The sequence below is a fragment of the Peromyscus maniculatus genome, chromosome 6 (genome assembly GCF_049852395.1).
Source record: "Peromyscus maniculatus bairdii isolate BWxNUB_F1_BW_parent chromosome 6, HU_Pman_BW_mat_3.1, whole genome shotgun sequence".
NCBI lineage: Eukaryota > Metazoa > Chordata > Mammalia > Rodentia > Cricetidae > Peromyscus > Peromyscus maniculatus.
The window spans coordinates 131718126-131790214 of NC_134857.1; the positions used below are offsets into that span (position 1 = coordinate 131718126).

General features: G+C 40.6%; 1 protein-coding gene across 4 annotated transcripts; it reads right to left on the reverse strand.

Moving 5' to 3' along the window:
• Nucleotides 1-7149: 7149 nt before the first annotated feature.
• Ptgfr (prostaglandin F receptor) lies at nt 7150-48230 on the reverse strand. Of its 4 annotated transcripts, none has more exons than XM_016007882.3 (3): nt 47597-48230; nt 45361-46230; nt 7150-9513 (listed from the first exon to the last, which is right to left on the reverse strand). In XM_016007882.3, exons 2-3 carry the CDS (start codon nt 46156-46158, stop codon nt 9211-9213), a joined length of 1101 nt encoding a protein of 366 aa, XP_015863368.1. In that variant the 5' UTR covers nt 46159-46230; nt 47597-48230; the 3' UTR covers nt 7150-9210. The 4 variants fall into 4 exon arrangements, with proteins under 4 accessions (XP_015863368.1, XP_006989552.1, XP_076431335.1 ...); XM_006989490.4 differs by having other exon boundaries at nt 47773-48229; XM_076575220.1 differs by lacking the exon at nt 47597-48230 and adding an exon at nt 47253-47368.
• Nucleotides 48231-72089: the final 23859 nt, after the last annotated feature.

A 72089-nucleotide genomic window follows, 5' to 3' on the forward strand; every position in this document is an offset into this window, starting at 1 on the left:
TCTACACAGCAAGCAGAATAGAAATCTCAGAATAAACCCAAGCATCAGTGAGTTCAAGGATATCAGGAAACAAAGCAGGGAAAGGAAGGCTATATCAATAATGTTGAGAAACTGTATATACATATAACCAAACAATAACATTGCTTTCGGAACCAGTGACTTGGCAATTTTCAGGTTTTCCAGAGAGCATCTGCCTAACTCCAGACCAAAGGACATTCCCATCTGCTTCAGTACTTCTATGTCATCATGGATCTCAAAGGTGTTATCAAAATTAAAAAGGTATTCAACTTTGTCACTGGAGATGCTGCAATCTATGACTGTTTTCCTGCTTGTATTAATGATTATGAATGGCAGCTGAATGGTGGAGTTCAGAGCTGGAGGGCCCTGGTTTTGTGATGTTTAGAATAATTTACAGTAAACTGAAATGACCGTTTGTCAATGCATTGGTGCATAGGAGTTTCTAGGGCTCCTTCTGGAAGCCAAAATAGAATAGCATTTCCATGTGCATTACAAACCTCGCCAGCACTGCCTCTGCCAGCATTCTACATTGGGAGTTTTACTGAGAGGGAAACTGCATTTATAGTTTTAATCAAAGCTATGCATTTCATACAGCTTTTTAATTTACAATGAAACAAAGAAGCAAATTCTTTGACCAAATTGCTTGTCTGTAGCTGTCTGCAGTACTGTACGATTTTACCCATGTGCAATTTGTGAAAATGAACCAAATGTCATTACTTTTGTCTTTATTTCAAGAATATGAACATCATTGTTCTCTTATACATGTTATCTTTTTCATATTTTAATTATCAAAATGACCTTATCAGATTTATTCCTGGGTAAATTGCATTTCAAACTAAAAAAAAAAAATTGTACCCCTATGCAACATCATACACAAAAGTCAACCCAGACTATGTTAAAGACCGGAAGGTAAAAGCCAAAACTGTAAATCTTCTAAAAGGAAAGAGGGGAGAATGGGGCTCGTTGACACTGGCTTCGTCAGTGGTTTTGTTTGTTTGTTTGTTTGGTTGTTTGGTTGGTTGTTTGGTTGTTTGGTTGGTTGGTTGGTTGGTTAGTTGGTTGGTTAGGGGTTGGGGACATTGTTTTTGTTTTTGGCAAGGGGAACATACCAAAAGCTGGGCAAAAAAAAAAGCAAAAATAAATGAGTGAGGCCACCAAAATAAAAAGTTTCAGTACAGAAAAGGAAACCTTTAACAAAACGAAAAGGCAAAAAATACTGTGAAGCATTTCTCTGGAGGAGTTGGTATACACAAGATTCAACTGCAGAAAAGACAACAGAGCTTTTAAAAAAAGCAAAAGACCAACACAGAGATCCCCAATAGAGAGAGAGCCAAGAGGCACACAGGAAGCTTTCCACACCAGTAACCATCAGGAAAATGTAAATCAAAACACAAGGAGGTGCCACTGCAGACATGTGTGGGTGGCAGCTATCAAAACGACAACAAATGTGTGCTGACAGGGCTACAAGGAGAGTGAACCCTGGGACAAGTTGATGGGCCAGTATGGAACACAGTGAAGAAGCTTCTCAAATGACTAGAACCACCGTAAGGCTCCAGAAAGCCTCCTCAAGCTATGCACCTAAAGGGTCAGAACTTCAGAAAGAGACACACACCAGTGTGTCCACCACAGCACTCTTCACCGTAGTCAAGACATATCAATATCCTACCATCCACTCACAGAATGATGGGCAAGGAAGTTGTGCTCTGTGCATGAGCATTATAAACATAGCTGACATAATGCTGTTCAACACTTAAAATTACATAAATGGCTGCTTGCATTTATTAGCCAAAAAATACTTTGAACCAAATGAAATTTAGCATTGTTAAATTTGATATTAGCCATTTATGAAATGTTTAGCATTCACAAGATTAATTGAATCAAAAGTCCATTAACAGAGAATTAATAAGTTTTCTTGTCCTGGATATATTAACCTCTGAATTACATAACATGATAAGCATGTAAGTTATCCCTAAAATTACTATTGTATATCAACACTGTTCACAAAAGTTACTCTTGATTCTAATGGTATGAAATTATCTTAAAGTAAAAATGCTGTTGTTTTATATTTGCCTTTAAGATCTTAAGATTTTTAGGCTATTTTGTGACATGAAATAGCTTTTTAGATATTATTCAATGAAGAGCTCAACATACACAGGTTTGTACATGACCTTTCTAGTCACAAACCCTAAAAATATATGTTTTATATATTTTTTCATAATATTTTTCATTCTCAAGTGGCCAATAAAAAGAAAGTATGAATATCCTCTGAAGAATAAAGTTACTATAAAAAGGGGGTTTCTTTCTGTTTTTTGTGTATGCCTGGCATATGAAGTGTATGTAATATTCTTTGCACAATAACTTCTATGTCAGGACTTTGAACATAACAGATTTGTTTAATTCCAACATAGTCATTCCTTAGTGTTCACAAGGGTTACCAAAATCTTCAGGTGTTCAACAGTCATATATAAAATGAAATGATTTTCATACCAAGGCATAGATATACACATCTTTCTTTAAATCACTTCTGGATTATTTTATGTCCTTATAGAATTTTATTGCTTAAGAAATAGTATCAATAGAAAGATGCTTACACAATGATCAACATATAGGCAATGTTTTATAAGAATGTTTAAGATCCTTGGCTGGTCGAATACTCAGCTGTGATGTTTGTGGGGTAAGGAACCTACTTTTTTTGTAACACTAATTAACTGGAATTCTCATTAACGGTTCTAATATTGAGCCTTATAAGGTAGGCAGTTTTATGACACTTTAGTTAAACTGTGATATTTAAATTCCTGTTCACAGCTGTAGTGCAGCCTGGGTTCTAGGAAGCTGTGATTTTAGGTAAATAGTTTCTTTTTCCTTTTCTTTCTTTCTTTCTTTTCTTTTTCTTTCTTTCTTTTTTTTTTTTTTTTTTTTGGTAAGTGGTTTCTATTTCATCTTTGTTAAAGTGATATAATGTTACAATGGCAAAACTGTGTCATGATCAAGATAAAATTAGAAAATTGATAAGCACGTGAATCTAAAATTCCAGGCAGAAAAGTTTGATTTTTCACAACTTCATGAAGCCTGTGGGAAATGCACTTCATCTTAGCATAGAAGCAGAGAAGCGGTAAATACCCTTGACCATAATGACAGAAACTGGAATCCCATAGAAAAAGGAATGCTTTACACCACCATTGCAACATGGTATTGTCATCTGCAAAGTTCATGATCAAAACTTCCACAGTGGAGTTGTAAATTCCCCTCAGGAGGATGCGTTAAAACACTTCTAAAATACACAGTGACCAATGGGAAATCCCCTCAGGAGGATGAGGAGCATCCCTAGTGGAGTCTTGCAAAAGGGTAGTCTGGGTTTCTGAGTCTATAGATTGTGTGTGTGTGTGTGTGTGTGTGTGTGTGTGTGTGTGTGTGTGTGCGTGTGTGTGTGTGTGTGTTGGATTGGTTTTGTTATTGTTTATATTATTTTTGTTTATTAGTTGGGCTCTTTTTGTTTTTGTTCTTTCCTTAAGAATACCATTTAGATTTATATTAAAATTCTAATAAATATCCAAGTGGTGGTAGTGCACGCCTTTAATACCAGAACCCAAGAGGCAGAGGCAGGTGGATCTCTGAATTCAAGTCCAACATGGTCTACAGAGTGAGTTCCAGGACAGCCAGGGATACACAGAGAAACCTTGTTTCTAAAAAACAAACAAACAAACAAAATTTTAATAAATAAATGCCTTTAGGTTGAGACTTGATTGTCAATGTATTTTTATTTTGTTTTCATCCACTTTAGTCTCAATTTCCATCCTAATCCCATTGAATAGAATCCATTTTAATAATTTACTTGCTGTAGAATGAAAGTATAACCTCTCTCTCATCTTTTTTTTTTTTTTTTTTTTTTTTTTTTGGTTTTTTTCGAGACAGGGTTTCTCTGTGTAGCTTTGTGCCTTTCCTGGAGCTCACTTGGTAGCCCAGGCTGGCCTCGAACTCACAGAGATCCGCCTGGCTCTGCCTCCCGAGTGCTGGGATTAAAGGCGTGCGCCACCACGCCCGGCCCTCTCTCTCATCTTATTTGGAAATAAATACTCAGAACTCACGTAGAAAGCCAACAACCAACTAAAGTGTTTTTTTTTTTTTAACTACAGTGGGAAATGATTTTAAAACCAACTGGACTCAAACAAGAGTGGAAAATACCAAGATCAAAGAAGGATAGAAGTATTGTCAACATTGGAATTGTAGGGAGGAAAACATAAAACCAATCCAAATGGTCTCAAATTCTTTCAAGAAGAAAGGAGGGGAGAGAGACAAAAAAAAAAAGGAAAGAAAAGTTTAGCTGCAAATCAAACTCCAAGCAATATTCTAAGAGAGGAGTGTAGAAGTTTTGTCTGTTTAAGAACAATTCTTCTGAAACTAGTAGGAGACTAGAGACCAGTTCAACCTCACTTCTCTGTCTTCTTGGGTTTTTTTTATACAACTTCTTGTCTGTGTTTCTGCAGACATTTTTTCCTAATCAATTTGCTTAGGACTGGGGAGAAAACTCAGGCTAGGTATGAAATGGCTAGTATGAAAATAGTGACGAAATTTTGTATTTTTACAAAGCTTCTTTGTTCTTTGTGCATTTCATGCCGCAACGTGTGGCTGATTAGCCACATACTGTAGAAATGGGAGTTTCCCAAAGTGTGTTCTTCCAACTAACATTGTCTGATATCCTCATCCGAAATCCCATTACAAAATGCATTTCCCTCCTACAACCCCAGACTTACCAAATCAGTCAATGCAGCAGGTCACAGCAATTTGACTTCAGAAAGCACCTATCTCCAAGGGATGAACACCAGTATTAAGTCCCGGTCCCTGTGTGTCAGTCACTGTACTATATCTCAATGTCACTGTCTGTGCTGCTGCTACAAACTGAATTGTGACTTTCCAATTGTCCAATACTGTAATTATTTTGTTAGTAGGATCGTTCTGTGGTAACTAAAATAAAAAAGATAACTAGAATGAATCCTACTCAAGCTTGGCTGCTGCTGTCCTCCTAAGGAAAGACAGAAGCATAGAAACTCACAGACGGTTGATGACAAGAAAAGGCATATCTACAAGACAAGAAGACATACCGTAACCATACGCTGGTCCTTCCAGCTTCCACAAATGTCAGGAAAAGTCCAGCTAATGTCACTGGCTCAGTCTGTGGTGCTTTGCTACAATAGGTCCAGCAAGCTAATACCTTCCTGTCTCACCCTAAATCATGTGACATAATAACAACATATAATAGTAGCTAATTCATGTTTGAGTTCTCAGAAGTGAGTCCAATGACCAGACTGCTTAGTAGACAGGAGCCACAAGGCAAGGTACAAACCTTTGTGAGGATTATGTCACTGACATTTGGAACTGTTTGATATGATGGACATCTGTAGACTGACTGTATCTACCCCACCAGTTCAGAATCAATGAAATCTGAATTTTGATGTGGCTAGGGGAAGTGAGGCTCAGGAAAAGAACCACAAATGGCACAGAAGAATGGGCAGGAAAGGAGGAACCAAAGCATAAAAAACAAATTGAAATAGTTAGCCCTGCAACAAATATAAATAAAAATTCCCCTTCAGGAGTACCACATTTGACTTCCTAAAGCTAACCTCTTGTGATAAATATTAGTCCATGCTTGTCATAAAATCATTTGAAGTTTCAAGCTAGCCAAAGCTTTTAAACAGCATGCAGTGCAAGTGATAGTCAGTATTAATGCAAGTAAGAATATATTATTATATACACATATTATCCCTTACTCTTTTACTACAAGTATGAGGAGCACAAAATATATTTGTTCATATAACAAAAGGACCACTCTTTTTCTCTCCAATTGAAATGTGTCAGTAATGAGTTGAAGTCCAACATTATTTACCAAGTGGTAAATTCTTCTGATAACCAGGTGAAGAATTCAGAAAATGTATAATCCCAGTTTTTATATTCTGATCCTAGAAAGCAGTTCATTTGTAGTGAAGCAGGTAACATATCGTTTCCACAAAATCTTATGCTATATATTTAGTAAGTACTCTTATTTAGGCCCTAACCTCACATTAAGCACACAGCAGAATTGCCTTTTAAGACTGAAAGTGAGAAAATACAACTCTTTGTTACATAACAGATATCCACTTATGTGCAAGTTGGCATCTAGGAATTTTCTACTTCAGAGACAATTAAAAGCAATATCCTGTCTTTAGGGTATCTCTATCACTCCATTAAACCCACCAGCAAGTATCATGTTTTTAGTTGTACCCACAGCTAATTACAATTCAGTATGCTCTCTTGAAAAAGTGATATGTGTTTTATCTCATATTCATTAAACAATTACAAAGATTCCAAAAAGGTCAGAGATGTATAGTGTTTGTTTATCTATAAGAATGTAATTCTCCAGAAATCCAGTGTCTGGATAGTACGTGAAGTTGTGGGCAACAGCTGGCCTCATGAAACAGACTACAAAGGTCAAAACAGAGCTTAAACTCTCACATTGGTGAGCTTGTTGGAACTATTTCTACTATTTATTATAATGAATACGAACAAATACACTTTTACTCACACTGATAACTCAGGAAGTTATCAGTGAATGTTCCCCTCCATTGCTCATTACACAATAAAGTGTGCTATAACTAAGCTCCATAAAACAGCTACAATAATAAACAGAATTTTGGAGTCAGGTATATACATTAAACTTTTTTCAACTTTTTATGTTTACACTGTGGGTTTGACCTCATCTTAAGATCAGTTAAATTGTGTGTGTGCTCAGATAGTATGGATAAATCTTCCAGAATATGCACAGAATAAATCCTTTGTCACTTCCCAGAACCTCTTCTCCCCCACATGATGATGTCACAAGATGGTCTCATGGTAAACGCGCATGGCCAGAGTGACATCATAGCAATAGAGGAACAATTTTGTCTGTATTAGAGGCTCACAGAGAAGGGACCTGGGGCCTCAGAGCAGGTTCCTTCTCAGTGCCTTCCTCAGTTGAAATACAAATGTACATTGCAGAGTTTTAACAACTATAATGAAGAAAAATGGAGATTTGCTTCTTCATGCCTCAGTTTATAGGATCCCAACACCTTATCTCTGTAGAAAATAAATACCAACTCTCAAAATAAGTGAATCATCTACAAGTTTTTTCAAGCTTTAAGTGCTCTTGAAATTAAACATGATAACATTTATGTAATGTAACAGCAATCACAAATTGTAATGGCTTTATACAATCATATGCATTATACATACACATGTACTTACAATACATAGACACATAAATTCATATGCACATGCATGTACACATGAACGGACGAACAGACACACACACATATACATACATATACATGTAGTTGTCATCATAAATTTAATTTGGGCCCAACCTTTAAAACTCCATGCTCAGTTTATACCAGAATATTGCTGTCTATTATCTGACATAGTCTCTGCATAAGAATCAGTTGTGTAGTTGATCTCTTATTGGCTTTAAGTTGATATTGTCACATAATAGTATGTATTTCTTTTAAATTCACTACAAATAATTTCCTTTAAGTCTTCAACAAGGCTATTTGCTTAGTTTCTTTTAATTTACTCATGAGAATTTACCAAAATCAGTAATCACAACTAATGTAAACTCCCAACCAAAAGGAGAAGTTAATACAGGCACTAATTTAATTTGATTGAATTCTCAGGATTCCTAGAATCTGAAATCATTTTTACAGACAAAAACACTTTTTAGAGGCTGGAGGAAGAGCTCAGCATTTAAGAGTGCTGGCTGTTCATCCAGAAGACCTGGGTACAATTCTCAGCACCTGCATGGTAGTTTACAACCATCTGTCACTCCAGTCGCATGGGATCTGGTCTCAGTAGGTGCCAGAAAGATACATGATGCACAGAAATGCATTCAGGCAAAACACTCACACACATTGCAAAGGAAAAAAAAGTAATATTTTTTAAATACAGACAAACCTGATGAAAGCAAGGACTTTTTTAAATATAAAAATGAATTTCTTTATGAAACATAACCACTAACCCTAGTCACTGATGGACCTACAGTGCTTATAATGATTACTCAAATTGAAAATCTTTGTGTTAAATTATACAAACAAGCAAAGGAGAAGTGTGGATTATGATTGGGAAACTTGGAGACAGAGTCTTGTTCCTTGGTCTCTGATTAACCCTAAGTCCCCAGTTATGTCCCCAACTCCTGGCTAATTTTAGATCTTCCCCACACTGGTAACACGGGCTTTGAAAATGTGGTCCAACAGATTTAGTGAAGCTGCTGTCAACAAAACTCCCTTAGGCTATGTCTATAAAGCAGAAACACACTAGCTGCAGATAGGCTTTGAATATTTGATTGTTTTTCTTTTATTTCCTGACAGAAATGACAGCTTAGGTAAAGCAATATTTGCCATGTTCTTGTCATATATCCCTGGGATTTAGATGGTTTGCACAGTCCATGATAGGGTTTAGTGTATATGCTAACAGGAGCTGAATCTGTGCTAAGACAAAGCCTGTGTTGTGTTTCTCTACAATTTTCAGAGGAAAGGGAGATCACTTCAACACTGAAAATCTATTACTTTATAGAAAAAACTTCAAACAATAATTGACCTTCATAACAACAAATGCGAGCAAGTACATGTGTCAGTTGTGACAAGAATGGCCATGCTCATCAGCCTCACAAGGTCAGGCTGACCCAGCATATGCAGTGGTCATCACTAGCCACTGTGAATCCCCAATATCATGGTCATGTAGACATTGATTGAGGATATGTAGACTGGTAAACAGACAAGAACGCCACACACAAACTGGTTCAGAGTCTTGTGTTACTCTGAGTCTTGTCTATAAGTCAATGAAATGGCCATGTGCAGGTAGCATTAAGGTGTCTTGGAGAAACAGGTCAAGTATTCATTGGCATTGGGCCTCAACAGATTCATTTATTCCAAAAATACAAGTCACACAGCTAAACTCAAAAGTTGTGTTTCACTCAACTCCACTGCATTGTATCAGTTTACCTCCTGTTGACAACAACAAGCAAAAATGCACAACCATGCACCAGCCAGCATAACGAAATTCAGAAGCTTCATCTGTCCGGTGTACTCCCAAGCTACACACCAAGGTCCAAATGTTCCAGTTAGGCTATGAATCTGATCAGTTGAGATGTTTCCAAAACTTCCCCCCATTTTATTCTAGCCCCGCATTGACCTACAGTCCTGCTTCACTAGATGCTTGCTGACTCTCCTTCTCCGCAGCTGGTGACTCAGAAATAGCAGCAACCTTTAAGGAATTCTTGATGGAGCTGAGCTCCCAGATGTGCAGACTAATGATGTGCACTCCACAGCAGTGACTGGCCAGCTTATACAAGTTCTTAAGGACAGCCTTCCGGAGCAGAATATAGACCCAGGGGTCTAAGATCTGATTCCACGTTGCCATTCGGAGAGCAAAGAGTGTCGTTTCACAGGTCACTGGGGAATTGTTTCCATTTATGGCAATGTTGGCCATTGTTACCTAGAAAATAAACAAAATAGGGAAAGCTGTTGATCACAGGCATTTCTTCAGTTTTCAAGTAGACTACAAATGTGATGTGACCTTTATACCACATACTACAAAGTGCTGCTATTTTACAAAATGCTGATAAATGGTGGCATAAATTGTGGATGCAGACCACAGAATCTTTTAATTCAAACTGACATGAAGACTACAAATATGGCTAGGTGGTGGTGGCACACGCCTTTAATCCCAGCACTTGGAAGGCAGAGGCAGGCAGATCTCTGTGAGTTCAAGGCCAGCCTGGGCTACAGAGTGAGTTCCAGGAAAGAGGCAAAGCTACACAGAAAAACCCTGTCTTGAAAAACCAAAAAAAAAGAAAGAAAGAAAAGAAAAGAAAGACAGACTACAAAAATGATATCCCACTGTGTACAAACAGACTCATGTGGGAACAAACATTGATATCAGCAACTAGCCTTATACTTCTGGGAATAAGAACTTTAAAGCAAATACACATTTGCTTATTCAATAGCAAATGAAAGTATATTTAAACAAATAAATTATACAAAAGCTTTAAGTGCTTTCAAACAATGAACTTTGCTGAACACTGTAATACTGATTCTAAAGACGGGAGGGATCGTGAGTTCATGGCCAGTCTGAGATGTACAGAGAGACCCTAACTCAAAAAGAAAAAATAAAAGAACTTTAGAATTTCCCATTGGTAACTACAACGTTACCAACATTTTCACCTAATACCAACAACTTCACTTTCTTCATCTCCCACCTTTACTCAGCTAAAGTTTCCAAGAGTCTGCATGGAGTTTTCCAAAGGCTTTGTAGAAATGGTCCCCATTTCAGCTGTGGCTTAGCCGTATCAATGTCTATTTTGGTGTCCTGTGTCCATTTCATACATGCACTGTAAAGATCATTTGTAGAACTGGCTCCCTAAATGGTTGCCACTATGTATTAAAATATGGCAAATCACCAAGCCTAGCTTTGGCCACCACATACAAAGTTCAAGTAAGAGAATACTGAAAACACCATATCTATGAAAATGAGTAATAAACAAATGAATAGAAAATAATTCATAAAAGTCATAACGATGTTTGGACCATTGTGCCATCTGGATTAAGAGATAATAAAGCAAATAAATAAATCCCAAATGAAAAGAAAATCAAGACTATTGTAGGAAAGAAATGTCTTTATTTCAACAATGGCATCAGTGACTGAAGGGTGTGGCCCCTTCCCACAACCTTCATTGTCCATACGGCACACTCCAGGGTGGCTACACCAGGATGCACCCAATACTTGGCCCTTACAACCTCCGATCACAGGCACAAGCCCTGTGTGAGGCCCCACTTGGCCCAGAGGTACATCACCTTCTTGAGTACCCGCTTGATCTGCTTGTGTTTTAAAATCCTCTGCCTTATTTTTCTGTCCATTAATCCCAACCCATCCTACAACTCCACCTAAGAATAGTGTCACCTCCAATTCATCATCTCCATTGAAATAAATTTGCAGTTGTGGTTGTTCTGGTCCCTATGCATCCCTACTTAGCCACTCACAACACATGACAATCCTGAACTGATCTATGCACCTTTGAGTGTCTTTTTATTTCTATTACCAAGTACAAAGTCGACACTTAAAATATACTCCATAAATTCACTCGTGTACTTCATAACACAACTGATTATCAGAGAAACCTCTGCCCAGTCCTCACAAAGGTCCAATATTTTGAGCCATTGACAGTTTCTCAGTGTTTCTGTAGCAGCATAAGCTAATGGGGATTGCATGGTGGTTTGATATCTCTCAAAAGAGACAGGATCTTCAGCCCAAGCAGATCTTTTGGGAAACAGCTTCTTTTCCAGGAAAATAATGTATTAACCTGCAGACATAAATGTGCTGCAACTGTGAAATGAAAACTGTGTCTTTCACAGAGCACCTGGATCAGATGCAGACTCTGTGGTACTGCTTCCTCTGATTACACAATACAGCTGAAGAAACGTACCTATATGAGCCTCACTTCTCACAGAAGTGGGGCCAAGGCTTGACCGGCAACTCAGATGAGATATTTTCACTTTACTGTTTGTCTTCACTCATCAAAATATCTATTTACCTCCTTTAGGTCAGGTGATGGACTAGGCATTGAAGACACAGGGTGAATAAAGCAGACACTGTGAAATCTATCATCTGTCTGTGAGAATTTTATCGTATTAGTTTGGGTTCAAGGACGAATGAGTAAATATTTATCTCGCCTTACAAATATAAAAATTGTGTACTTTCTATTAGGGAAGCTCAGCCAGACACAGCCCTGTAAATCCACGAACAAACGTTCTCCATGCAATTGCATCAAAGAGCCTGCCTTGTGTTGAAGACAAGCACATTTCAAGTGCCTGTTACATGGCAGCCCCTCTCTGATTCTCCTCTCTCCTGGAACAGTAGTTTGATCTGTGAAGAGATGCTCAGTCATCTGCTGAAAGAGCCCATGTCCTCTCTCTAGAACACAAAGCCAGTGCCCAGCCATTCATGACTCTCCTTTATCCGATAACTTCAGCACAAAGAGCAGTTTGCTCCAGGGCCCAGATCATTAATTAGTGAGCCATCAAGAAAAATATAGGTAGAATATTTCTGGAAAAGAAAACACCAGTTAGGATGTTATTGATAATGGTACGTTACTGATAGTTTAGAGCAATCGGGGTGTCCAACAAAGGATAAATTGTGGTCATTTTGCATAATGGAAATATACACGGGAATTGGTGTTGGGATTCAGTGTTATCTTAAAGAAAGCAAGTCATCAAATGATTTTTATATGATCTCAATTCTGAAAACATGTTATTTTATGCATACAATATAAACTACAGAGGCATCTATCAACGTTTCATTGGTTAACACTGGGTAACAGGATTCTAATTCATTTTCCTTTGTTTTTGTGTAATTTACTAATTTTTTTTAGTGGGAACACATACTGTCTTATTAATCAGTACCTCTACCAACTCTGGTAGTTTATGGAAATAACTATCTTCCTAAAGAATAAGAATGCATGGGGTTTCTGCACATCTGTGTAGAAGTGGAACAGTATTGAAGGCATACAGAATTGCCTGGAAAGTGGGGCTGTGATACAACTGGGAAATGCTGGAGATCTGGGGTCCAGATGAAGACCGAGTGTCTGCAAGCCGGGCAGGTGGGTTCGGTCTGTAGTCGGGTACTGTGCTCTCTGATGACAGGCACTTCACAAGCCTGGGAAGTATGCTCTGACTGGACCACCCAAACTTACATTCCGGAAAGCTATGCACAGACTCTCATCAAACAGCCTTCCAACTAGTCTACAAGGTTTCTCAGCTACAGAATTATGGAAAGGTACAGTGTGTGTGTGTGTGTGTGTGTGTGTGTGAGAGAGAGAGAGAGAGAGAGAGAGAGAGAGAGAGAGAGAGAGAGAGAGAGAGAGAGATCTATGTGTGTGTCTGTCTTTGTGTGAGTATCTCTGACTATGTGTGTCTGTGTGTACAAATATGCATGTGTTAGGCTACATATGTCTTGACAAAGAGTGGCATTGGGTGTCTTCTAAGATCACTCTTCATTCCTCTTTGTCTTATATACTGAGCTCATGAATTCAGCTTGTCAAGCTAGCCAAATGGCTCTAGGGACACCCTGTCTTTGCCTCCCAAGTGCTGGGGTAAGAGGTGGGTATTGGTTGAAATATTAAGGCAACTCCATGTAGTTAAAAGGGAGGTTTATTTTGTGGGGTAGCTTATAAGTGAAGGGATAGGTAACAGGGTATGGAAAAGGTGAAGCACAGTCCAGTGGTGTTCTCTGGAGAACTCTGCTTGGTCTACTTCCAGTGTCCAGGATCCAGGAACCAAGAGAGTTGGCACATCCAGATCTCGTGTTTTCAGGGCTCCTGTCTCAGCTCTGCCTTGTAGGCCTGACAGTTACCGGAAGCCTCAATAGGGGTAGTACTTCCAGGTCAAAGCTGGAACAGCTGCCGACTATAGGTGGGCCACCATGCCACCTGACATCTAGCTGGGTGTTAGGGTACTAAACTCTGTTCTCCACACTTGTGCATCAAGCACTGTGCCCAATAAGCAATCATCCTCTTTTCAGTGGCTGAAATTCTCAGTATGAAGTATCTGGATTGTGTATGAAAGTAATCTATTCTTTACACTGATAATTTCTCAGATGCTCACTACAGTGTCAAAGAAATGTATGAGGAGAGCCCATATTCATTTCCAGGCTTCAATGAGCAAAATAAATTACATAGTGATTTTTCTTCCACTCAGGCTATACAATAAAAGTATGTCAACTGTTTAAGGCCATAATAATAGTGAATCTGTGACTTTAGTGACCAACAACAGACCCCATGTCAGCTAAAGTTTTACTACGGAAATTATTGCAGCAACATGTACTCTGTGTCTGCATGTGTTGAGCCGAGTCAGGACTCCAGTGGCCATTAACAAGTAAGAGCAGCTGTAAACCAGACGTGCTGACACATAATCCCAGCACTTGAAAGGCTGGGGCAAGTTTGAGGGCAGCCTGGGCTCCATAGTAAGTTTAAGCAGGCCTGAGCTCTGTGGTGAAACCCTGTCTCAAAAACAGAAGAGCAAACTCAAACAACAGTGGTAAATTCAAGATGTGTGTTTATGCTTCTGTCTCTTTGAGGTTCCAAGAAACACACTCCTCTAGCAGTGGGTGGATGTCACTGTCGACTGTCCAGGCGTGATGCAAGATGACAATGATACTGAAGCAAAGCTTTAGGGAAATCCTGACAAGTGATTAACTCAGCTTCTTCATCTGGCAAATCATCACACTAAAATATTGTTGTCTCGAATGCATATCCTCTCGTCTGACCAAGTCTTGGCTATGTTCCAGGACCTGGCTGATGGCAGGACAACTGGTTTTTGTTGGGTGCATTGGGATGCATGCTGTCTCTAAGCGGAGAGACCAACATGACGCAGTTATAATACTGCATGCAGCACAGTGAAGACAAGGAAGTCGCTACAAGGAGGGCTATTCATAAACACCATCATAAAAATGCACGTGTCTTTAGAAGTTGGTAGTGCATTAGCACCTCAGTTGTTCAGGCTTAATTAATTTTCACGGGCTGGAGATGTAGCGTTTAGTGGTTAGACATCTACAGAGCAAGCATGACAGTTGAGACAGACCGGAGCTCCATGAGAACAAAACAGCCCTGTTGTTTGAGCAGTTGTGAATTTAGCATCCTTCAGATGCAGAATCAGTTTTCCCTGGCACCACATTTTTTAAGTGATTTAAGTGGATATATAATCAAATCATTCCCCGGAGATGTACCCTATTCTTAGACACGAAAAGCCTTAGTGTAATAGTCACAAAATCCCTTTCCATGTGAATGACGTTTGTGAAAATTACGTAGAGTTCTCATCTAGTCATTGAAGTAGATTATGCAGGCTAGTTTTATGTCATCTTGACACAAGCTAGAGTCATTTGAGGGGAAGGAACCTCAACTGAGAAATTCACTTCATAAGATTTGGCTGTAGGCAAGCCTGTAGGGAATTTTCTTACTGATTGATGGGGTGGGGTCTGCCCATTGTGGGTGCTGCCATCCCCGGGCAGGTGGTCCTGGGTTTATAGGAAAGCAGGCTGAGCAAGCCATGGGAAATAAGCCAATAAGCAGCACCCTTCCATGGCCTCTGCATCAGCTCCTGGCTCCAGGTTCCTGTCCTCTGAATTCCTGCCCTGACTTCCTTCAGTGATGAACTGTTACATGGAAAAGGAAGTGAAATAAACCTTTTCCTTCCCACGTTGCTTTTGGTTGGTGTTTTGTCACAGCAATAGAAACATAACTAAGACACAGGTTTTCTCCATGCCTGACCTCACATTATAGTGTTTCTTGCTCTAAGCAAACCATTCTTTCTCCATCAGCTTTAGAGGAGGATGGCCAGGCCTACAAGGAATCACTTGGGTATGTGGAAGAACAACCCATTGGTTTTCAAACCGTCATCATTCATAACTTTGTCACCCAAGGGTAATCTTTATGTTTTACTATTGGGGGATTTATTAAGGCAACGTAGTTAAAAAGGAGGTTTATTTTGGGGTAATTTACAGTCAGTAAAGGGATTGGTCACAGGATCTGGGAGAGGTACAGTGCAGTCCAGCTGGGTTCTCTGTAAAATTACACTCAGTCTATCATCCAGCATCCAGGATCACTAGGAACCAAGAGAGCTGGCACATCTGGATCTCAGGTTTTAAGGGCTCCCGTGTCAGCCCTGCCCCAGGGGCACTTCATAGGTAGGCGCAGCAGTTACCAGAAGCCTCACTACGGGTAGTACTTCCAGGTCAAAGCTGAAACAACTACCCACTACATTTTACACTTAAGCATGGCAGGCTGATCATGATGATTCAATGATGACTCAGCTTCTCATCAAATAAGAGAGACTCTTTCCAGTACTTTATGGAGGGATTGTGTGGTGATATTTTATTTGTGTACCCCAATAAAGCTTATCTGGGGATCAGAGGAAAAAGCCAGCCACTATAATAAACATAGAGGTCAGGCAATGGTAACACATGCCTTTAATCCTACCATTATGGAGGCAGAGTTTCATCCAGATCTCTGTGAGTTCAAGGGCACACTGGGAACAGAGCCAGGCATGGTGACATATCCCTTTAATCCCAGCACTAGTTAACCATAGATGTTTGGAGGTCTGTACAGACAGACAGGAAGTGATAGAGCTGTGCAGAAAGAGGAAGTGATGTATCTGGGCGGAGAGAGGAAGTAAGGTGGCAGAGCACAGAAAGGCATATAGGCATGAGTATACAGGAAGTAGCTCCCTCTTTGGCTGAGGATTTCCTAGAGGTAAGAACTTGTGGCTTGGCTTGTTCTATTCCTCTGATCTCTCAGTTTTCACACTACTATCTGGCTCTGGGTTGTTGTTTTTATTAATAAGACTGCTTAGCAATTCATGTTATAGGACCACACTGGGGCACTTAGTGTTTAGAAAGTTAATGTTTACAAGCTATTTGGGAATTAAATACATTTGAGGTGATTCAACTCTACAGATTGATCCTATTCTTGCAAACAGGATCATTAAAAAGGGAGTTGCATGGCACACTCAACAACCCCAACAACAGAAGGTGGAGGCCAGGTTCTGCTGCATATTGAGTTCAAGGCCAGTCTCAGCTACATACTAAGACTTTGACTCAAGAAAGTAAAATAATTGTGACAAGAACCTGCAGGGGGAAAATTCTGGCTCCTATGCAGTTCCAGAATAATAGACATAGGAACTAATTTATATTTATGGATATATACACATATATTGTATGTATTTAAAACTACAAGATGAAAATTACATACTCTGGCATGATAAATGTTTTTGTACATTTTTATATTTTGGTTTTTTGAGACAGGGTTTCTTTATGTAGCTTTAGAGCCTGTTCTAGAACTTGCTCTGTAGACCATGCTGTCTCAAACTGACAGAGATCCACATGCCAGTGCCTCCTGAGTGCTGAGTTTAAAGGCATGTGTCAGCACTGCCTGGTGATAGATGTTTTTGAATATGAAGGGTTTTTTCCCCTGACTAAATTATACAATTTCTATATCTCAATCATTTTATGTTGAAAACACTTAAATTAGTATTTCTCGGGCCAACCTGGTCTACAGAGCTAGTTCCAGGACAACTAGGGCTGTCACACAGAGAAACCCTGTCTCAAAAAAAAAAAAAAAAATGTTGCATTTGATGGGTGATTCGAGACAGGAATGTACTCAACAGGGTGTGTTCAACAGGAGGAAAAAGAACAAAGGGGTGTGTGTGAGTGTGTGTGAGTGTACAAGTGCACATATGTGAGGAGGAAGCCAGAGAACAACCTCCAGTATCCTCCCTCAAGAACAATCTACCATGTTTTTTGAAACTAGGTCTTCTGTCACTGGCATGAGGATTGACAAGTTGGGTAGGCTAGCTGCCCAGGGAGCCCTGGGATCCATGTCTCTCTGCCTCCCCAGAGCTAGGATCACAAACACATACCAACTCAGGCCCCAGACTTGCAAGGCAAGCATTTTCCTCCCTGAGCTGCCTGCCCAGGTTTTTACGTCTTCTCAGACAGAGTATCATGTAATCCATGCTGGCATCAAACTTACTGTGTAGCCCCAGCTAAGACACTCATCCTCCTGTCTCCCAAGTGCCGGGATCACATATTTCTCATGTCTAGCTCTAACCAGTGAAAAATGTGGTCATCCCTGAAGTACAGCACAGTACTGATAAGCAAAGACATTTATTTTTATTTATTTATTTATTTATTTATTTATTTATTTTTTTTTTATTTATTTTTTTTTATTTATTTTTTTTTTGGTTTTTTGAGACAGGGTTTCTCTGTGTAGCTTTGCATCTTTCCTGGAACTCACCTTGTAGACCAGGCTGGCCTCGAACTCACAGAGATCCGCCTGCCTCTGCCTCCCGAGTGCTGGGATTAAAGGCGTGCGCCACCGCCGCCCGGCTAAGCAAAGACATTTAAAGACTCTTTGTATATGTGTTGTAATTTGCTCATGGAGGACTGACCAATTGCCTCACAGGACATTTCTTTCTCTGTCAAAGACTATCAAAGATAAAAGGAAAGGAGAGAGGAGGAAATGCTGTAGCGACATCAAATCCTTGATACAGCTACATCCTCCCTTTGCTATAGTGACTTCTCCTTTACAAGTGACTCCTCCTTTACTATAGTGACTCCTCCCTTACTATAGTGACTCCTCCCTTACTATAGTGACTCCTCCTTTACTATAGTGACTCCTCCCTTACTATAGTGACTCCTCCCTTACTATAGTGACTCCTCCTTTCCTATAGTGACTCCTCCCTTACTATAGTGACTCCTCCCTTACTATAGTGACTCCTCCCTTACTATAGTGACTCCTCCCTTACTATAGTGACTCCTCCCTTACTATAGTGACTCCTCCCTTACTATAGTGACTCCTCCCTTACTATAGTGACTCCTCCTTTACTATAGTGACTCCTCCCTTACTATAGTGACTCCTCCTTTACTATAGTGACTTCTCCTTTACTATAGTGACTCCTCCTTTACTATAGTGACTCCTCCTTTACTATAGTGACTCCTCCTTTACTATAGTGACTCCTCCCTTACTATAGTGACTCCTCCTTTACTATAGTGACTCCTCCTTTACTATAGTGACTTCTCCTTTACTATAGTGACTCCTCCTTTACTATAGTGACTCCTCCCTTACTATAGTGACTCCTCCCTTACTATAGTGACTCCTCCCTTACTATAGTGACTCCTCCTTTACTATAGTGACTCCTCCTTTACTATAGTGACTCCTCCCTTACTATAGTGACTCCTCCTTTACTATAGTGACTCCTCCTTTACTATAGTGACTTCTCCTTTACTATAGTGACTCCTCCTTTACTATAGTGACTCCTCCCTTACTATAGTGACTCCTCCCTTACTATAGTGACTCCTCCCTTTCTATAGTGACTCCTCCTTTACTATAGTGACTCCTCCCTTACTATAGTGACTCCTCCTTTACTATAGTGACTTCTCCTTTACTATAGTGACTCCTCCTTTGCTATAGTGACTCCTCCCTTTCTATAGAGACAAACCTCTCTTTATTCTGGTGACCGTCTTCCCTCGCACTGACACCCTCCCTTTGTAATGTAAGAATCCCAGATCAAAAAGCTCTCTTCATTTTGTATCTTTATACCAGCTGAGTAGATAATGTATGCAATGAACAGTGATTTCTTCAGGAAAGGGAAAATATATAGCTTAATTCATTTCATAATCAAAAACCCCTCAGAGGTCCTTGCTTCTGATGTGAGGCAAAACAAAAACAAAAGCAAAACAGATGTTGCCTTGCCCCAGTTATGGTAGCTAGAAAGTGGTGAAGTAAATGTGAACCCCACGTCTACCTGAGCGGTGGCATGTTACAATCACTAACCAGATGATGAGCCAGCAGCAATACAAACATCAGCTGAGCACTTACTATATGATTCATGGTGCTTACTAGTATCCACTCAAACTTTAAACACTTGTTCCCAAATATGAAAAAGTAGCATTATTCCTATTTTAAGATGTTGACACCAAGACAGCAAGAGGTAACTTGCTCAAGGTTACCCAACTAAAATATGATAGAAAGATTAGAAAGATGGCTCAGTATTTAAGAGTACTTGTAGCCGGAAAGTTTCTCTGGTCCCAAGTTCCTCTGGGCCCTCCCAGCCCCATGGTCCTGCAGCCACTTATAAAATAATCACTCAGAGGTTTAATATTATTTACAAACTGTATGGCCCATGGCAGGCCTCTTGCTAGCTAGCTCTTATATCTTAAATTAACCCATTTCTATTAATCTACATTTTGCACATGTTCCATGGCTTACCAGTCTGCTGGCATGTTGCTCCTTGGGCAGCAGTCTGGCATCTCTCTCATCTCTGCCTTTCTTCTTCCTCTCTCTCTCTTGGATTTCCTGTCTGGCTATAACCTGACTCACCATAGGCCAGAGCAGCTTCTTTATTAACCAATCATAGTAACATATTCACAGCATACAGGAGGACATCCCACAGCAGGCACTTGCTGCTCTTACAGCAGACATGGGTTTGGTACCCAGTACCCACACTGAGTAGCTCACAATCACCTTTAACTCTAGCTCGGGGGGATCTGATGCATTCTTTTCATCTCAGTGGAAACATACACATGCACATTCCCACACACGGACACAGACACACACATACACACAAATAAAAATAAAGTAAACCTTAATAAAACAAAATATGGAGGAGTTGGGATTTGGTGAGTGGGAACTGGCAGGTAAGGAGTCAAGAACCGGCCTCCCTGGCCTTGGTACATCTCAAGTTTCAACATTGAAAATTCGATTTCTGTCCATGTAGATGTCCAGTTGTTTTTCAGCTAACCTTCTACTATCACTAATATCTTCTTAAAGCCAGAACTGATGCACATAGATGTTTTGTTCTGAATCTCCTGTGCCCATAACAGCAGACTTGACTGACAAGCCAGACAGGCTGAGCATCCCGTAATCATCTGTGTCAGAACACTGATGTCAACCTGGAGAGGTGGGTCCATGTTTAAGAATACTTACTGTGCAGTCATGGGAACTGAAGTTGCAGTCTCAGAGAAACATCCCACAAATGCCTGTATCTCCAGCTCCAAGGGTCTGGTAGCCTCCTCTGACCTCTTGTATGTACGCACAGGCACATACACATTTACATACACTCACACAGACACACACATACAAACATACACACACAAAAATAATGTTTAAGACAGAAAGAAATGATAGTTGTCAAAATGATACAAGGTTAGAATCTGTTGTGGAATGAAAGGGTGACTTTTAAAACCGTGAACTAAGAAACATAAAATGATTGCTAGCATGAGGTAATGCCAGCATCTTTTTACTTGTTTGTTTTGAGACAGGGTTTCACTATGTAGCCCTGGTTGCCTAAAACTTGCTATGGTTGGCCTAAAACTTTCTATGTAGACTAAACTGGCCTCTTAGCTTTGCCTCTACCTCCTGAGTGCTGTAACTAAAGGTGTGCACCACCACACCTGGTGTTTTTTTTTTAATTTTTTTTTATTAAGAAAAATGTTTCATTCATTTTATACATCAAGCAAAGATCCCCCTCTTTCCTCCTCCTGCCCCCCAGCCTCCCCACCCTACCCACCCCCACTCCTCCCCACAAGAAGGCAAGGCCTCCCAAGGGGAGGCACATCCAGTAGAGGCAAGTCCAAGCCCTTCCCCCTGCCTCAAGGCTGCATGAGGTGTCCCATCATAGGTAGTGGGCTCCAAAAAGCCCCCTCATGCAACACCTGGTGATTTTAAAGTAAGATGATATCATAAAGCGATGTATCCTTTTTAAGGGTCTTTATACCCATCCTATGACAAATGGCATGATTTTCATTTTGACAGCCTCCTCCATCTCATCCTCACATGTGTGTTCAGATGCTTGTTGGACCTGGTTCTTAATTATTTATTCCAAGCGGCCATTGTTCTAATTATGATCCTTACTCCATCATTTCTGTCTCTGGCAATGATGATAGTAAAAAGTCCATAGGCAAAAGATCAGGTTTAAAGAAGAAAACTGGCATGTATCCCACCAGAATTTGAGTCATTTTTTAACTATGCATTTTACAGCACTATGAATTCTGGTTTCCAGTCATGATGACTGCTATTAAACCCACAGTTAATATAAAAATTTGTTTATACTCTAAATACAGCCACAGGCATTTTCATTCTAATCAAGAAGTGTTTATCTTTTATGGCATAACTAGAGTGATCACGAGCATCACATGTATGAATTAAGATGACAATGACTGGCTGGAAGTGGGTCACAGAACTGGAAAGGCATTGTTTCATGAGCAAACCCTACTTTATTTGACTGTTTACAACACGCCTTTTATAGCAAAAGCAGACGGTACCAATAAGGTGTTTTGGTCAACCAGCTGTCCTGAAACACAGAATGTTTTTCCAGAGAGAAATTTCCAATGGCCCCAGTGGTTTATTATTACAGTAGTTTGAAAAGATTGCCCAAAGCATTTCTAAGCTCTAATACAATCATTTGTCAGTTGATGGGAACTCCTAATGAAGTGGGTGTCCCATTAAAAATAAAAAACATCCATAAATTTTAGAGAAACTAAGGATTTGAAAAGGCTATCCTGAGCTCACAGACCACATGTACTCTCCACAAGTCTCTGGATATTTTTATATCCTCTTTCCAGACAGGAAAATGAAGCAGTGGATTGCATGGCTGGGAGGAGCTGGGCCAGGGTGAGAAATGAGGTCTGCTTGACTCTAAAGCAGAGCCGAAGTAGAGTCAAACACTAAATCCATACAAGCTCAGGAAACAGTCAAGTTAATTTAAATCATTTTAGTTAGCATGATTTTTTAGTCCATCTACTTAATGGGTAACAATGATAAGACAATGGTTATTTAGCATCTGAACTAACCCCTTCAGGATCATATAGTTATGTTTTAGTTTTGTGTGGTTATTTATCATTTTTTACACAAAGATTCAGGTAGCCAAGGATGGCCTCAAACTCACATGTAGATGAAGCTGGCCTTGAATTTTTTTGTCTCTATCTCTTGTTTCTTCTTCCCAAATGCTGGGGTTTCAGGTGTGTGTGTCACCATGCACTACTACAGTTGTGCCTTTAATTTTCTTCAGAGTAGAGCAGCAAAGTGAAATCCCTCTTCTTTAGTTATAACTCAAGATAGGCACTAGTATGTTCTAGGTTACAACTTGTTGACTTGAATCTTTGATCAAATTTGCCTTTGCCCATGTAATTTTTAGCACTTTGGATACACATCCTATGATATGTATATCAATTTATATATGCATAAAGTGTATATAGTCTGAAATAGTTGGCCATGGAATTCCACCCTTAGTGTATTTCTATGAAATATCTAACCCCACAGTTATTGGTACAGTCTGATCATGAATCAGAGGTATCGATTCATGGTCATTAGGTACTTTTGGCCTTGGGTGGCAAATCAGAGAAAATTGTTCATCTAATGACAGCCAGGAGTAAGGAGGAACAGAACAGGGATTAGGGTCCTAATATCCTTTCAAAGGTATGCTTATACTTACCTAACATCCTTCCACTAGACACCAACTCCCAAAGCTTTTACCATGGACCAAGCCTTCAACAAATAGGCTTCAGGGTACATGAAAGATCCAGATTGTAGCAATGTTAAGAAAGGTGTAAAAATGGCTTAGTGGGGGAAAGCACAGTTGTTCTGCAGCTGGCAGCACCTGAGCTCAAATATGTGGGCATGGTCACGCATGCCTATAACTGCAGCATGGGAAAGGGGACAGAGACAGGCGGATCCTGAAAACTCACAGGCAAATAAGCCTAGCAGAAAGAGGAGACAGTTTAGTGAGAGACCCTGCCTCCAGGCAATACCATGGAGAGGAGCAGAGGGGCACACTCGGTCCAAACAGCATCACAAGACTTTAGTGTCTGGGCTTTGGCTGCAGAGCCCCAGTGACATGCAGCTGTCCACATGGGAGCAGGGGTGACTACATCTCACACCAGGAGCAGAGAGAGAGCAAGCTGCAGAGTCAAGCTTTTGAACACTCCTTTCACAGGAACTAACAAAGCATCCCACAAAAACTAGACTCCCAAAGGAGCAACATACTTTAATAACATAAAGACCTCCCACTAGGCCTCTCCCTCTAATAGGCAAACCTGAGAACAAAGACTTCACTGACAGTTCTTTACTCAAGGCAAAAAGAGCACTCAATATCCAAAGCATAACAATTAGTAACTTAAGAAAACCAGAGACACTTCTCCATACTCTATTCCAGAAACACTAATGATATCAATATACAATAAAGATAAAATTCCATTTAAAATACCACTTATACTAGTAATAATGCAGATATCTAATTAAGGAACAACATCTTTTAAGATTATCTTTTAATTATGGGTATGAGTATCTGTGTTCATCTGTGCATACATGCATGTGGGTACTTGCAGAGGCCAAAAGAAGACTTCAAATCTCCTGGAGCTGGAGTTACAGGCAGTTGTGAGCTGGCCAATAATGGTCCTAGGAACCAGACTTCAGTACTCTGCAAGACTGTCAAGCATGCTTAAGAGCAGTTAACTGTTGAGCCATCTCTCCAGTCCCAACAACAACATCAAATTTACAGGACTAAACATTTCAACTTCTAATTTTTTTATGTCATCTGATGGACACACATCACTCACTTTGCTCATTACAATAAACCTATCAATGGCCCTATTTAAAGTATTTGGAATATCAGCACAAATAAATTAGAATGAGATGAGTAATGAGCTCTACGGAGATGAAACAGATGGACAAATGCATTACATTCTATACTTTAACAAATTGTTATGTTTCCCTCCTTGAAGTAACTGAGAAAATAAATGCTAAGCTTCTCTATCTTTTATGAAGAATTTCTAGAGTTTAGGTATGGGGAAATGGCTGCTAAAATGTTTGCCATGTAAGCATGAGAACTTAATTTGATCTCCAGAGCTCTTATAGAAGCCCTGGGCATGGTGGCCCACACTGGCATTCCCAGCATTTGAGAGGAGATAGGTAGGTTTATGGGACTTGCTGCCTAACCAGCCTATAAAAAAGGAGTTTTTACCTAAAATCAAAACAAAACAAAAAAAACAAAGGTGGATGGAATCTGAGGAATGACATCTGAGTTGACTTCTGACCTCCAGAAACAGGTGTGTGCATGTGCACATGCAGCCACATGCATGTAGATATGCATGTAAAAGCATGCACAGCACACACACACTTTTTTTAAAGAAAAAAGAATTTCTCTCATCTAATAATTTCCCTATAGTCAGAGAAAATAGCATAATGATGGCATGAGGGTTAAGACAACTTAGGTTAGAGGTTGCAGGAGCACAAAAGCAGCATAAAAGAGATAGCAGGTCTATGGCTCTGGAGAAGGGGGCTAAGAAAGGCTGCAGGATGGCCCTCCCATCCTGCCTGAGGGGACAGGGTCAAAACTAGAGCTCAGATGCTTCTCTCTGTACGAGCTCAGACTCATTCCAAATGTATGAGCCCTTGTGGTGATACTTTATTTGTGCTGAAATGTGATGATATTTTATTTGTATGTTAATAAATAAAGCTTGCCTGGAGATCAGGGGGCAAAGGCCAGCCATTTTAAGTAAACAAGAAGTCAGGCAGCACATGCTGTTAATCCCTTAGCAGGCAGGATCTCTGTGTGTTCAAACTCACACTAGAGAACAGAGCAAAGTGTAGTGACACACGCCTTTAATTCCAGTACCAACCGTAGAGGCCTGAAGGTCTGTACAGACAGACAGAAAGTGACAGAGCTGCGTAGGAAAAGGAAGTGAGGTAGCTGGGCTAAGATAACCAATGAGAGAGCAGAACAGCAAGGCAATAAAGGCATGGGCAGACAGGAAGTAGCTAGCATTTGAAAGCTGCAGAGTTGGTGAGGTAAGGTTGACTGGTGGCTTTTCCTATTTCCCTGATCTAAGGCTTTCACCCCTATACATGGCTCTGTATTTTTTATTTAATAAGACCATTTAGAAATTCGTCTACAAGCCCTAGAAACCTCGTCATTACCTGACTTCAGACTGGGAAATGACAAAGTTAAAGGCTCTCCTGGAAGTTTCCTCTTGGGCCCCAAGGAGTAATCAAAAAGCAGAGTTAAAGCCCCAACATCCTTCACCAGGACCTCGACACAGCTCACCACAGTTAAGCTATGTGAATAAATGTGAAAAAACAGTTTTCAGTGTCAAATTATTCTTAAATTGTGAATGCATTCAAGGTAGGCAATAGAGACACCTTTGTATGTATTTTATAATAGTTGCCAAATCAAAAGCATGGTGTCACCAAACAGTACTCATTGCTCACTCCTGACACCCCATAACACTGAGGATCTTCCTCTGGAGAAATCAGTAAATATCAGAAAATTGTTTTCTTGCATGACAGTGTAAGACTAACACTCTAGTTCTACCACCCTTTTTTCCATTGTATTATTTCTGTTATTTTTTCTATCAAGTTGCCAGGTCTTGTGGTGTTGTTTGTAACACCAGAAAGCCAAGTCCTTCCTCTGCAGTTATGTGAAAGCTATTGTATTCTTGAGAGGTTTTGCAAGTAATACCACAAAAATGACCACACTTAAAACAATATGGTTTCTCTAGAAACACGCAAGTGAAAATAAATAGAGACGATGCTTTGGATTTAGGTAAACTATTTAATACAGATGATGAAGTAGATGAAGCATCCAGATTTCTCTGACTGGGATAACTAGTGGACAGTTTGGGATATAAACTCCCTCTAATCCTGAACCCCAGAAGTCTAAACTCTCAAAAGGTACTGGAGTCTGGCTTGCACCTTAGAGAAGAACTGATCTTATTAATCACTCTTATATTAAAAAGAAAACCAGGATATGGCATGAGCTTCTACAGGCATTTGCTACATTTGTGGAAAAGAAATGTATGAGGAAAAGACAGGGTCATTTAACCTATGCAAGAAAAGAAAGTTCATGAAGTAACAATAAAGCTCAAAAGGCAAGATTGCCCTTCTCAAAGAAACACAAGTCAGAACTCATTTCACAAAACAGAGGCTATATGAGCAAGCCCAATTCGAGGGCTATGGCCAAGAACATGGTATCTACTACAAGTAGATGAAGTTTCTCAGAAAATGAGTTCCTTGAAAGTCCATGTATTTCATGGGTCTCTTGTAACAGAGCTAGTTCTGCCCATACCTCCACAAATACTCTATACATTCCTTTGAAGTGAAGATCTCATTTTAGTCATGTTTATATGCCTATGTAACACATGTGAAAATGTCAGTGGTAGGTGTTTGGTCACTACTTTTTAATTACTACTGAATTTTACTAGAAGATAAAGTACAACCATGGCCATAATAATGATGAGGACCAGATAGCACCTTATTTTACTAGATGCTGATGAGATAATATGTGAAAACTTGTATGGTTCCTTATCCATTCATGTCCAAACTGAATTTCACATGAACTCTTAATAATCTGTCAAAGGACAAGTTGTTAATATGCTCAGAGTTGGTGATAAGCAACTCCTGAACTATACATTAGGCTATAGGAACTCACTTCATAGATATAGAGGTTCAAACATGGATCAAGGAGACTAACTTCATACTCTCATTGAGATGGACTGGGTGCATCCATGTTCATGGAGTCAGCACTGACAGAGATGCTCAGTGACAGACACCATACAGTTGAGATCTCTCTGCACTTAGTGACAACTGACAAATGTTTGGTTGGTGAATGCAAGACCAAAGTAGGAAATGCAGTTTCCTGTTTCACTTGGAATGAACACAAGCTCCTTATATCCAGGTCCAGAAGCTGGAATGAAGTGCCTATACTCAGAAGTCATAGATATCTCAGGACAGAGTTTGCTGAGGCTGGTTATGGTAGCATCATCTTCCTTTTTCCTCTTCAGATATGTTTGCTTCTTTAGAAGACTCATTAAAATAGTCTAAGGTTTTCTAAAAAAATAAAAATTTAAAAAAAAAGCTCCAGTGTCATCCATGGCTGTATTCCTTTAGACATGCAGCCATAAGTTCCTTATGAGACTGTCCTTGGCCATCCGATCTAAAATATCCCTGTACCCTCCCCTGCTCAGGGTAACCATAATTTGAAAACCTTCCTGATAATTTGTGTGCTTACTTATCCTCTTACCCTCTCCACACTGACCTTCACTATGATGGTATTTTATTTGTACTGAAATGTGATTTTAATTGTATGTTAATAAATAAAGTTGCTTGGGGGTCAGAGCTAATAGCAAGCCATAGCAGAGCTGGGCGTTCATGGCGCACGCCTTTAATCCCAGCACTTGGTAGAAGAGCTACATAGATCTCTGTGTGGTCAAGGATACAACCAGCATTGGAGACACATGCCTTTAATCTCAATACCATAGAAGACCTGGAGGGTTGTACATACAGGCAGTGATGAGGCAGTCATGTGTTTGAGTTTACAACCAATGAGAAAGCAGAACAGAAAGTCTATATAAAGACAAACAGACAGAAAGTAGGTCTCTTTCGGAGAGGTCTCTTGGCTTAAGAGGCTAGCTGCAGCAGGCGGGTAAGGCTCTTAGCTCTGATCTCTTGGCTTTCTTCTTTGCATTGGTTCTGTGTTTCTTATTTAATAAGACGGTTGGTTACATCTACACTTCACTCTGCAACAACACCTACAGAAGAGCCTAACCTTCCCAAGAGAACAGGTAGTGCTGACCACCTGGCAGCACAGTCTTAGCTTGAACATACATTGTCTGACAAGTTCAATGCATTGAGAAAATATTTATTGAATGAATGAATAGATATTTGTAAGCATATTACATTTACATATGTGTTTTCGTTGGCTTATTTTAAAAATAGTAAATTTTCATTAAGGCCATACCTTTGGATCCATTCAAAATTCAAGAACTTATAGCAGGAGCAATGACTCAGAAGCTAAGAGAAATTACCACTATTGCAAATTCAATTCCCAGAACCCATATCAAATGGTTCATAACTGCCTTTAACTCCAGCTCCAGGAAATCCAATTTCTGGCCTCCAAGGGACACTGTATTCATGTGTGCATGTAGACACACATACAGACATGCATGTGCACATATGCATACACAAGAGGAAGATGTGAAAGCAGCTGGGTATCGCCATGAGTGCCTATAAACCCAGCATTTCAGAAGGAGAACACAAGAGGATCCTGGGGCTCACTGGCCACAATCCTGGCCCCAGGTTCAGTGAGAAATCCTGCCTCAAGGGAACAAGATAGGGAGAGCAGCCTCCTCTTCTGGCTTCCTCATACACAGGTATGGATATGCATAGAACATAAACACACACAAAGAACTATGGTGTGCTCCAACTACAGATACATCTGTGTATGAGGGCAAGCAGTGGTGTCCTGGTCCTAAAACCTTCAGATGTTGTAAGACACTTGGGCCAATAAGCATTCTGTTCAAAGTGAGATGGACACATCAAGATAAAGGTTTGCTTTGCTGTAACCAAACTGCTACAGCTGGCTCCTCTCAGCTCCCTCTGGTTTTAACCAAAGTCTGCCGTGAAGACAGGCAAGGGACTTGTGACCTCTGGGTGACTGTGAACACATAGGAGGAACTTATGACCTCTATGCATGGCTTTAACATTTCAATGACAAGAGTAAAGATGCTTCTCAAAGACCAAAATACTTCTTACAAAATCAAGTGTGGTTTTAATATTCATTGCCAACTAAGAGGGCTGCCTATTTTTAAATTTGGAAATTTTAGATTTTCTCAGGTAATTTAGAGGCCAGTTTAGATCAAGGAGGGAAAGATGAGAGACTAGGAAGTGTCATGATCTATAAAGGAGAAGAGAATAATTACTTTTTAAAAAATATTTTAAATGCTAATTTTAGCATATTTGTTTAGACATCTCTATAGTCAGACCTACATTATCATAACAATAGAATACAAAATGAATACTCTTTTTAGCCAAATTTATTTTTCTCCACAAATCATGGTCAAATTAAAATTTTTGTATTTTTCTTGTTTCAGAATACTATTGCCTTATCTCTGGGGATATTTTATCTTTAACTAAAATTTCAGATAACTCACAATGCTAAACATAGACTTGTAAATTGTTACATCCTTTGGGTTAAGCCCTCCAAATACTCATTAATGTTCTCTGTGTCTGAGGACAAGTAGAAGAGGAACACTGTGAGATTCAACAGCATTTGAGTTCTATCTGCCTGTGTACACAGTAGGAGATAAGCATGCAGGGTTTTTCTTAGTACATTAATTCTGAATTCTTATAACAAAACGTCTAAGCAAGAACTTTAAAAACAAAACAATGACTACCATGACAGTTTTATAGTTATACTTCAAAAAAGTTATAACATTATTCAAAAAATTATTTTTCTAGCAAAACCCTTATATGACATCCTAGACACTTAATAACCATTGCCACTAAGGATGTTATTTCCTTCATGAATTTTTATTTGTGATTAAAGGATTCTAAAGGACGAGTTTTATTTTCCTTGGACCTTTCCAAACCACGTACAAGGCACCACAGGGAGCAAAGTAGAAACAGATGACATTGGCTTGTCACTGAGGAGTTTCCACTAACTTGAGAGACAGCCAGTCACCAAACAAACACACTAGCAGCAGATCAAATTCGATCTGTTTTATCCAATGTGAGATCAATGTAAACTGGAATAATCAGCGCAGATTTCATAGAGAATACCGTAAAGGTAATGAAAGGCAAATCAAGAATTTCAGGACTGCAATTCAAAAAATAATTCAATTAATTTAATATGCTATAGTAAAATATTACTTTGTTATTTGTTTGGTTGGGTTTTGTTTTTTGGGGGGGTTGTTTGTTCATTTGTTTCAGTTTTGGTTTAGTTTGGGGTTTTTATTGTTTTGGGGAGATTTTGGAGGGGTTGTTTTGTTTGTTTATTTGTTTGATTGTTTGTTTAGTCAGAATCTCATGTAGCCCAGGCTGGCTTTTGCTGTGGGATGGTCTGTATGTCAAATGTGTTGCTCTGATTGGTCAATAAATAAAACACTGATTGGCCAGTGGCCAGGCAGGAAGTATAGGCGGGACTAACAGAGAGGAGAATTGAGAGAACAGGAAGGTGGGAGGAGTCACTGCCAGCCACCACCATGACAAGCAGCATGTGAAGATGCCAGTAAGCCATGAGCCATGTGGCAAGGTATAGATTTATAGAAATGGATTAATTTAAGATATAAGAACTAGACAGCTAGAGGCCTGAGCCATTAGGCCAAACAGTTTAAATAATATAAGTGTCTTTGTGTTTATTTTATAAATGGGCTGTCGGACTGCCGGGGTTTGACAGGACTAGAGAGAAAACTCTCCAGCTACAGGCTTTGAACTTAATTTGTAGCTGAGGCTGATCCTGAACTCCTGATCCTCCTGCCTCTATCTTCCAGGGTAACATACTCTTAGAGGTGATTTTTCACCAGCCACATATAGATAGATTTGAATATCTTTGTGATTTTTCACATGATATCACACAAGTTTGGCATTTTATCAATGAAAAAATGTGCTGTTTGTTGTTTGTTTAAATTCTGCAAGGAGAAACATTAGTCAACATCTAGCATTCACATGGAACTGTTATGATTTTAGCTATAAAAGTGTTAATTAATAAACTGTATTGATCTATTCCTGAAGTCACCCTCTCCCAGGAGAACAGTCCAGGGAGGCCCAGAGTTCTCCTTTCATACAGTGCCCAGTGACCTTCCGTGGACAGGGAAAGTGAAGCTCATTCTAAAGAGAGATCTTCATCCCCTGAGTCAAAGTGTGCTGACAGTGCTTTGTTCTTGTAAGGACTGGGGTGGCAGCAGAGAAATTCCTGGGGACTTCTTCTATGCTAGGCCTTTGCTCTGTACCTGAAGGTGCAGGGCATCATTCTGAAGCCACAATGAAGCATGCTTTCTAAGTGGTTTTTTCCTGTCTCCTTACACTGTTTAGCAGATAAATAATCTCTGGGTGAACTGTGTTTATTTCAGCTTCAATTTTTGAGAAACAAGCAAAACAAACCCAGAAGTCCAAGAAAAGGTGGTCCATCGGGATGAACACAGAAGGATGCCTGTCTCCTAATGCCATCCAAAACCAAGGGAGGTGTTTGAGACAAAGGATGGATGTGTGTAAAATATGTCACCCACTGTTTTGGCCATGCATAAATAAAATGGTCTGCGAGGTGGACAGTGTGGAATATACAATCTCATCTGACTGACTGGCGTTGTGTTGTGAGTGCTCAAGTTATGGAGACAAACCAGACTTGAGTAGTTAGGGAAAAGCCAACAGGGCACATAGAATTCACTTCTCGATAGATCCACTGTCTTCCTTCCTACCCGGAAAACACTTTCAGCAAGTTGGCCTTGACATTATGCTCACACAGCAGCCTTCTCTAAGTATGAGTGGTCGGTGTTGAAAAGCAAAGCCCTCTGGTCACTGTCATGCATTTAGAATTGTTTGGTTATTTTCTTTGTTAGCAGAGTGATTGTATTCCCTTGAAATAAGAAAGAGTTGGCTTTAGCTGCTTTAGGCTTTCAGTGGGGGAAAGAATCACCATATACCCTATAAAAGTGCCAGAACCTACCAATTTATGTAAGGGCTTTAGATGTTTGTTTGTTCGATTGATTGTTTTGGCTTATTTTTTAATATTTGGTAGAGTAGGTACTTTTCTCATTTGGGGATAGATATGACCTCTCTGGTTTAAGGTGATTCTTTCTTCTTGCCCTAATTTTATTGTTATGACCAAATTATCGACACCATTCAAGTCTAACAACCTTAAGGGCAAAGAACTGAGATGAACTCAGAATTGGGAGAGGAGGACCACATGCTGGAAACTGTGGTAACTACTGGTGGTAAAAATATAGGGAAGAGACAAATGTAATTAAATTATAATCTCATAAATAAAAAAGTTAAAAGTACAGTTATAAGCATATGATACCAAATTACATCAGAAACGAACTCTCCATTCGTTGCATTGACAGAGCTATCTGCTGCTCTCTTGTTTACAATTACAAAAGGAGCTTATATACTAGAAAATAAGGGATGTGAAGGTCTTTGCACAGGTTTTTTTTTTTCTTCTATTAAAGCCTGACTGAAAAGGAACATTTCTTATTTAAGAAACCCCTTAGGGTGTGCCACACTGGGGGAAATTCTCAGAAGTTTCTTACTAATATCCTGGTCTTAGGCAACACTGAACCCAAACCGTAGCAGGACTGCCAGGGGATGGGGCAATTCCAGGTACTGAGGACCACTGTGGGCAGCACCAAGTTCCCGGAGCTCTTTAAAATCAACCTTTTCAAAGTAGATTCACCCACACTCTTCCACTCTCTGACCCTCACCTAGTTTACCTTCACACTCTTCTGAATTAGCAGAGGAAGGCCCTATTCAGGTACAGGCTGCCGCACAGGGATGGGAAGCTGCAGCTGATGGGAGTAGGAAGTTTCAGACCGTATTTTGTTTTCTTGCTCCCAGCCTCAAGCATCAACCAAAAGGCACCGAAAACATGAGAAAAGAGGAAAGAAAGTCTTGACCTGTTTTGCTTGAAAGATGCGTTGCAGGAATGTCTACACACAAAGACAGCTCAGGACAGTCTGAAAGTTGACTCAGTACTATGTGGTTATGCTGTTCATTCCAGCATCTTACAGACAAAATGACTGCATTGGCAAAAATCACATATTAAATTAATTTGACATTGTAAAACCAGTTTTTATTGTTTATACATAATATTGTAAGAAATACAGGTTTTGAGAAACAATGACCTCTCTGGTTTAAGCAAGTAACTCATTCTTCCTTCCCTGATTTCATCAGCATGGCCAGTTAGTGGCACCTTATACGTCTACAAGCCTTTCCAAAGGAAGTGCAAAGAGTTGAGAGGGGCCCAGTGGCAGGGAGAGTGGACCATGAAACATCTCTGCAGTGTAGAGTAGGCCCTGAGACTTTGAGGGGGATAGTAACTCAGCCCTGGCCTGTCTGTGGTATGATAAAGGCAGTCATAGCCGCTGTACAGGCTAACAAAGGCCAGGATGAAACAAGAGCTGTGAACAGGTAACTCTGACTTTAATAAAACTTATGGAAAGAGGTTTCTCATCTAACCCATGATGTTTCCAAACACACCTCACAGGAAACTACTATTACTGAATTTCAGAATACAACCAGAACAATAAAAACAGGACATCAGATTTCTTCAGACAAATTGTGTAGACTTTCATGAAGAAAAGAATGAAAAGATACATGTGCTGGATAAAAAACGGCAAATGAATAGCTGAGCACAGTGGCACATGCCTTTAATCCCAGCACTTGGGAGGCAAAGGCAGGCAGACCTCTGTGAGTTTGAGGCCAGCCTGGTCTACATAGAAATTTCCAGGACAGCCAGGGTTACAAAGGGAGACCTTTTCTCAAAAAGGAAGAAAAAAAGTAGATGAAGAGAATTAGCTAACATGTTCAGGAAGATCTAAACATGTACTATATAAGAATTCCATATACAAAACAGGTAGGAATTTAAAATAGTCACTAGTTATTTGAGGGCAACTAGCTAACTATTTAAAATAAAACTCGATTATTAACTCTGAAATCAAACCAAATTGAGTGGTAAATGTATTTAAAACATAAACATCATAGGGACTATGGAAATGACTCAGTGGTAAGAGCACTTTCTATGGAAACATGAGGCCCAAACCCTAAAGAAAAAAAAAGCAGGCCTTCCTATGAAAGCCTGTAATCCAAGCACTGGGAAGCAGAGTCAGGCAGATTCTGAGAGCTTGCTGGCCTGATAGAAAGATATAGATATAGATACAGATGTGATGTGTATACAGATATATACATAGAGTAAGATAGAGATGTGGGTGTGGATACAGGTAAGAATATATTAAAAAATAAAGGGGAAAGTGATAGAAAAGAAAATCTGATAAATATTGTCACATCAGCTATTCTTAGAAAATCACTTCCTACACATCAAACAAAAGGCAGTAACCACAAATGGATCAATTTTCTACCAACAAACCAAAGTACTAAATTAAAATTGCAATAAAAATTGAAAATCAATTCCTCTTATACAAATGATTTTCTAATTATTTTGAATATCAGAAGTACCTGTTCTTTGATACCCAAAGAATTCTTGAAAAACCCACTTAGAAAAATACACATGCCCTTGCACAAAAGAGACCTAACAATCATTGGGACAGAGAATCTTTTGGTCCATTAATCAAAAACCTAAAGTAACACACATCCCATGCTAGCTGAGTGGAAGAATACAAACAGGTTTCCTTACGGTAGCAGGGCTTAAGAAATGTGACCCTAACTTCCAGTCTGCTGTGCTTTTGACAGAAGTATTATAGCTAATGAAGTCTTGAAGTCTTTCTATGTAGCTTAAGAGAGTGCAATGCATGAAACTGAATGTTCTTCAGTGTGAAGATGGCAGCTGTGGATGTGAAGGAAGGTTCCTAAGCAGGCCCTGCCACCTGCCCCTCCCCCAACACACACACACACACACACACACACACACACACACACACACACACACACACACACACACACACACACACTGCTAGACTTCTTCAGCCCTCATAGCTGTATCTGTTCTCCATCCCTATCCCTGCCTTTCATCTCCTAGACATTTACTCATTCCTAACTCCTTTTCTCTCTTCTGATCTTGAGCCATGAACATGAAAAGCAAAATGATGAACATGTGACAATAACAACTATATAACAATAACAATAGTCTTTGCTCTGTAACTGCTGCAACCCTGTGATTGGTCCTTAGTCATGTACATTTGTGTTTCACCCAGGGCTTCACAGTTAGTGGGCAGTTAGTTGGCTCTTGGTTTGTTTCAAGAAGAGTCAAAAAAATAGAAATTGTTATGCCCATCCCATATTAAAAATAGATTTGTATGCAACAATTAGATTTACTAGACAGATTTAGTCATGCATCAGAAACTAGTGTCATTACATACAGCCATTAAGTATTTTTTTCAGGGCTGGTGATTGAACTTTCGACCCTCTACATTCAAGGCAAAAGCTCTAACCACTTTTTAGCATAGCCTGCGAAGGAGCCGGGGGTCTGTTTCTGAGAGTTCATGGCAATGGTTTTCTGAGGATGTTTCTCCTACCGGGTTCTCTGCCCCCTACTTAGGAGACACTCAGTTCTTCCCTCAGTAAGGAGCAGGCCAATGAAGGAGTTAGTGGGTAAGGAAAATCTAAGTACATTTTTAGTTTTAGAATTTCTACTGTTAAAATTCATAGAAATTTAAATTATTTTTTATTTTTAGTTTTTTCCAAAATGTTTTTAACCTGCATGCTTACAAAGTACTAGAAACTTCTGCAGTTCCCTTCTCACCAATGTTTTATGTGTATTCTACATTTTGAGTCATGTCACTTATCCAAAGATTGTATGAAATATTACTTTAATAATTCAACATTTATTATCCAATTTAATTGTTCTAGTGCTAATTTCATTGCTTGAAAAATATCTCTTCATATTAATTCATTGCTGACCCATGCTGGGAGGTGTGGAGGGAATGGAAACTGTGGTCACAATGTATTATATGAGAGAAGAATCTATTTTCAATTGAAAAATATTAATTCTCTGCAATCTACTGTATTCTAGTGTTACAACCTGCATAAACAACACTGTCTCAGATGAATACTTTTCTATCTGTAGACGTTATTCTATGTAGACATTATTCTATGTAGACATTATTCCTTTTGGGGGGGTTGAATACTTATGGCTTTGGATTTCCATGCCAAGTAACTTTTCTTTCTAAATGACGTTCTCTAGACGCTTCTCTTTTGTATTAATTGTCAAAGACAATCTCATCCCCAATAAAATACCTGCTATTAGTTTATTTCAACTTCTGACACACATTCCTTCACCTTCTTCGAGTACCCTTACTTGAGGCCATAAATTTTACGAACAGTTGAATCATGGTGGTTGATGTTCTAGAATAATGTAACAGTGCCTGTCATGGGACAAGTGCATAGGAAGAGTTTGTCAAATCGGTAGCTAAGTACTAATGATTCTCCAAAGTGGAAGGGATGGCTCCTCACAGACACTCATTTCATTAACTCGGTAATTTTAAAGGCCCTTAGATCATCTCATTGACAAAATTACTACATGACAGGATTGTCATTTCATAGTAACAGCAACAATAAAATAATAGCATAGTAACTAAAAACGTATGGCACTTAATGTACATGAGACACAATTTTAAATGCTTCTTCACACATATTAGTCTATCCAGTTTTTGCCACAAACCTATAAAGCAGGCGCTACTGAGACACCACTTTGTATGAGAGTAAATCATTCCAGTCACATGGTCGAGTGGAGAAAAGGAGGCTTGCACGCTGGCTCTAAACTTATGCCCTCTGTCACCGCCACTGCTGCAGCTTCAAGAGCAAAAACCTACCCCTCTTACTTGATCTAGCTGTCCCCTCTCTCTGGACAGGAGCTTGTCTTCTTCTTCCTGCACCACTCACAGCCCCAAGCATAGTGCCTTGTGATGGTTCCAACTACTTTTGCTAACTTTAACTTGATTCATTACCTACAGTATAAGAATATTTAAATGGAGCAAGGTACAAAGGATTAGCAGGCACCATCTACTTCTGATGTGATACTGAAATAAGGATCAGAATCAGGAATAAGTAAAAATGTCCAAAAACGTTTTCTGAAATCATAAAAAAATGTACCCTTTTTCTGTGCTTCAGCCAGCCCATATTAGTGGGGGGAAAGCATGAAGAATATCTGAACTAAACACAATTAATTTAATCAGCATGGTGAGCAGAAATCATGGCAATAGCATCATAGAATGTTGTTGTTGTTGTTGTTGTTGTTGTTGTTGTTGTTATCTGCTATGTGCTGATGGCTCTGTTACAGTGTTTAGAAAGTCAAATGACTTAACCCAATAATTTCTCTAAATGAGTATACGTATTGCAATCAATTCCTGTATGCACAAAATTAGCTCACGGTAACTTCAAAGTGATAGCAACAAAGTGATGATGCTGAAGGTCCTGCTCCCAGTCAGTGTTCTAACTGCTCTGAAGGCAAGGCTTGATTTGCCACAAAGCTCAAAAAGCTAGAATGATTCCTTCTACAGAATCCAATTGTCTCTGTCTCCTTCATGATCACACTACATCCCAAGTCCCTCTCAGCATCCTACAGTCTGGTTTTCATTTGGGGATTCAATAGCTGAGCAGGAATGAGAACACTGCCTCCCTGTCTGTGGAAATCACAACTGCATCCAGGCCTCTATGGCACTAACACCCTCACATCCAGGTCAGAGGACAGACAGAGTGACAAGTTGGCAAGAGCTTTGAGAGATATGTTTACAAGAATCAAAAGACGAATTTCCCCCATTCCTTCCTGAACACAGATAAACAATACTGTTATGGCAGTCAAATTGGTGTGGCTGTTAAGGCCTTTCAAACCAAACACAGATGTGATTGCATTTCATATACCTCCTGTTCACACAAGTCCAAACACATAAAATTACATCTGGGAATCCAGGAAGATCTGGAAACATTCACATCTTGAATTGTTCCTTAAATGTATGGAGGCTTAATAAAAATCCCACATAGTAAATCAGAAGACATGACGACATAACTATAATTCACATGTTTGTGATTTGTTTATACTTAAATGGTACAAGTAATGTTTTGTAAGTGTTGTCTCCATGCCTGTGACATCTTTGGGAATTTTTATGTCTTTCTTCTTGAAAACAACAAATCTTGTTTTGCCAAGAACAAATGAACTTAAAATAACAAAATCTTCCAGACCACCATGCTCATTTTAAGCAATTGATTTTCGTGGAATTTCTCAGCCTAGCAGTGTCTTTTCTTTAATTAATTAACATTCACTGGGCAGATTTTTCATGGGTAAAAATGTTACTCTTCTCAACAAAGTTTAGTTCCATATGCAGAGTGCAACATGCTTATCTGGTCCTATTCCAAGTCTATATGCAAAATGCTTTATATGTAGATAAGACATGAGCAAACAGACTTCTGAATCACTGTCCCAAAGTAAACTCTGCAGGAAATTAGCATTCAGCTAAAAGTCTTTATACCAAACACTTTCCAAACTGTGGGTCAGTGAGGGTAGCAAGACTAGGCAGAAGCCAAGCTGCTAAGAAACTGTGAGGAAAGCCCTCTGCTTGGTACCTCAGCAAGCTTGAAAGCAGGAAGCCCACTGTGGACATGTCCCAAATGAGACATGGGCCAGAGTTCTCCAGTTCCATGCTTATCTATTACTATAGATGACCACAGATGAAGACAGTGGCATAATCATGGGCAAGGTAGCTACCCTCAGCTGAAGGAAACACCCCTGAGGAAGACTCATCCAAAGGACTCTCTCTATAGACTGCTTCCACATCTGTAGACAGTCTGCCTGGTTAGTCTGAGAATTGGTTTCTAAATATAAAGTGTCCGGTCTTCTAGTCTTACTATACAAACCAAGAGCTAGAAACATGACTCTGTTGACCAAGTGCATGTGGAGCATTCACAAAGCCTTGGATTCCATCTCCAGCACTATGGACATCAGGTGTGGTGGCCTACACATGTAATCCTAGAATTCAGGAGGTAGAGACAGAAGTTTGAAGTCATCTTTGGCTACATAATGAGTTTAAGGCCAATCTGGGATATCTAACACCTGCCTCAAAAAATATACAAATCAAGATGTAAATAGGAAGTTAGGTAGTTAAGTAGATAGACAGACATATACACACATGTGTTAATTCAATCAGCCAGTAGAGACATGACATTACCAAGCCCAATTTTACAAATTTCAACATTTAAAGATTGCATTTTATGGCACTGAGCATGAAACATCTGGAAGTCTTTATTCTAAGCAATTTTCTCCTCTTACCCCCTGACAAGATTACCACATGCATTACAGAGTGTCAGGAAAGAGAAAGACAATGCTAAAAACCATGAGGATAGATTATACTGCCCCTTTATTGCCTAATATTTCCTTTTGCCTCAGTAATTCCCATTCAATGCTTGGTTTGTTAGTTTTTTGTTAAACACATGTTGACTAACACTCGCCCCCCACCCCCACCCCAGTGTTTAAAATCTAAAACACAAATGCCATAGGGCACAACACCAAGGACCACTAAGACTAATTGAGGAAATGACACATAAACAGATTATTGTAATAATAGAAAGTAAAATCCCAAGCCTTGTTTATCTGTAAAATTCTAGACACTGACCAGACCCTAAATTCTAATCCAGATTCAGGCTTCAGAATGCCCAGGGTTCTCGAAGATTCTCTTACTTGGGAACATCCAAGTGGAAGTTTTCCTCCTCTCTGAACATTCCAATTCCAATTATGAATTGGGGCGTGGGGGGGGGGGGGTCCCAAATCCAACCAGGTCACATGTAGAATGCAAAGCTGAGACAATGTAGTCACACAGTAAACATTACATTGCATAATATTCTCCTACAGCTACTATAAAAACCAACCATGGGCCCAATACTGAGTGGGGAATTGAGGATATAGCAATAAACAAGGTTTCTACCTCTCAGAGCTTACATAAAAGAAGCAAAAAGCCAAATAACTACCAGACAAACTAAGAAATACTACATCCTTCTGAGTGTTTTGAGGGAAATAAAGCAGAGAAAGGGGAGAGAGAAGTGGATAAATGATTTTATTTTGTTTATTTTATATTTATTTATTTATTTATGGTTTTTTGTTTTGTTTTGTTTTATTTTATTTTTTTGACACAGGGTTTCTCTGTGTAATAGCTCTGACTGTCCTGGAACTCGCTCTGTAGACAAGGCTGGTCCCAAACTCACAGGGATCTGCCTGCCTCTGTCTCCCAAGTGCTGGGATGAAAGGTGTGTGCCACCACTGACAACTGAAATGATCATTTTTAAGACAACCTAGAAGAAGCAATATTTGAGCAACAGGAAAACAGTGTAAAAGCCACAGGAAAACCAGGAGTGCTCTAGGCAAAAGATGTCAAGACTCAGGGTGGGAATGTGCTCCCAGAGTTTTCAAGTCCACTTCAGTGCCAGCCACTCAGTGACCCTTGCTGTCCATGCCTATCCAGTGTGAGACGGTTGCCCTCATCTGCAGAATTTAAACCTTGTTAGCATAATACCACTTACTGTACCTTTTCTTCTGAAAGGAACCACCAAATGTATGTGTCTGAGTTGTTGGATACCTTTACAGCAGTAGAACCCTGGAGTCATAGATCCTTCCAGGGCCCTGCACTGTGACTCCCATATTCCAAAGACACACTGCCATTTAAGATGGAAAGCAGCTGAGGTGATGTAAGTCAGCAGCAATCAAATGATAACCAAGACAAGAAACGAAACACCTTTTGCCAAGATAGGAAAAGGCACAGGGAGAGTCCACTTTGCTCTTTTTGTTTGTTTGCTTGTTCGTTTGTTTTTTTTTAACTTTTATTCTTCTCTCAGATATTACATCTCGACTGAAGTCCCCCCCCTCCACTCCATCCAGTCCCTACCCACACCTCCCCTCTTTCCACTCTGCCTACTCCTTCCCCACACCTTCCCTCTCTTCCAGATCAACTCCTCAGTTTCCCTTAAGAGAGAGAGGGAGAGGGAGAGGGAGAGGGAGAGGGAGAGGAGAGAGAGAGAGAGAGAGAGAGAGAGAGAGAGAGAGAGAGAGAGAGAGAGAGAGAGAGCAGGCCTCCCAGGGATGTCCACCAAACGTGGCCTAACAAGATACAATAAGACTAGGCACAAACTTTCATATCACAGCTGGACAAGGCAACTCAGTAGGAGGAAAAGAGTCCCAAGTGCAGGCAAAGGAATCAGAGACAGCCCCCACTCCCCGTGAATCGAGAAGCACAGACCTGTATGGGTCTGAGCTAGGTCCTCTGTGTACACCTTATGGTTGGGTAGGGAACTGAGAAGCACAGACCTGTATGGGTCTGAGCTAGGTCCTCTGTGTACCATATGGTTGGTTACTTGGTGTTCACTTTGTTCTCTACTTCAGTGGAATCCTTCTTATCTGACATGGTCAGACGTAAAGGTATATTAGTTAATATTTTTAACTTTGTAAATAATTTAACAATTGTGTATAATCTCTCTCTGTATTACATATATTTTATATGTATATATGTGTATATATATGTATTTATGTGTATTTTATATGTATGAAAATACATATGGCACTGGAGAGATGACTCAGTATTTACAAGCACTCGCTTATCTGTCAAAGGACCTGAGTGACTGTAGCTCCAAAGAATCTGATACACTCTTCTGGCCTCCAAGAGTACTTGGATATACATAGTACATCACATACATACACATACACAAAAGTAAATAAATAAATAAATATAATAATATAATAATCAGTAAAAAAAATAAAGAACAAATATCATATACATACTACTTATATACATAAACACATGTTACATGCACAGATTTAGACATATAGATATTGGTTGACTGTTAATGTACACAGAATGTTAAGAGATTAGAAATGTTTGGCCAAGGATCCAGACCAGAATGCATGTTTATGGGTTTTCTACATTTTCTTTTCACTTAACACAATCAGATGTGTATCCATCTCCAATTCTTCAATGATAAAACAAGGACAGAAATACGTAGAGATTTCTATTCAGTGTTTTTAAAAAATGATGGGTGTCAGCCTTCCAAACAGTCACAGGATGGAGATTCTCTATGCCCATCATTGACTACTCACTCTATAAGATCTGGTCAGTATAATATTGGGACCTTCAGCAATTTCAGTCAAAGCTAAACTAACCACCCAATTTATCTGTATCTGATAATCACCCTAGAGACTAAATATTTAACTACAAAGATGACTAAAAACATTTGCATAAGAGTTACAACCCAAGAAAAATTAAAATTCAATTCTACATATACAGAAGAACACATTTCTTGGGTACACTCCATACATAGGAAATCATCTTGTTCCTCAAATACTTTGTTTTCCTTCATTAAAATTGTCCTCTGAAGAGATAGTAAAATAAGCATCTGGCCTTCTACTGAGAGGTAGCTGAATTTCAACATTCCATAAACCTACATCCAGGTGCTGATGTAGGAGACATTAAAATTTACCGTTTAGTTTCAGTACTTACTTAACTCTGACCTACAAAACTCAGAATCCATTCTGGTCAATCATTTCCAATCTCTTGACATTCATCCTACTTAAGTTTCAATCAACCAGTTAACAAGTATTCATTGCCTTGCCAAATTAGAGAAATATGCATAGTAATTATAGTAAACTCTTTTTAAAGTTGTATATTCTATGAAGAGAGCATTAAAAAGAAACATTGCCCACACATATATAAAGGCAAACAAAGGTGACTAAGAAGCTGTTACCTGGCGCTGGGCCTGGTGGTGCTTGCTTGTCATTCCGGCACTCAGGACAGTGCAAGAGGCTCACCACAAGTTCAAGGACAGCCCGTCTACCGGGTAAGTTCCAGGCAAAGGTGATTTGCCCAGAAAGCTCAAAAGATCATTTTATAATTGTTGTTTGACTCTCAGATTTTTGAGTGAGTGTGTCTCTACATGGAACTCAAAGCCAAATGCCTAGTCTGGGTTCTTACATTTGTCAGCTGGAATTTTAATTCAGTGAATTTATCTGAGTTAATCTTAATTACAATTATGAAATGCAGATTTTGCAAAACCTAAACGTTACTAGGAAGTTATATTTTAAGCAAATGCAATATTTATTCTTGACTTCTAAATCTCATTCCTGGGAAAAAAAGCAAATTCCATTTTCCTCCTCCATGAAATGAAATACACCATGGTTACGAGTCAGAATGGGTGATTGGCAGACACTTGGCATCATCATACATCAGCCAAATCCTTAGAATGGTTGAAACAACTTATTGGCCAATTGAGATATATCTATGGTGCATCTCCTATGCACTTTACACAGGAGGTATTTACACAGTGTAAAGAATTTTAGAAGTAGCAATACATAAGTATATCAATAATTCCTAATGGGAAATGAAGAAAATGCCGCAGGAAAACTTTACTTTGCATGCTAATCAAAAGGAGAGGAGGGAGAGGAGAAAAAGAAAACAGTCTCATAAAGATGAAACCCATTAAAATTATTCACAATACAAATTAAATCATATTATCTATCCAATCAATAAAAGAAACTAAAATTTTGGCAAAAAAAAAAAGAATGTAAATTCAACATATTCTTGGCAAGAGTGGGATTTCACTTCTTCCATGGTCTTACAGGAGTTAGACTTTCACTCCAGTTCCTCAAAGTCAAAAGCCGGAGCTAAACAGAACCTTCATGATGATAGGAACAAATCAGCACACCTCCAGACCGCCTGGGCTGTCTGGATCTCGGGTCCCTCCTTTAGTGCTCTTATTACAGGGTCCTTCCAAGCTCTGACGCTCACCCTTCATGCTCAAAGATCCCTTAACATTCCTACCCACTTTTTCATTTTACCTCCATAATTACCAAACCAAGTACAATTCACTCAGCCTCATTTTGTATTTTGAAAAGCCACACCAGTTTAAAAACTTAAACTCCTTGTGCCAAGTATCATAAACTTAAATTAGATTACTCAAAATGAGTACAGATGCAATTCAACATGTTTTATCTGGTTTTTGTCCTTCAATTAGAACAAGATACTACTAAGGACAGCCTTAGCTCACCTCAGGTCCCATAAACTGACAGTGCACAGTCTTCTGGAAGCTGAATTGTCAGGAAAAGCCTCAGTACAGTGGACCATTCTACCTGGCTACCCCAAGGAAAGCATGAATAGATTCTTAAAAGATTTAACAGTTTAAGGAACTAAATTGAAGTTGTAAATCAATAAAATGAATACTTATAAAATCAATTTATTGATTTACTTATTGTAAATCAATAAAATGAGCACTTATAAAAGAAGTCTTTTTATAAAACAAAACCACCTGACATGAGCCGTACTCACAACCTTTCATGTGCATGAAGACCATCTGTGCTGCGTGTCAGAGCTGTGCATTCTCAGACAGCTAGCATCCTTAGTGATTACCACACCTAGCATTGCCTCTACCTCCACCTTGCTTCTCCTCCTGCCTCATTTCGACTTTGGTCCAACCTGCATACTCATCTCTGGATGCCAGCCCACTTCCCCACCACTGTAGCCAAAGGAATGAAATCACCTGTCACTCTCCCTTCATCTCACAGAAGTTTGATTTTCCTCTTTAATTGCATATTATCATGTCTCTCATAAATGAATTTGGCGAATGAGCTTTGGCCATAACTTCGCTGATAGTTTTTTTCTGTCTTCTATCTTGAAGAGAATATGAATGCTTTACAAATTCCTCTATTTCCAGATTAAAACATCAAGCTGTCACATATCCCTGCTGACTACAGAGCTATTAAAGAAGTGAAAGTAAAAGGATGAATGTCTGACCTTCCTGGCAATCATTCTCCCCACACTGTCAGCATCTCTCTGGCCTTAGTGAACTAGCAATGTCTTCTCTTCGTTGTCTACAGGGTTGGCTGACCTGTCAGGTATCTCAGCTCATCCCCATAGTTGGCAAGCTGTGACTTCATGTTTACCTGTTCAAAGCAACCTTACAATTGCTCTCTCCATCTGCAGATTAAAGTCTGTGTCACTTTCTATCAAAATCCACCTGATTCTGACACAATGGTCCAACACAACCACTCATTCTACCGCCATTTTAATAGATAATCACACCCAGTATATTGAAACTACTACTTTCCCATGGGGAAGCAAGAAAGACTATGCTTACACTTGTTTGGAAACACATTTAATTTGGGGCCTATGGGAAAAATAAGCACGTGGTCCAGAGCTGAGCATGGAAGTCAATTTTAGCATTTAAAAGACTGACATTCTAGACCAACAACTCTGATAAAGACAACAGACCTTGCAGAGAACATAGATAAACTGAAGCAAGCAGAAACTGTCAGTACTTTAGGATCTTACCAGAAAGGGACTCCAGCAGATGCAGGAGACGCACATTATGGCCAGGAGCTGAATGACCATCTCAAAGTGGTGAGATCTGCCTTGTCTGTGCTGCTGACTTTTAAACTTCACCCTTAAGAGTGTGACTCCTGTGATGGCATTGCACAAGAACGAAACACCGAGAGCTAAGAGGCCCAGGAAGGAAAAGAACAAGAGATAAAACCGATCTTCCCAGTCCTCAATGTGCTCTGTGTTGTAGAAGCACCAGGTTCTGGATGCTTGGATTTGATAGTCTCGGTGTCCGAGGATAGGCAGCAGAGCCACGAAAACAGTGAACATGCACACCCCACTCAATATCATCTTCACGTGTGTAGATGTGATTTTCGTAGAATGGAATATTGGGTTGGTGACTCCGATACACCGCTCAATGGCCATTGCACTGCCCAGAAAAAGTGGGCACAATCCAGAAAACACCATGGAGATTCCAAAAACACTGCACAGGATATTTGATTGATCGAAGCGGATCCAGTCTTTATCAGAAGCATATACAAAGACAGCTATCCCTCCATTGATGAGATGGCCAAAAAAGTCTGTGATCACCAGGCCACTAGCCAGGAGCAGAAAGGAGGCCTTCGACTTCTGTCTAAATCTCTGATACGCCTTCATGAGAATGGCAATGGCCAGGCTGTTAGACAAGATTCCCACTGTCATGAAGATTATTGAAAAAAATACTGAAAGCCGGTTTTGTGCTTGGCAGGTTGTGTTTGCGATGAGCCCAGCTGCAGGAAACACTGGCTGTTTGGAACTGTTCATGGACATTGTTGTGGAGATAGAAGCTGTCCCCTCAGGTCATCTCTCTGTCACCACTGTGCAGTCTCGAAGTGCAGACATCTGTAGCACACAGGACAGGAATTATAAAGACCAAATTGCCAGATATCTGACAGATAAAACCAAGTGCCCCAGCACCCTGGCCTGAGGTGGATTTACCCAGCCTATCATAAGTCACGTGGCAGCATTCTGAAACCAGCATGCATCTGCCCCCGATTCTTCTTCTTTTTTTCCCTCTCTCTCTCTCTCTCTCTCTCTCTCTCTCTCTCTTCCAAGGTAAAGATACTGCCCAAATTCACAGCTGTCAGTTTACTTCCCTCTAAGGATGGAAATCTCTGAGAACCCTTCTGACATGTCACTGGTATCTTAAATTTCAATTCAATTGCGTTTTCAAGGGATGACAATCTATTTAAATAACTAATCCTTTAAGAACTTGGTCTTTTCTCTGTGAGGCACTGATCCCCAAGTCTAGGTGAGCCACCTGCTTGTCATGCCGACTACAGCTTCCATGGACTTCCAGCCCTGCAGCAAGCTTACTCCTGCTAAAGAGAAGGCTTGTAAAACCTGAGTCATGAAAGGGCAACGCAGAAAAAAACACACAAGACAGAGAGAGAGAGACAAAGACAGAGACAGAGAGACAGAGACAGAGAGACAGAGACAGAGAGACAGAGACAGAGAGAGAGACAGAGACACAGAGAGAGAGACAGACAGACAGACAGAAAGAGACAGAGAGAGAGTCTCACACACACTCACACTTTGTCTCCTGGAAGAGAGTGTTACAGCTCTGAGTTCTGATCACAGAGCCATTCTCTACCCTCTTTCTGCAAGGGCAGAAATCCCTGTGCTAGAAGATCAACACTTTGGCCTGAAAGATGCTGTCAGATTACTGCAACCTCCAGTGAGAAGAACTGTATTGCTTTTTCCCAAGTCACCAGCAAGCTACAGGACCACAGCCACCTCACCCCTAGCTAATAAGATTGGTTTCCCGAAGAAGCTTTCCTTTCCGGGAGGCTGCGGACTGGACAACACAGTGGCTCTAAGTGTCCCCAGGGAGAGTCTGGCTGCCCCCTCCGTGTGTTACTCACGCTTTGACTTTCACCAGTTGCAAACCCCGCACCCCACGGGGCCTCAACTTGCAACATCGCCTCTAAACCTAACCAACTTGCTGAAACTTTTTGCAATTCCTCAAACTCCAGAGAGTTCTTTTCCCTCCCACCCTGGAGGGCGCCAGAGGTCTGCAGCAGACAGGGTAAGGTCCATGAAGTGCCACCAGCGGAGAATCTCAAGGAGAGAAGGAGATATCCCGAGTTGCCTGCTTCTCTCGTGTGTGGGGGGAGGAGGGAGTGCGGGGAGTGGGGGGGGGGGGTCCTTGCTACTGAGCCCCATCCATACAGCCCAGCCCAAACACCCTCCCTTCTCCACAGCTCACCACGAATTGGGTCCAAAGTCACTGCTAAGCGCAGCCTAAGGTGCTCCCCACCGGGGTCCCTCCAGCTGTCTCCTCGGGACTTTATCAACCCTGGATTCAGCTGGGGAATCCAGGGCCGTGGGAATCTGGCCGTGGGAATCTGGCCATGGGAATGCAGCCATCAGATTGCTGGTTACCTTGGCATCCTGGGCCACCGAGTGGCTGTATCCGGAGCAGAAGAGCTCTGCGCCCCGCTTGCCGTGGCGCACTCAGCCCCACGCAGCGGCAACCTCAGGTTCCACGGCTCAGGACTTCCTATGTCGCCTCTGTGCCCTAGATCACCCGCAGGACCTCCTGGTCCAACTGTGCCCTGGACTCCAAGGCACCTAGCGATGCTCCCAGCCTCCGCGGGGTGGAGGGCTCAATGACCTCCGCCCCTTCCTTGTCTTTCTCCTCTCCGCCCCCTTTTCCTACCCGCACAGGGTGAGGCTAGCTACTCGGATGCTTTGGTCACCCAGCAGCCGCAGACAACACTTTCAGCCACCAGACAGCTACGGAAAGTTTTGCTCTAAGCTCATTTCCAAACGAAAAAGGCCATTTCTGAGGCTGGAAGACAGGAACAAGGAGGGCCAAGAAATGTCTAGACCCTGGTGTGTTTGGTTGTGGGATGCAGCTTACAGAATAAACGCGGAATTCCAAGTCCAACCAGAAGGGGTCATAGGGAGAAAGGGCTGCCTGTTTGAAAGAGAACTTTCGTGGCAGATATCCTGAGGGAGTGAATAAAAAGAATTCTGGCCAGCTGCTGTACGCGGAACAGCCCTGGGTTCCACTGTCCCGGGAGCTCAAGCCCACCTGGGTAAGAGAATGCGGGAGCAGTGTGAGCAGTGTCCCTGAGCACCTGTTGGCCTGGGGCTGGAGAGCATCAAAGTCCTTGAAAGAATTTCTGGTGACATCCACAACAAAGGACGTGCACCTAACAGATTTTGTAAAAATTAGTTTATGATCAAGTACAGATACGCTTATTTTTCATTAAGAATTGTTATTTGAGCCGTGTTATATCATAAGTGTATAGTGTGAACTTGTACAGTGTGAGTCTTTTTTACACTCTAATTGCTTTTAGCTGATGACACAACCCCCCACACCTGTTAACATCTCATTTCCCATCTCAACACTTAACGTGATCCTATTACTGCTCTTAATTTCTCTTCTGAAATTAGTAAGATGTTGCCACTGGCTGTGTGAAGAAAAAAGAAACAGGGCCACATTTAAATAAACCCGTTTCTCCATTCCAGAACTACAAGGCACTTCTAAATTCCTGAAAATTGCAAGGGATCATAAAGTGCAAAGGCAAGATAAAATAAATTAGCCATTAACTGTAGAACAGAGCAATTGCACACTTTCCCCCTATGTTGGAGACAGAGAATTTTTTTTATTGATATTATCGTAGCATGTTTTAAACTGTTACTTGGGTATGGTCAGAGAATTGAATGTTTTAATTAGTAAATAATAATAATAATAATAATAATAATAATAATAATGTGCCTGGATGGCCAGTATCCAAAGAACAACCATGTCAAAAGCCACTCTGAAAATGTGAAATGGAGCACCACTCTTTCCTTTAATGATTAACAGTACTTAGTCACCATACTGCATGTTGATGGTTTTTCTTGTGTTTCTCTCACTGACATGAACCTCTACAGAGTTCTTATCCATCCTCCCTCTGTCCTCACCGGAAAACATCTGAACTCTCACCAAACCTTGAATTAATAAATTCTCTCATCAGCATTTCGAAGCTCTGTAGCTTGAAGACAGGGGCATCGCACACCAGCTGCTGTGGCACTGGGTATGGGCTAGGAAAACATGCTTGCTCATTCAATGCAAACTGTAGCTGTTAATAAGATCAAAGCAATAGTAGTTCCTTATTTCAAAATGCTACATAAATTGCATCATTTTTTCAATCTACTCTCTGTTATTGGAATTCCTTCTTTAGAACCCCATTCCTTCACCAAGACATAGATCACCTGAGTGCTCATGAAAAGTCCTAAATACCAACATGTCTTCCCAAGACAAACTAGACACATTGATATGATCAGGGTAAGCTGCTATGGAAGAGTAAACAATTAACAATTGTCAATGATGCACCCCAAGCCCATGTGCAACCCAAATCCCCAATGGTAGCTCTTGAAAACTGGTAGATCCACGGAAAGGAAAGCTTTCAGACCAAAACCTAAGAGGAGAGAGTAAGAGGTAGGCAAACCCTTCTAAAATGTAGTTTAATTTTATTGTTGCATGTGAGAAGTTGACAGTCCTGTAAAGGTATTTATGGACACATTCATTCAACAGATTTGGTGAAAATTAGCCCTCTGCCAGTACTGTTTCTAGGAGAAAAACGTAACTCCTGTGTGAGCAAGCACAGAGCCCTGGACTGTATGGTTCTGTAGGAAGTGAACGTGCTCCTGAGGCAAGCATGTGATGGGGTTTAGAATACCAGCACTCTCCTTATATTGAATGGAGACAAAACTGATGCCAGCTTTATCTCTACTCAGAAGAAGGTAATGCACTGCATATGTGTGCTTAGCAATCACCACTCAGGGTTAGACATGGAGCAATTGAGACAGAAGATGTTCACACTCCATGACATTGAAATAGAAATAAAACTCCATAAAAATCAAGAAGGAATGTTGAGAATTGAGTTTTTGTCATTTTAATTAAACTGCCTACAAAGGTTTGTTGGAATTTGCCATCAAGATTAATGGAGGAAACATTCTCCAATTTGGTTGTTATGAAAATAAAAACTTTAGTCTTTTCATTTTTATTATGTAAATACTTGATACATAAAAACTAATATATGTAATACATTTGTGAGTAGTGAATTCTAAAAATATAATAAAGTTAACCAGTGGATCTAATCTAATAAGGGATTGTGCTAGCTCCATAGAGCTGTGTAACCAAGTCCCACACACTGGGCAGTGTAAACAACAGAAATTCAGGGTTCGGGTAGGAGTGTCTAGGATCCAGAGACAGCAAAGAAAGGACAGGTTCAAGACCAGAGGAAGCCTTCAAGGGACCCCTGCTCTGAACAAAGCAGAAAGAGTTGGAAGCAGAAGGTACAGTCTGGGCACGTGTAGCTGTTTAGGACTTTAAGAACACCCAGATAAATACGTCTTGATCTAGGAATGGGATTCTTGAAGCAATTCAAGTAATAGATGCAAAGTAGGTCGGAAGAAAATTCAATTTATGAAATCCCTTGAAAAAGAAATCACTGTTGTTCTGACTTTATTAAACAGGTGCTACAATTTGACATTGAAAGAGTGAGAATTTCTTTTCTCTCCACACCAAGAGCTGTGACTCAGAGCAAACAATTCTATTCACTCAACTATCTGCCCCATCTCTCCTCTGTAGGAGGAGGAAAATTGTGCAGACTGCCACTCATGTGTGAGCTGAAGGAACTTGTCACAGGCTAGGCACAAGACAGGAGATCCGAAATATCTTTCTTTTAAAAAATATATATAGTGGTGTTTTTTTTTCTTTTTTTTTTCTTTTCTTTTTTGGTTTTTTTGAGACAGGGTTTCTCTGTGTAGCTTTGCGCCTTTCCTGGAACTCACTTGGTAGCCCAGGCTGGCCTCGAACTCACAGAGATCCGCCTGCCTCTGCCTCCTGAATGCTGGGATTAAAGGCGTGTGCCACCACCACCCAGCTTTAAAAAAAAAAAATAGTTTTAAGTTACATTTATTTAGTTGTTTTGTGTGCATGTAGGGGGATGTGGTGCATGAGTACAAACATATCATAGGATGCATATGAAATTCAGAGGATAATTTGGAGTTGTAGTTTCTCTCCTTCTGTCATGTGGGTATCAGGGATCAAATCCAGATCATCGGACTTGGTGGCAGATGCCTTGACTGTTGAGCAACCTCCCTGCCTCTGAAATATCTTTCTATTCAACTTCTTCTCCCCAACTTTCTTTTCTTTTTATCCCCTAGCCTTTCTACACTGTCACCATAAATAGTTAACAAAAACAAAGAAATGTCATAGCTGGCCTGAGATGTTGTGTAAGAATGTGGATTGGATATTGCAAAACCTTCTGCACCCAAACCAAAGCAATGCAGACGTCTGTCTTTCTTCTGGTTTATTTCTCAGCAGCAACCTTGGATATAAAGGACAGCACTCTATGTTTTATTAAACCCAGGGCTACATAAAGACTTGGGAAGACTACCAGCCTGTGGTCAAACAGATTTGGTTTTCTCACAATATGCTTGCTGTTCAAGAAACTAAGATACTTGACCTCTTTATGCTTAGGGTCACACATCTGTGTTTAAGTCGCTTAATTAACTCATTCATTTATTCATGTGTTTCTAAAGACCCACCATAGTATATAAAGTTGACAATAATACAATGACAGCAGATTGACAGTTAGCCTACAACATATACATCAGTCTTTCTTGTACAGTACAGATCCCTGAAGACTGACTGGTAGTCAGTTGTTGTCCGAGTGATCAGGGCAAGAATGTAAAAGATGGAGAGAATCACGTATGAAGTCCTACATATTTCAGAAGCTAGGGATGTGAGCTGAAGCAAAGACTTCAAAGGGTGAGGAATAAGAGGCAAGTCTTGGGGGAAAAGTAACTGGGTAGACTGGGAAGGGTCCTGGAAGCTAGCTTAAGTAGGAAAGAGTTGATGAGAGCACTTTCCACATAGTACTTCCCGATGGGACTAGAGTTCAGAGGAGCCTATAGACCATTATCTACTTTCTGGAAGGTTGACAATGTTGATTAATATTTTTAAATAAAGGATTCTGTTCAATATTTTTTTAAAAGCTTTCCCAAAAGTGGTATGTGTGAAAAATATTATCCTCATGTGGACTGAGATTCCAAGAAGTTGTTTGGTGGGAGGGTGGGGGTGGGGATGTATTTCCATTTTAAATGAGGGACTACTAAAATCACATGGTGCTATATAAAGATATAGCAACAACTACCATAGACAAAACCCTAGATACTTTTAAACTGCTTAATTTAATCCTTGTAACAAGGCTGTGGTATAGATAGTCATATTACGTCTTTTCATCATTACAAGGAAGAAAACAAGGATTAAGGAATCTGGTAATGTCCTTAGGTTACATACCATTATCCTGTGTGGAAAAACTTAAATTATGAACCTGGTCAATGTGCTTCATGGCTGGCATACCATAGGCCAGTCGGCCTGCATAGGAAGGCAGGTCAGACAAGAGTCCAAAGAGACCAGAGACAATGAAGAAGGGAATTGTTACTGTAATTCTGGCAAGAGTTGTTGCAGATGCAACCACAGTCAGGCCATGCTGGAATAAGTAAGACTTCTAGGCCAATATGACTGAGGTTTTTATCCATAGACAACCCTGTGAGGGTATAACACACACATATGAAAATCAAGGTATAAATTGGAGGGATACAGCTGCAGAGCTAAGATCACCAGCCAAACATCAGGCAAGAACATGGCAGGGAACAGATTCCCCAGCACATCTCGCAGAGGACCTAACCTCCTTGTCACCTTCACTTGGGGATTCTAGCCTGCCACCATATGAGACACTAAATTTTTAGTTTTCCTTAAACTCACTGAAGGAGCTGAGGAAAGCCTTGAGCTTCTAACCCTCTTGCTTCATGTCTCAAGTGCTGTGGTTACAGGTGTGCACTCTTGTTCAGTGCTAAGATTAAATCCAGAACTCTGTACATGTTAGATGAGGATACCAACTGAGCTACATCCCTAGCTCCAGTTTATGTTGTTTATACTACCCAATTTGTGGCACTTGGTTACACATCTCTAGAAAACAAACATAATCTTTTGTTGGCTATTTGATTTATTGGTTAATTTTATTATATTCTTGACAATCAGCCCATGCAGTCTCATTGATTATGGAGTCCAATGGTTGCTATGTTTAAAGTCAACACTGGCCAGTCACCATCCTGACATCTTAATCATTTTGCCTTAAAGTTTATATTTTGTAAGTGTACAGAATATCGACAGAACAAAAGAGCCTGGGCCAGGAACCTAGAACCCCATCTCACTACAGTCCTGCTTCCCCAAGAAGGTTCTCCCTGGAAACAGCCTCTCACCCATAACTTTCCTCTTCCCAACGCCCTATATATTATTCTCTCTCCTTTCTCACCCATGCCCAGTAACTGTTCCTACCCCTCCCTGGGGAACAGTTTGGCTCAACCTGGATAGCATTAATCAAGGTCACAGATAACCTGTGGCAATTCCATGCCAAGGGAGGGGAGAAAGATTCTCTAGTCCACTCTCACCTAGATACTGGCACAGAGGCTTGCAGATTTTCAGATGTCACCACTACAGCATGCATTAGAGTGGTGGAGACAAGAAATTAGGACATAACTGGCTCAGGAGGCCCTTCACAACCCTGCCTGGACACACAGTCATTCCCTTGGGTGCTGCACTTAGAAGACAAACTCATGATTTATCACGCTCAACAATGCACAGATGCACCCCAAACCACTAATCAGGAACCTTAGCTGCCTGTGAGGATCAGTGCTGGCCCCATAAAAATCCTTATATTCTAAGTGATGGCTGTCAGCTTTGTGCCTATTAGGCCCCTGATTCTTCCGCCCAAACACTTTGACCCTGTCTTAAGTCTTTCTCCTCTAACCAGTTAGAGTCACATTGGAAAGGGGAGTCACAGAATAAAAATTACAAAATTCTGAAGATTTTCAAATCAAATGAAGTGTTCTATTTGTATTTAAATTAACATTGTACAATAAATATGGACAGTAAGTTCGTGATAGTAACATGACATTGTAATTTTGTTTACTTTGAATATGTTGCCAATGGCCTGGCTTCCTCCAATTAGGCCTCTTCTAAATGTTCCACTACTTCCCAGTAGCTTCACAGGCTGGGTACCCCAACTCAACACAAAAGCCTTTTAGGGACTTCTAAGGTTGAAGCTATAGTATAGAGTGAATCAATGAAAACCAAAGAAATTGTTATTGATTCATCCAAAGAATAAGGTTGAAAAAATATTGATAGAAAGGCATTGCCATCCTTAATTTTCCAGATGATTCTCAAATCTTCCGAATACCTCATGCCCAACTGTAGCAAAGTGTCATACCTTTTTGACACCTTACTCTAATAAGAATGACGCAAGTTCCTGTTGTGAAATTTCAAGCTGGAAATCAAAAGCACAATATTGTGATGAAATTTTAAATATATAGAGAGATGGGGTCTAGAAAGATGACTTAGTGCTTTACCTAATATCAACAGAAATATTAACCTCATACAAAAACATTAAGTTGATACATACAATTAACTTTCATAGATTCCTTCTACAGTACAAATGCTTTCAAGCTAAGTTCCTAGGGCCGACTGATTCTAGCTGTTTTGTTATTACTTTGTTGATAGCTAAGTTGTTTTTCTGCTGCTGTAACAAAATATCAGAAGAAGTCAACTTGGGGAAAAGTTTGTTTGGGCTCCAGTTCCTAATAAATTGACCCTGTTGTTTGGGGCTGTGGTGAGGTACAACATCATGGTAGGAGGAGCATGGCAGGACAGTGTCCACCTTATAATGACCAGGAAGCAATTAGAATGAGAAAAGAGAAATTAGTTTCAATAGCTCCTTAAAAGGAGCTATCATCTTTCATCTGTGTCCCATCTCAAAGGGTGACACTGCATCCCAATAAAGCCATGGACTATGGACTAAGACTTCTACACTTGGATTCTCAGACTTCTTGGGTCAGTCTCCTAACCTTGGAGTAATTCCAATTGCCCAGACCAGGACTCTACTTAAACAAACTTGATCACCCTCAGTCTAACTTCTCAGTTCCTCTTTAACCCTACTTCAAATTATACCACACAGAGTTAATTGTTAATCCACATAAATTAAGCAACACAAAGTCTTCCTAAAATTCAAATTTGGGGTTAACTTTTTTGATTAATTTCTAATTAGTCATCAGTAAGTATTCTCTCTCTGAAGTTGACAAGACCTCCTCCATCTTTTGGGTTCTTCTCTTTTTCCTTATCTTTACCTATATGCAAACCCAACTGCCTTCCAAATACACCCTAGACTTTTTCACATCCACGCCCATACGTAAATGGGCTCCTCCTCCTGAAATACCCTTATCTCAATTCCCCACATGAAAATCTAGTCTATACTTTAAGCCCTATCCAGTGACCATCTTTTCCATCAAACCTTACCCAAATGTCCCTCTTACTTGTTTCCAAGCTGAAATCTGGACCATGAAATAATTGAAGATATAACTTTGTTTCTTCCAAAGTTAAAACTATGTGTTTTTCAAGATGGATATGTATGTTTTTATCTTATTATCCCTAGTCACTACTAATTTCTTAAGAGCACAGACACCAATTAAATGTTTTAATGGGTAAAGACATATGTCTCTGTAAGTGGATATATAGTGAAGTTTTTGAACAATCATATCTGATAGAATGCTAATGAATCATTGTACACATAGAAACCTATACATCTGCATGTGCATATAATTGGAGATATGTAGATATAGAGAGGCATATAATGCTATGTTTATCTGACGAATCCTAACACATTCCTCCAATCCTATTCCTTAGCCCACTGTAGGAAATTTCTTCTCCTTTGTACCTTGTGAGTGGCCAGGGATCCAAATGGCACATCATTCCATACGTATCACCAGATCCACAAGGGAATTTGGCATAGAAAAGAAGCCAAAAGAGGAGCCTGCTTGTCTACAGCAGATGAGTTGAGTAACAGAAGACTCAGTTGAGTAGACCTGAGGAAACTAGGGCTCACATAGGCACCCCATGTGGGGTGGGGGGGAGGTTTCCAGCTCCCTTCTGCTAACACTGTAGGAGACTGAAACACCTTCACTTCATATCAGACCAAACTCAGTAATCTGTAAAAAGTAAAAGTTAACTGAAGCCAAGAAAGGCAGGAACATATCCCCCATCCTAGCCCCTTCCCTCGCCTCTAGCTAATTCTAACACTAGTCTATTCATGTAGTCAACAAATATTTGTTTATGTAGCTTGAACAAAATTCTAGATACAGCAATTCTGCACAGTTTCTGGAGTTTGCATAGATTGTTTTTGCCAGATTTTAAATGAGCAAGATATCACTGATAGAACAGGCATGATAAACATAATCCAAATACAACATTAGAAGAAAGTGAAGTTGAACTCACAATTACACCACATCTGCAGGTGATTTTAGAACTTAATCACATCCAGGGTGTGGAATGGAAAACACATTGGGTAAACCCTGCTGTAGTTGAAAGGTCCAAGGTACTTGGAATACAAAATAAATACTGGGCCAGCAGTGTGCTGGCTCCAGCCACTGTGTGCCTGTGACTTCCACTTTTCAGGACAGCTGCTCCAGGAAAGCATACCAGGCCAACCCAAGCTCAGGTACTATTTTTGATATTCTTGTCTCACACAAAGAATCAGTCACAATTTCAAATTCATCAAATACACATACATGTTAATGACACCAAATGAGAGTCCTAACACCCAGAACTGTATGCTGAAAAAATTAAGAAATTATTTCAACAGGTTTTCAAACTTTGAAGTGGCAAGGTGACCAGAAAATTAGTTCTAGATGGCTTTAAAAACATTTCTTCTTGCTAAGAGTAGGCTTTCCGATGGCTGTGAAAGCAGTCATGAATCTAATATCTTTCCTCTTGCCTTCACTTTGGTCACCTCCTTTTTGTTTTTGTTTTTTATTGGTTTGTGTTTTCTTAAATCCACCAGATAGGCTCCAGTTTAGCATGTTCCTCCTGGAATGGCCTTTCACAGACATAGCTGACTCTTGAATCAACTTCACATCTTCTCTCAAATCTCACCAATCTCCAAGAGATCTGTTCTGATCCCGCTAATTAAAATTAGTAACACCCTCCCCACAGCTCTAAAACTCCTGCATGCAAGCAGCAACCAGCTATTGCCTTTCCTCTCACTAGTACACTTGATGGCTTACCAACTGGTTGATAACAATTATTAGTGTTCTCCACCTCCTCTTCTACAAAGAAACCCCTGTGAATGTTTATTGTTGTGACTGCTATAACAAATTACCACAAGCTCAGTGACTTAAAACAAAACAAAAAATGTGTTCATAAAGTTCTGTAAGTCAAAAAGCCCAGATTAATTCTGTAAAGTCATGGTTTTGGCGAGAGGGCCTTGAATGGAAAATTATGAAAATGTGGGTTTGAAGATGCATTCCACTGTTTAAGCTCTGTAACCATCCACTTCTTCATGTGTCACCAGAGATGAGACCACCGTGCTTTGTGAAGAGTACGTGTGTGATGCACGGACCACGGATGGCATGAGTGCTGGAAAGGATTGTTGAGCAGAGCTAGCTGGGCAGTGACATGAAGTTCTGCCTCAGTGGACGCAGGAATACGTAAGCATCCATGCCTGGGGAACTGTGGCTGACGAGCATGAGAATTGTTCAAACAGCAGTCTGTTACAATATTGACAAGGGTCAAAACAGTCTATAGTTCTGTCTCTAGCAATATTTCCTGTAAAATAATTTATTAATGGAAAAGCCTAAATTAACCACACATGATGGTTCTTTTGTGGTGTCTCATTTTCTCACCTTACCAAACACAACCATTCTCTAATTTTCCCTGTAAACTCAGTAACAAAGTAGAGCCTTGAACATCAGCAGCACAGCAAGTTGGCCCTTAGCTTTGCAGGATGTCTGTCATTAACAAAACAACAGTGGCCACACATCATTCAATGAGGGCTTCTTAACTTCTCCAGATCATTCATCAGATTTTTAGAAATTGTCATGGACTATTGTACCCATTGAAAACCCTTGCCATTCTGTTTTCTTACACAAACTTTGTCAACAGCATGCTTGGACTTTCTGAAGAAATCAGCAGTGTGTAGATGAATTTCTAAATGGTCTCATTAAATAAAAAACACAGCCAGAAATTTGGGTTAAAGCCTTACAGAGATCAGGGAAATATGGAAAGCCATGAGCTAACCTCACCTCACCAACTCCACAGCTTCCAAAGGAGCACAACTTCCTGTCTACCCAGGCTTATATGCCTTGTTCTCTGCCCTCTCATTGGCTCTTAGCCCAGCTACTTCACTTCCTCTTCCTACACAGCTCTGTCACTGTCTGTCTGTCTATACAGACTCCCAGGTCTCTATGGTTGGTACTGGGATTAAAGGCGTGTTTCACCATGCTTGGCTCTGTTCGCTAGTGTGGCCTTGAACACCCAGAGATCCTACCTGCTAAGGGATTAAGGGCATGTGCTGCCTGACTTCTTTGTTTACTTAAAATGGCTGGCCTTTTCCCCTGATCTCCAGGCAAGCTTTATTTATTAACACGCAAATAAAATGTCAGCATATTTCAGCACAAATAAAATATCACCACAGCAGTGTGTGAGCACCTACTAGGTGCCTAGACACTGATCCAAGTACTTCCCGTGGGTTTTAATGCATTTTACTCTCGGGATAGCACTATTAGGCACATATTCTTATTTTCTCATGTTGAAGGTAAAGAAACTGGGGTGCCAAAAGGGCAAGACACATGTCTAGAGTCTCACAACTAAAAATATCAGATCATGAGGATCCAGAATCCACATTCTCAGCTTGATTCTGCAGACTGAGTCCACAGCAAAGATCAGAGGGAGCTGGAACATTTGCTGTTGGCATTTCACTCTAACAAAACTGGAATTATTGAAAGAGAAAGGAAAGACACAACAGTAGGAATCAATGTGGTCTTTTTTTTACACACCCCCCCCCAATAGCTCCTCTTCCTCCTCTGTGTTCCTCTTAAATCAACATCATTGGTCCCAGCATTTCTAAGGTGTTCACCAGCCTGCTGCTGTGCTATGAATGAAATGCTGTCTTCTCTCCTAACAGAGGAATGCACAAGTTAGGACACTACATGACCTTTGATCCCAGCTTGACATCACACATAGCAGCTACACTCTCATTCCCAGCAAAACCAGAGTAAGGATAAAAATGCAAGTTATATACATAGAGTTATTAAAACTAAAGGATCTAGCATAACAAGTCAAATTATTGAGTGTTAATCCCTATTTTATGATAGAAACTGCTTTTATCTATTGATAACACTTTCTCTCATTAGAATTTTGTATATTTTACATTTAAATATACTTCTATGAACTAGGTGTATAGTTGAACACAGTGGTACTCACCTGTAATCTAACTGTTCAGGAGGCTGGGGCAGAAGAACGACAACTTTAGAGCCAGCCTAAGCAACTGAACAGGGTCTTGTTTCAAAAATACAATGTGAGTAAATGATAGAATACTTTTCCAGAATTCACCATTGACTTCTAGGGCTTTGGTGGTTGAGTCCCTTGATTAATACAAACAAGGCTTAAGGTTCAGTCCCAGTGCTACAAAAATACAGCTAAATGGATAGATGGATGAGTAGTTAATTCATGTATATATTCTGACATAGACTCCTCCAGCTCCAGTTGGACCAAGAGGTGAGTCTTTGTTCTCCTAGCCGATCACCCCAGCCTCTAGGCTTTAGGTGCAGGGACACACTCAGTGCCCATACCTCACCCATTGGGGCCCCAGTTGCAGTCCTGCAGGCAGAACTCCCACAGACAGGCCTGACCACCCCCCCTGCACCAGACCCTGTAACCTACAAGACCCAAACTCACCCATCTTCTGAGACCAAAGCTGCTCCCTGAGACACAGGTCCAGCTCCAATTGGACCAAGAGGTGAGTCTTTGTTCTCCTAGTCAATCACCCCAGCCTCTAGGCTTCAGGCCCAGGGGCACAGCCAGTTGCAGACCAGCAGGCAGGACTCCTGCAGGCAGGCCCAACTACCACCATCCTGCACCTTACCCTGAAAACTACAAACCCCAATCCACCCCGCCCCCCCAATCAGTATAACAGTTTCTCAGAAAAATAGAATCAATCTACCTCAAGACCCAATGATACCACTCAGGCATATACCCAAGGGATGCTCAATCATACCACAAGGACACTTGCTCAACTATGTTCACAGCAGGGGATGAGGGAAGAGAACTTGAGGAAACAGGATGGTTGAGCTGGGGGAATGGTGGAGTGGGAGAGCAATGAAAGAGATATCTTGATAAAGGGAACACTATGGGATAGCTAGGGAAACTCCCAGGAATCCAGAAGGATGACCCCAGACTGGACTACTAGAAACAGTGGTGAGAGTGCCTGAACTGGCCTACCCTGGTAATCAGATTGGTGACTACCCTGTCATCATAGAGCCTTCATCCAGTAACTGATGGAAGTAGCTGCAGAGGTCCACAACCAAGCAGCAGGCTGAGCTCTGAGGGTCCAGTCAAAGAGAGAGAAGAGGGATTCTATGAGCAAGGTGGAGAGAGGGGTCAAGATCATGATGGAGAAATCTACAGAGACAACTGAACCAAGCTCAAAGGAACTCACGAACTTTAGACCAACAGCTGTAGAACCTACATGGGACCAGACTAGACCCTCTGCATACTAGAGACAGCTTTGTAGCGGGGTCTGTTTGAGGGGCCCCAGCAGTGTGATCAGGATCTATCCCTGATGCATGAGCTGTCTTTCTGGATCCCATTACCTATGATTGGACACCTTGCTCGGCCCTGATAAAGTGGGAAGGGGCTTGGTCCTGACTCAACTGATAATACTAGTCTTAGCTGTCCCCCAATGGGAGAACTTACCCTGTTGGAGGAGGGGATGGGGGGAGGCTGGAGGGGAGCTGGAGGAGGGATGGGGGGGATCTGTGGTTGACAGGTAAAATGAATTTTAAAAATTTTTTTAATAAATAAATAATACATGTATATATTGTATAGGTAGTTATGACTTGTTCACATTTTAATTTCATTAACATTTCTGTAAACATATAATTTTTAAATCAGTTCATTTACACAGAAAATTTCTAACTACAAATTGTTCCAAACTTTTGTAAACAATAATAATAATAATATTAATATTAATAATAATAATAATAATAAATTTTTTTAGACAAATCTTGTTGTAATTCTATTTCATGGTTTTTGGAAGTTTGTTCAATAACTAAATTAGTTGCATCACCATTTCAGGTGATGTTCAAACAAACAAGCACCCAGACATTTAAAAATCTATTAATGTCCTGTGGTAGTTTGAATGTAATTGGCCCCCATAAGCTCACAGGGAATGGCAATGTTAAGAGCTGTGGTCTTGTTGAAGTAGGTGTGGCCTTGTTGGAGGAAGTGTGTCACTGTGGGGGCAGGCTATGATGTCTCTTTTGCTCAAATGTTGCTCAGTGTGACAGTCTGCTTCCTGTTGCCATCTGATCAAGATGTACCCAACACCATGTCTGCCTGCATGCCACCATGCTCCCCACCATGATGATAATGGACTGAATCTCTGAGACTATAAGCTGCCACCTCAGTTAAATATTTTCCTTTATAAAAGTTGCTGTTGTCATGGTGTCTCTTCACAGCAACAGAAACACTAACGAAGACTGTGGTACCCAAAGTCCCCCAAAGACCCTCAAGAGACCAAATCAGATGCAAAAGCAAAGAGTCTTTATTGTTGCAAGTTAACTCGGGCCTCTCCATCTGTCTGACATAGCAGCAGAGCAGGAGAGACCCCCAGTAGCAAGGGGGCAGGATTTTTATAGGAAGTAAAGCAAGGAGGGGTCTTGAGGTCTACAGACTGTGTAGGAACAGACTCAGGATTGTTTTATGCAAGTGGCAATCATGTTAGTAACTTTTAATTGGCTGGGGTTAGTTGGAGATTACAGTTATCCATTTTTTGGGCAGGCCTGGACAAGTCCCAGGCCTTGTCCTTGAGCTGCTGTGGAGACTGGCTGGCCTAGCAAGTACTGACTGTGGGAGCTGACTCAGTGGCCCAGACTCAGGACATCCCATCTCCCTGTCCCTGCTGACAGGGACATCAGTGATTAATTGTCTTTTGTTCATGGCCCTTCCAGAAAATGCTTGCTTAGTCTCAGGAAACTGAAATTGAGGACTGATCTCTGAGACAAGACTGAGCAGCCTGTTATAGCATCAACATGGTCCTTTCAAGATATGCCCCTTCTACTCAAATCCCTGCACTATTCAAGCAGAGTTCATCTCTAGAAGGTTGTATTTCATAATGGCAAGCTATATTTGAGGCTCAATCCTTTTGCCTATGATTTGGTGGGATAATAAAATACTTCTGTTAGCATTTATATTTTGCAATTTGAGATCTGGTACTTAAAAGAACAAAATGTTTTCATTACAGAAGATTAAAAGGTTACCCATGTGTGATCAGGCACACACACACACACACACACACACACACACACACACACACACACACACACACACGCCACCCAGACACTTTCTACCACTATTATAGGCCACTCTTCCACCGCTAGTCTGAAATTAGGTGGCAAAGCCTTGACTCTCAGGGTTCTCATATCCTGCTCTAACTAAGTAGCCTGAATCCAGATCCACAGGCCTTTGCTCACACCTATCAGGCTGTGAAATGTCTTGGATTTCTGCCTTCCTTGTTATGAGGAATAAGCAAGTTTTGCACATATTACAGTAATTTATAATAAATGTGTACTGTCACTCCAATCACAATAGCAGGTGATCTGCTGCCATTTCTATATACACCAGTTAAGTATGTGTCCCCAATGTTCCCTTTGTTATATAATAGCATAAGGTCTTCATTTGATCTAAAGGACAATACAAGTACTTCTCAGAATAGTCTATTTCCCAGTTTTTAAAAAAAAACATCCCAGTGAAGAAAAGTTCAGCTGTAAACACCTGCTTCCTTACTAGTGTTCATCAGAACCACAATGTTAATAGTTTATCCAGTAAGTGATATGACCATATATGGATACAGCTGTAATGTCTCTTTGTAAAATGTGAGCTTTTAAGATATATATTTCATATCAGATTAGTGACAACCCTAATTGTCATCAGAGAGCCTTCATCCAGTACCTAATGGAAACAAATGAAGAGATCCACAGCCAAGCACTGGTCTGAGCTCTGGGAATCCTGCTGAATAGAAGGAGGAAGGGTTGTGTTAGCCAGGGGATCAAGGACATCACAAGGGAACCCACAAAAACAACTAGCCTGGGCTCATAGGAATGCAGAGTTTGGACCAACAGCCAAGGAGCCTATGTAGAACTAGCGTAGGCCGTAACATGTGAATGACAGTTGTGTGGCTCAGTCTACTTGTGGGACTCAAAGCGGGAGCTAGTGCTGTCCCTAATGCTTTTGCTGGCTTTGGGGAACCTATTCCTCATACTGGGATGCCTTGTCCAGCCTTAATACAAGGGGAGCAGCTTAGTCCTACCTCAACTTGATATGCCATGCCTTGTTGATACCCAAGGGAGGTCTGCCCCTTTCTGAACAGAAACAGAGGAGTGGATGAGGGTGCAGAAGGGAGGCAGTGGGAGGGAACAGGATTATAGGAGGGAGGGGAAACCGTGGTGTAGCTGGAGTTTTCTCCAGTGCTCCCTAGCCCATGATCAGGACAAATCTCTCACCCACCAGTCCCGCAGCTGCTCAGACCCAACTCTGTGAGTAAACACACAGAGACTTATATTGCTTACAAACTGTATGACTGTGGCAGGCTTCTTGCTATCTAGTTCTTATATCTTAAATTAACCCATTTATATTAATCTATAAGTTGCCACATAGCTCGTGGCTTACCGGTACCTTACATCTCGCTTTTCATGGCAGTGGCTGGCAGCATCTCTCTGCCCCAGCCTTCCTCTTCCCAGAATTCTCCTCTCTCCTTGTCCTGCCTATACTCCCTGCCTGGCTACTGGCCAATCAGTGTCTTATTTATTAACCAATCAGAGCAATACATTTAACATACAGAACATCCCACAGCACTGTGGTCAGGATGTAAAATAAATGAAAAAATTTAATTAACAAAATAATACATATACATACATATTTCATGAATTTTCTCTGGAGTCCAATAGGAATGTGGTTAAATAGAAAGTTCTATTTAACAGCATTAGTGAGACAAAAGAAAAGTTTCAAAATAATAGTTTGGGGAATTTTAATATGATTGAATGCTTGTATGAATAAAAAAGTTGAAGTGTGAAGTTCAGCCTTGAGAACATTTTATTTTTACAGTCTCTTATAAACTGAAGCCTTTAATTTCCCCCAGAGGCCCCCCAAAAAAATCTAAGCTAAAAACAGACTTTGCGTTTATGTGTAAGCATGTTTGTGTGCCTAGGCTAAAACAGGCTCAAGACATATTGATCAGCCGTAAACTACAGGTAACACCCAACGGCTTAAAAAAATTATTTTCTTATAAAAGCTAAGTCATAATCAATGAGAAGCCCTTTCCTACTGTCAGCCCTAACTGGGCTAGGACTCTGTCCCAGCATCATTTTCTCTCTCTAAGACTTCAAGACACATTGTGTGATTCATTACACTAAAAACACATTGTGTTGTTTTTATGAGGTGAAAGATAACAATACAAGCTGAAATTTAGATGCTAGATCTTGTCCTGAAATTGGATAATATATAAAAGTCACACTGCCCATGCACCAGCATCATTCTAATACCCAGAAAAGCAGAATAAGAAATTCAGAGGAGGCACAAGGACTAGCAATCCTAACACCCTGGTCAAGCTGCTCCCAGTAGCTGCAGGCAGAAAAATGTGCAGGGCCAGCCTGGCCTGGAATGGCCTTGGTCCTGCCACTTACATTCTTGCAGAGAAGAAGCAAGTATTACAATATTTTGAACTAGCTGGCCAGAAGATTCCAGATAAATGCTTGAATATTACTATTATTTTCCTTATTTAAAAAAAGGAAAAATAAAAAGTTTCCATCTAAAAATAAACAGCCATTATTTTTTATAAAAGGAGAATCCTAAAACGATGCATGATTTCCATTAAATGTTCTTTTCACGGATATAAAACGCAGTGTGTCGGTGGCAAAGGGCAGAACTAGAAGGCTAAACTAACAGCAGTGGTAATTCAGAGCAAGATGGTAGCTTGGTAAGACCATCCTCCACCAACCATCTCTCCACAGAAACACCAAGCTGAAGTTATTCACACACCAAAGTATCTTCCCAAGAACCTAGGAAACTAGGTGAGCGGTCCCAGAACCTGATTCTAACATACGAAGAAGACAATTACAAGAAGAGATAAGAAGGTGACCATTTACTCACATGACCATCCGCCAGCTCCAAGCACTAGCATGTGGTGATATTGTGTTCCCCAAAATATCGTGTACCCTAATAAACTTATCTGGGGTCAGAGAACAGAACAGCCACTAGATATAGAGGCCAGAAAATGGTGGCACACACACCTTTAATCCTAGCATTCCAGAAGCAGAGATCTGCCTGGATCTCTGTGAGTTCAAGGCCACACTGGAAACAGCCAGGCATGGTGACTCACACCTTTAATCTCAGGAAATGATGGCAGAAAGCAGAAAGGTATATAAGGAGTGAGGACCAGGAACTAGAGGCAGGTTAAGCTTTTAGACTTTTAGCAGCAGTTCAGCTGAGATTCATTCTGGATGAGGACTCAGAGGCTTCCAGTCTGAGGAAACAGGATCAACTGAGGAATCAGCAAGATGAGGTGGCTGTGGCTTGTTCTGTTTCTCTGATCTTCCAGCGTTGACCCCAGTACCTGGCTCCAGCTTTGTTTTAATTAATAAGACCTTCTAAGATTCATACTACACTAGCAGGATGGTTGAGAACATCCCCTGCTTGGTGACAGAAGAGAAGTGAGTTCAGGATGTAAATTTACAGCAGGCAAATCTTAGTGAGAACCAGAGGTGGGTGGGGCTCACAATACCCCTCAACCCAAATGCCACCCAACCCCACCTTCTTCCCAGCTTCACATCAGTCAGGTGGGCAAGATACTGCCTTTAGCACCCCCTCCACAGCTTCAGGCAGCACCACACACCAGAGGCAGAACCCATACCTCCTGGGGATAAGATGGGAAAGTAAGAACAGGACTCTGTCTTGGAGCTATAAGGTGCCAGGCTCACTAGAGTGAAAGCCAGAATCAAGCAGAATCTTGGGACACCTTGTCCCCTGGCCCGTGTTTGTAAACAGTCTCTGGACCTGCCCCAGCACCAGGAAAAGACCTGTGCCCAGGTAGGAAAGTCTCATGTTTCACCCTGCACACCCCCAGCTGTGGAATGGGCCTGGGGCACATAGGCAAGATTGTGCCATAGACTCAGAAGCAACCGAGCTTACTGTCAGCTCTGGTGGCTAAGTGACTGCCCACCTTACTCATCCCCAGCCTCAGGAAGCACAACAGAGTAATGTCTACTTGGTGAAAGAAAAGAATGGTGGGTATCTAGTGATGACATGGAATCTCAACCCAGTCCCTCTGTAACTAAGAAACAGAACCCGGCAGCCTCCTGCAGCACTTCTCCACAGACTAATGACTACAGGTGGGGCCTCTGGGCCTGCCCTGGGGGAGGTTCACAAGTGTGAGTGAGCCTTTTAAGAACTCCAAGCTCATTTGGAACATCCTTACCAATTGCAGCTTTTGGACTGATTCTTGTTTGGTGCCCCCTCCAGTACAAACAGTGACAACACATCAATTACATACATGAGGCCAAATTTTTTTACTTATGGTGCTATCTAGAACTAACACAGCTGAAGTGACCACCGTTTCACTAGAAGTAGAGCCGCAAAGCCAAACTATGAAGACAGGAACTAGTACCCAATTCCTCAGTGAACAAACAGCTTTGTTCACCAATGTGCATCACAAACTGTCAAAGAATGGTAACCTCATGCAGCAGACAGAAACTGAGTCTATAGCAATATGTGTCAACTCTTGAACAGCGAATAAAAGATTTGTTTTAAACTAGATGTGTTGGCACATATGTGCTTTGACTGGCCCTACAATCCCAGAATTCAAGACCTTCAGAAGGAGCTTCAGCTTTGAGGCTGAGGTGAACCTCAGCTCTGTAGCAAGGGTCTTGTCTCAAAACTTGTCTCAAAATTTTTAAAAACTACAATCACATCAAGTATCTTTTCCCACCACAATGGAATAAAACTATAAATCAATATGGAAAACTGAAGAAATTATACAAATACAAGGAAATCAAACAACTTCTGAAAAACCAATTGATAAAAAAATTAACTAGGAAACTTTTTAATTATTAAAACAAATAAAATTAGAAGTACAATATGCCAAGACCTGTAGGATATAGAAAAGACATTACTATGAAGTAGCTGAGGTTGATGGGAACACCAAGAAGACAGGAAAACATCCTATGTCCGTGGATTGAAAGGATTGTGCTAACACTTCAAACACCCCAAGTGATCCATTTTGCCATCACCACAATGTGTCTCTATCAAAACATCAGTGATAGTCTTCACAGAAGCAGCAAAGCAAAAACATTCTGCATAACCAGAGCAACCTTGGGCAAAGAGAACAAAGCAGAAGACATTATACTTCCTCACTTCAAAAATTACTTCAAGGCTTTAGTCAGGAAAACATGATACTTGCACCAAAACAGACACAGAGACCAGTGGAAGGAATACCCACCCAAGACATAAATTCAAGCATCTGCAAGCAGCTGACTCTAGAAGAAGTAGCACAAGTGTACAGTGGATACGGATAGCTCCTTCAGTAAACTAGATACCTGCAATGCAGAAGGTAAACTTTTCTCCAGTGTAAAGTAAGAAAATCCAAAATATCAACGGCCTACAAGATGTAAGGAAGAAAAGAAAGAGGGAAGAAGGAAATGGAGGGTGAAAGAAAAGACAGAGGGGAGAAAGAAAGGTGGAGGCATGGAGAAAGAGACAGGAGTGAGGGGGGATGGTAAGAAAAGAAAGTCAAGCTATAGTGGGAATTCTTCAAGATGTGGTGCAAGCAAATGTTTTTTTTTATATGAGACCCCAAAAGCATAAGCAAAACTAAACACAAAGGAGTCTTATTTAGTGTCAGCTTACGAAGAAGAAGATTGGGTAAGTCAGGTTCACAATCCCATGGCCCCTTATCTTTAGGCTCGTGGTGAGACAACAGATCACCACAGGGCACAGGCAGACCAAAACTTTCACCTCATGACCCAGGGAGCAAACAGGAAGTAAAAAGGAAGCCAGGGTTCCACTGTCCCTTTCAAAGGCATTGTCCCGTAAAATGTCCTCCATTAGGCACCACCTCTTATCGCCCATGACCTCCTCATCGCCAGCTTGGGCATCAACTGTTTAACATGGGCAGGGATCAAATCAAACTAAGACAGTTCTGTACAGTGAAGAAAACAGTCAATCCTAAAGAGTCAGTCAGGAGAATGTGGAAAGTGAAAAGTGTTTGGCTGACAATGTATGTGAAACCCAAAACCCTCAAAGGTTACAAAAACAGCTAATTCCATTAAAAGGACAAATTATGTAACTATATTATTTAAAGTCCTACAAACAGCCAAAAAGCATATAAACAATTGTCCATTATCACCATGGGAATGAAAACTAAAATGAACATGAAATGTCTTCTCAACTATTAGCAAAATGCCCATAAATAGAGGCTGAGGTTGTAGCTTATACTAAGTACAGCATTTGCCTGGTGTGCATAGGCATGGGTTCATCCCAGTACCATAAAAAAATAACTAAAAAGACGTAAAGTAATAAAGGCTAATGTGGGTCAGAGAAAGGGATACTCTTACACACTATTGATAGGAATGTAAATGAGCATAGGAAAACAGTATGGATAATTTTTTAAAAACTGATAATAAATTATTGTGTGATCCACTGATCCATTGCTGGGTATCCAAAAAAGGAAATGAAATCGGTATATTTAAAAGATACATGAATTGCCCATGTTAATAAAGCATAAGTCACAACAACCAAGATGCAGAGTTAACACAGGTTTTAACAGTCAGGCAAATGAATAAAGATAATGCAGTGCATATACATAACAGATTACTGGGGCTATCTTAGCAGTTAATGGCATTTTCTGTTCTTTCTGAGGACCCAGATTCAGTTCCCAGGACTACAGGGTAGCTCAGAACTACTTGTAACTCCAGTTCCCAGGGATACAATGTCCTCTTCTGAACTCTATGGGCATCAGGCATGCATGTAGTGCACAGATGTCCATTCAGGCAAAACACTCATATACAGAAAGTAAAATAAGTAAATCTTCTTTAAATTTAAGATAAAATCATAACAAACTATTACCAGCCATAGATAAGAATCTTGTCATCTGCAGCAACACCCACTGGCCTGGGAGACATTATTTCCTGTGTGGTAAGCAGCACATAGTAAGGAAAATACCACACGCTGTCACTCAAGGGAGAGAGGAGAAAGACGCTCTCAGATGGCGATCAGCAAGTCAAGCAGGCAGAGAAAGTGTTTTTGAGCTCTACTGCAAGTGAGGTGAGTATGCGGTATTTCACAGTAACTCACAATGAGTCCCAAGGTTCCCAGCACAGAACTTACAGGTGTGGGCTAGGGAGACCGTTCAAAGAGTAAAGCATTTGCTGCATGAGTGTAAGGACCTGAATTCTGTTTCCCGGAGTTCTGGGATGGTACGGCAGTATACCTCTGCAAGCAGTGCTCCTGCAGGAAGATGGAATAAAAATACAGGAGAATCCCTGCCAAGTCATGGGCCAGCTAGATTAGTGTACACAGAAGCAGATATGCTGCCTCAAACAAGGTAGAAGGTAAGGATGGACACCCAAGGTTGTCATCTGTCTCCACTTGGGCCGTGGCGTGCATGCATCTGCACTTACACACACACACACACACACACACACACACACACACACACACACACACATGAGTGTTGTAGGGGTAGAGAAAGAGACAGACAGACAAACAGAGAGAGAGACACACACACACACAAAGATTGAGACAAGGAGACAGAGATAGAGGATAGATTAAAATAAGAAGAAACTATTTTCCAGGGATAAAAAAGTTGGAGTGCCCTGATTTAATCAATAGACATTGATGAAATGTATGATTATACTAAAGAACATAAAAATGCACAAATACTGTGTCCATTGGAATTTAATTAATTTTTAAAAATGTAAAATAGTAACTATAAAAAAATTATCTGTGCATTAACACAAAGCCTAGGCATGTCAGAGCTACTTAAATCCTGAGCCCTGACTTGCTGGTGCACTGTGACACCATTCTGCAGCCCAAGGACAGCCAGATGAGAGGCTGTTGCTCCTGCCTGGAGTGGAGCTGAGACATTTTTTTGCAGTCTATGTACTATCATTTTCTAACATCAACTGTGTTATTAAAAACCACTGGGAAGCAAGTCCTGAGTCAGGATTCAAACTTGGGTTTTCTTGCCCAAATCTCATTTCCTCTGCCCTCTGCTCAGCAGATCCCTTCACAGCATCACTCTGGTGCTCATATTCTATATCTCAAATTGGATAATGATTGCTTCATAATAACTTGTCATATATGAATGATTTGGTGCATAAATACTTCAAGTTGAAAGGATGCTGAAACTCAGATTTCTGGCTACTCCATAAATAATGGATTGACAATAGCTTAGCTGAAATCAGAAAAGGTAGAGGAATGATGCTTGCTTTGAAGGGGTTTTCTAGTTTAGAAGATGGGACAAAGAACACATTTATTCCTCTTGTTGACGAGGCTTTGCACAGATAGTGCAGCGTGGTGTGAGTAGCGAAGCAAGAGCCAGTCTCCATGTTTCCCAGCATCTCCCTAGGAGCAACCAAACAGGGGGAGAGAGGGTATGAGATAAGCCATACGTCAAAGGAGGCTGGCACTGTTCTGAGTCTGGATGAGTCACGTGATCAAGAGAATGACAACTGATAGAGGACTAACAGGCGCAAAGGAATAGCATGATAAAAACTGGTACATCATTGTATCCAACTGTCTTATAAGTGCCAAAGAACTCTGGGTTTGTGGGATGCACAAACCGAGTATTGTGTTTAGTCCTGCAAAAAGAAAGAAACTAGACATTCTGGTTATGGTTTGTACAAACATAAGCAGTGCTCAGATGCCTCAAAAGCGTTTCATTAAGCTCCACCGGCACCTTTATCCTGCAAACATGACATCCACAGCTATGTTCAATGACATGGAGGGCTTGCTCTCTTCCTAATGCTTATAAACTTTATTTAACTCAAGTGAGGAAAGAAAGTTTCCTCATAAAATCCAGCATGTGGGGTAAGATTCGGACACCTGAATATACATCCTCATGTTGGAAGGCTCTGAGAAAAAAAATCAGGATGAGAGATAATAACATAATATTAACAAGAAATAAAAGGACTAAAAGGTAATAAAGAAACAGGAAAATCATAATCGCCAGGTTTTGAGGCCTAATGACTGGACAGACTATAGTGTTGACAAGCAAAATCAGCTTGCAGATGAGTTACAGGGACATGGAGAAGTCTGATTTTGGACTCAGTAAGTTTGGGTTGTCTCTGACGACACTCAAGCAGACACGCCGGGCAGCCCGCTGGACTGGGCAGCCAGCTGGACCTGTGAGTCTGGAGGTCGATGGGGGGACCTGATGCAGGATAGTGTCGGGAGACAACTGGCAAAGACAACATGCAAAGCCATAGGAAAGGAGGTGGCCTGAGAGAAGAGGAAAACAGACTGAGATGTTGAATACAAACAGAAAAGGGAAACTGTACAGACACACAAAATGGGAGAGGAGACATTGATGAAT

What these genes read in the sequence shown, in the direction of transcription:
- Ptgfr (XM_016007882.3), bottom strand. Translation starts at nt 46,158, where the DNA reads ATGTCCATGAACAGTTCCAAACAGCCAGTGTTTCCTGCAGCTGGGCTC. An exon ending in TCTGCTGGAGTCCCTTTCTG is followed by an intron (nt 9,514 to 45,360) that starts GTAAGATCCTAA and finishes TTTATTTTCTAG; the next exon opens with GTAACAATGGCCAACATTGC.